This window comes from Colossoma macropomum, unplaced genomic scaffold (assembly GCF_904425465.1).
Source record: "Colossoma macropomum unplaced genomic scaffold, Colossoma_macropomum, whole genome shotgun sequence".
Classification (NCBI taxonomy): domain Eukaryota; kingdom Metazoa; phylum Chordata; class Actinopteri; order Characiformes; family Serrasalmidae; genus Colossoma; species Colossoma macropomum.
The window spans coordinates 2,168,084-2,240,172 of NW_023495565.1; the positions used below are offsets into that span (position 1 = coordinate 2,168,084).

Below are 72,089 nucleotides of genomic sequence, written 5' to 3' on the forward strand. Positions count from 1 at the left end.
TTAATGAATTACATAGTTTTGACAGTAAAATATTTTAATACAGTGCAACCAGTAAATTAAATCAGTGATGCATGCGTTCATTGACTGAGATGAAACTGTGGGGTCAGCAATGTTAATGTAAATATGGTTATCATTGGTATAACAGTGAAACGTATATCCATGATTTTGAATGATCTGACCTAGGGTTGAGATGTCTAAAATAAAAATTATGGGCCAAAAGAACAGGGTCTTGGAGAACACCCTGAGCAACTGGAGCAATGAGTGATCTATATATACTTATAAACTGCTGCCTGTTGGTAAGATAGGACCAAGATCAAGAGCTAAACCAAAAATGCCTATGGACAAAAGTTTGGAAATACATATGCCATAGTTTACAGTGTCAAAAGCTGCACTGAGGTCCGGGAGGATTAGAATGTTAAAAAAGCAGCATCAGTACCAGCACAACTTTTTCCATCACCTTAAGACTTGTAAAAGACTAAAGTCTGAAACCCTCTCACATCTAAATGTTTCAATGTTTCAAGTTTATTTGTCATTTGCACAACATGTCAGGACATTTATGCATTGAAATGCTTGTGATGAGGCAAAAGTAATCACTCTACAGAAAGTAAATAAGTAAAAATAAAAATACAAGAAAAACAATCTGAAATATATTAAATATGCACAAAATATACGCAAGATATATACAAAATATAGAGACAACATACATTTTAAAGTGACTTAAGTGACATAGTGTTATTATTATTTAAAGTGACTTAGTGTTAAAGTGTTATTGTCCATAGCAGAGATATGATCTAATAATAATGCTGACAAAGTGACTGAGTGAAATGGTAGTTGGGGAAGGGTCCACAGCTTCACAGCTTGTTCAGAAGCCTGACAGCCTGAGGGTAGAAACTGTTCATTAACCGGGTTGTTCTAGCCTGTATGCTGTGAAATCTCCTGCCTGATGGCAGGATGGTGAACAGGCTGTGTGCTGGGTGACTGCTGTCTGACCGGATTTTTTAAATTTTCCTGGGGCAGCGGGACTGGTAGATGTCCTGTAAGGCTGGTAGTTTGTTGCCTATGATGGCTTCTGCCATCCTCACCCCTCCTTTAAGAGCCTTGCAGTTGCAGGCAGTGTAGCTGCTGTACCAGACAGTGATGCAGTCTGTGAGGATGCTGTGAGGGTGCATCTGTAGAAGTTGGTGAGGATCTGAGGAGGCAGACCAAACTTCCTGAGCCTACGCAGGAAGAAGAGACGCTGACGGGCAGATCTCACAAAAGTGTTGGTGTGGAGGGACCAGGTGAGGTCATCAGTGAGGTGTGCGCCGAGAAACTTCACACTGCTGACTCTCTCCACTTCGGCTCCATTGATGAATAGGGGAGAGTGACCACCCCTCTGCTGCTTCCTGTAGTGCACAATCATCTCCTTTGTTTTGCTGAAGTTGAGACAGAGATTGCTGTCATGGCACCACTCTGACAGAACGCTGACCTTGTCTCTGTAGGCTCTGTAGGTTTCATCTCCATCAGTGATGAGGCCTAAAGACAATTACAGAGTTTTTAGTCACAGACTATGATTTTGCAAAGATCCCCAGGATCTTTCAGAGTCACTATTTGCAAGACTGCAACTAGATTTTGAGATTATTTCCCATCATGCACCTGGTGGAAATTTACAAGCAAAGAAACACTTTTCCTTCTCCACTCTATAGTGGTACAAATGGGAAGATACAGTGGAGGAAATAAGTATTTGATCCCCCACTGACTTTAAAAGTTTTAATACAAAAAAATAAATTAAACGTCTCATAATTTTATGCCAGCTTTACACATAGAATATCAAAAGAAAAACTGAGAAAATTACATGAAATGAGAAATAAAAATTCATTTAAATTTCATTGAAGGAAATAAGTATTTGACCCCCTAGTAAAACATAATTTAATACTTGGTGGCAAAACCCTTGTTGGCAAGCACAGCAGTTAGACGTTTCTTGTAGTTTTTTATAAGGTTTGCACACACTTCAGGAGTAATTTTGGACCACTCCTCTCTGCAGATCATCTCCAAATCCTTAAGGTTTTTAGGCATGCATTTGGAAACGGGAAGCTTCAGCTCTCTCCATAGATTTTCTATGGGATTGAGGTCAGGAGACTGGCTAGGCCATTCCATGACCTTGATATGCTTCTTATGGAGCCACTCCTTTGTTTCCTTGGCTGTATGTTTTGGGTCGTTGTCGTGCTGGAAGACCCATCCACGACCCATTTTCAGTGCCCTGGTGGAGGCAGGGAGGTTGTCACCCAGGATTTTGCGATACATGGCCCCGTTCATCTTCCCGTCAATGCGGTGAAGTTGGCCTGTGCCCTTAGAAGAAAAACACCCCCAAAACATAACACTTCCACCACCATGCTTGACGGTGGGGATGGTGTTCTTAGGGTCATATTCTGTATTTTTCTTCCTCCAAACACGTCGAGTTGAGTTGAGGCCAAAGAGCTCAATTTTGGTCTCATCTGACCACAGCACCTTCTCCCAGTCTCTCTCGGAGTCATTAATATGTTCATTGGCAAACTTGAGGCGGGCCTGGACGTGAGCCTTCTTGAGCAGAGGAACCTGGCGTGCACTGCTGGATTTTAAACCATTACGTCTCAATGTATTACCAATGGTTTTTTTGGAGACTGTGGTCCCAGCTGCCTTAAGATCATTAACCAGCTCCTCCCGTGTAGTTCTTGGCTGATTTTTAGCCTTTCTCATGATCAATGAGACTCCACGAGGCGATATCTTGCATGGAGCTCCAGGCCTAGGTCGATTGACAGTAATGTTGTACTTCTTCCACTTCCGAATAATTGCACCAACAGTTGTCACCTTCTCATCCAGCTTCTTACGTATGGCTTTGTAGCCCATTCCAGCCTTGTATACGTCAACAATTTTGTCCCTGACATCTTTAGACAGCTCTTTAGTCTTGCCCATGGTGGAGATGTTGGAGTGTCACTGAGTCTGTTGGCAGGTGGCCTTTTATACAGGTGACAATTTGGGACAGGTGTCTCTCATGCAGGTAACGACTTCACTGAGATTAGGGTGTGTCAGTGGTCTGTGGGAGCCAACATTAGTCATGGGTTTTAGGGGATCAAATACTTATTTCCCTCAATGAAATGCAAATTATTTTTTATTTAAATATTATTTACTTTTCTAGATTTTCTTTTTGATATTCCATCTCTCACTGTTAAAATGAAGCTACCATAAAAACCATAGACTGTTTAATTATTTGTCAGAGTACAAACTTTCAAAATCAGTGGGGGATCAAATACTTATTTCCTCCACTGTATGTTGGCTCAGCATGTAAAGATCTGGGGTTCAGCACAGTTCACTGTAGAATTGTATATTCTGGCAGATCATCACCCAGATTTTTTTTTTGTTTATTAACCTGTAAAGTGTGCAGTTACTTTTTATTTAACATAAAGATTTACACATCAGTAATGACACTTTTTAAGTTCTCTGCACATTTTTTACATTACTGTTACAGGCTCAGTGAACCTGAAATATTTAAACAGAGCATGCGTGAGTGCCTGAAATCTGTAAGGCAAATATGCTCAACTTTAAAACAGTACAAAAAATTAAGCTGGCTGTTTTAATATTTCAAGTTCAATGAGCCTGTAACACTGATGTAAGGTAATGTGCACTCTGTTAAAGTGGTTTCTTGTTTTGTTTGTCAGTTTTTATGGTTTAGTTCATAATATCCCATAAACAATGCTGAATCGCTGCATGTTTTGTTGATTTGTAAATCTTTGTTAAATAAAAAAACAACTGCACATTTTACAGGCTAATTAAAAAGATTCTGGGTGATGATCTGCCAGAGTATACAGTTCTACAGTAAACTGGACTGAGCCCCAGATCTTTACATGCCCAGCTAACGTATCTTTCCATTTGTACTACTATAGAGTGAACAAGGAAAAATGGTTTCTCTGATTGTAAATTTCCACCAGGTGCAAGATGGGAAGTACTCTCAAAAATCTAGTTGCAGTCTTGCAAATAGTGATCCTTCAATATCCCTAGTCTTTGCAAAATCATAGTCGGTGACTAAAAACTCTGTGATTGTCTTTAGGTGTAGGAGAGTGTCAGTCTTTTTAAAGTCTTCTAGTGTATGGTTAGCATAAGAAAGGGAGAATGGAGATCTGTAATTGAAAAGTAAGAAAGGTTTCTTAAATATGGGTGTAACCATAGCAGGAGACTGTTGATAACAGTAGATACTGTAGATGAATTGACAGAAATAAAAGCAGAACGATAACTGTCAGCATTCTGAGGATAAATAACTGAACAGGGGACCTGGAAGCAGATGAAGTGGGAGGTTGAAGAAGTTTATTTTGCAACCACTTGGTTATCATAGCAATCACCTTGCAACACCCTAGCAACTACTTTGTATACCATAGCAATAATCTAGCAACTGCCTGGAATACCACAGCAACCACCTAGCAACATCTTAGCCACCACCTGTGATTTCATAGCAACCACCTAACAAAACACTAGCAATACAGGGAAACTGCTTATGCTGCACATTCACTCTGTATTTTCTTCAGGAACTGCAATTTTGTAGTCTAAACTTCTTTTTTGATTCAGCAGATACAGTCATATACAAAAGTTGAACACCCTGGTCAAATTAACACATCCTCAGGGAACAAGGAACAAACTTAATTATGATATTTTTCTGCACATTTTAGTGCACATTTATTTATTCTACTTACTAGTTTAACCTTGCTAAGTTGAAAAAAGTACAACACAAAATATAAAATTCATGTGTGTGTGGTTAAATGTACCAAATACAATCAATAGTAGGTAATTCATTTACATTCCTCTGCTTGAAGATGATGTCCAAAACACAGGCGACATTACAAAATGTTTTTTGTGTGCCAATTCCATAGTTCTACCATGACCTCCAAATCCTCAAAACTTGCATAGTGCAACTTTAATGTTTATGCACTATATCAAACTTTTTTAATTCAACAAAGTGAGGATAACTAATTTTTTTCCACAGAAACAAGAAAATAATCATTGGATTCATTGATCAATAAAAAAGTCAACACATTTATTGACTGTAGAAACAGATACTCAAATTACATATTTAATACAGCTCTAATATGACTTTAGTAGCAAGATAAAGAGTAGTAAGATTACTTTTTTCCAGGAATAGTTTGAGGTACTACATTAGGTTGTGTTTGCCTAGTAGACAGTAACTTTGCCTCTTTTGTTGACTTGCTTCTTATATGTTATCAATAAAGTATATTTGGCAGTGTTAAATGGTAAATGATAATTGAAGAGTTCCATTTCATTCAGTTTAAACATGAAAATAGTTTCATACTTGCTAGAACTTTAACAATATTAAAGTCTAGATAATGTGTATCTCTTAAATTATGTCTATTAAAGTACAGTTCAGTTCAAATGAACTTTATTGTCATTAGACTAGAACAGCATGAAGGTTTTCTTACTGCTTTCCCTGATTTCATTGGAGAAGAAAATACAATAGGTTTATATGTTTATGTAATATATTATGTAATATGTAATAAGTTTTTAAATAACAGTTTGCCATATTTGGGCAAGGTTTGGTAGCTAAAGAGCAATGCATTATAGCTAGAGTGATATACCTGTCCATGCAACTGGAATGTTTTTGTCAAGAGCCAAAGGATATGTTTGGAGGTTGTGGGTTTTTCCCTTTCGGGTCCAATGTGACCTTCGCACTTGGCAACCTATTTACTAAGCCAGTTGTCCAGTTCCCATTTTGGCTCTGTGACTCACTGGCTGTTCAGAGAGACATTTAATTATAGGCATGGTGGCATTCCGGAAGAAGAGCGATGAGAGAGAAACAAGGGAGGGAGTGAGATAAGAGGGAGCTATGTCTGATAAAGATATTAGCCTGGCTTGTCAGACTCATATGCTAACAGTAACATAAAGTAATTTGTGTTCTGCTCAGAGGAAATTGAACAGAAACAGGATAAAGACATGTTGAAAGAAGAAGTTTCTACTAGTTTTGTGAATGACGATGTGTAAACCTTCTCTCAACCAGAGTGAAAAGACGAGCATAGACCAGGAGGACTGGCGTGTTTTTGAGAGCGCCTAGAAAGTAGATCCACAACTCCCTCTGACTGGGCATCTATGTGACTCAGTGTCAGAAACACTTTTAAAGGATATTATTACTCTGAAGAGCCTCACCACATTTAGCACAACAGAACAACAAGAAGCTGACAGAGCAAAGGAAATGACTAACCAAACTCTGGCTCATCTCAAAGATTCTCCAAACATGTCTGAAAATTCAATGGAAGACAACTTTCTTGACAACAATGGTATCTTGTCCGCATCTCGCAGAGAGAGTGGGATTGTAAGCAAGGAAAAAGGAATAGTGGGCAACAAAGAGATACTTGAAAGTAAGACTGATAACCCTCTTCTTGAAACAGCCATGAATGGATCACAGAACAAGGAAAGCAGTTTAGGCAAAGGTACAGCCAAAACATTGTGCTTTACTGCTTATCCACCGGAATTAGATCAGAAATGCTCGTCAAGGAAATACAGCTGCTCAAAACAGGTCATTGAGCTGAAGGACATTGGGACATTTCATTCAGACTTGAACTTAAATGATCTTCTGACTGACCCCTTTAACATGGCATCTACCAACCAGGACGTAACCAGGCTCAAACATGGAAAGGACATTTTGACACTTATGGAAAAATGCTCAACCGCTGTCCCATTTGGGAATTTAGCTAAGCTGGGGGCTAAAAAAGTTGTTACAGCAGAACCTCCTACAGCCAAAGTGGGAGTGTCTAGAGCACTATTACTGAGTGTGAAAAGAGACTGTGGACCAGTTTATCAAACAGCTTTATCCTGTCCTTTAGTAGAGATTAAGATAGCACCTGACAAGAACCTAACTGAAAAAAGCAGTGTTTCACCACTGCATGAGATATTAGTTAGCGGTAGTGTAGATTCACATGTTGGAGCAAGAGAGTCATCCATAATAAGAAGACTCGAGTCAAATGGCCAGGCTGATGAGACCAAAGCAGGTAAGACTGCCAGAGAAACCTAAAAGCAACAAAAACGGATGTTCCTTAATTTAACCCTTAAATGCAGGAATGTTTTGCCGTCACTGTCAGCACTATGTCTAACATAAATTCATCAGTAAATTGCAATAATAAAACTGTCAGAAACATTAAACATTAAACATTATACATTATATTACAGAAACATAAACATTATATTTGTATATTTTTGTCACTTATCTAACAGATTATTCTTTCTGTGTGCATAGCAACTATATAACCATTTTACATAAAACAATTAGAATGTTGTTTTTAACCATTTAGTTCTTTTTTTGCAAATTATTCAAAATAAAAAGGCTTAGAAATATTTAGGAAAAATGTACAAGATAAACTGGAGGCAATCAGTCATGAGACATGTCTAAACAGTTAGTGAAACAAATCTGCAATTAAAGAATAAATGAAAGCAAAAAAAAAACGTGTTGTCATTTACTCCAAATTTGTTTTCTTCTCAGATGGTGTTGATGAGAGAGACACCCTGACACCCTCTTTGCAACGTGAAAAACAGCCTCACTATTTCACTGCTGTAGTCACGTCACCACAGCAGATTCACAATACACCTGAAAAAGGGACCAGAAAGTCTACTGATATGTCCTATTTGTTTGTGCCACAAACTGAAATCCAGAGTATGAGCTCAGATCTCTTGGCTTCTGATATGCCGGCAGAAAAAACAACTAAAATTAAAGGACCACCACCACCTGTTCCAAAGAAGCCAAAGAACCGATTTAGTAAGGTTGTAAAGACTTCACATGCAATAGATGAGCCCAGACAATATTCTGAGCTTCTTCTACAAAATATCAAAATGGGAAGAAGAGAGGCAGCAATAGAGTCTGTTACTGAAGACTTAGACGAGTACCCACTCAATATTTCATTCTGTCCAGGCACACCAGATTCACTATCCTACATGTGCATGTTAGGATGTTTTAATCCAAAAGCAGATGTTCCTCTAGATTTTTGTAATGAAAGAGTCACACCTGGTATGGCCCTTTGGACAAAAACAGTTGATGTCGCCCCTGAAAAAGAACCAGGAAGACTGGACATATCTCAGGTGAGACACGTCTTAGAAAAGAAAGCAAAAATAAAAGGCCCTCCACCACCCATCCCAAAAAAGCCTCTAAATGCATTTGCTCCCATGACAGGGAAGGTTCTGCCAATCACAGACTCCATTTCAGAAGGTACGGCTTGTTATTTAAAAGATGACATGTGTGATTCCAAGCCATATATAGAGAAAACTATGGCTGAAGAGGAACCTAAACTGTCTTCAGTCACAAACAGAAATAATGTTCCAGCTGCATATAGTACTCTAAGCAGTGACTCATGTACCTCAGATGGAAATGGCCTATCCAGATATAGACCTGTCTCTGAACTCGTGAGAGAAACCAACCAGTTACATGAAAAAATTATATGGTGTGGCAGCAAAGCAAATGCAACAACATCCAGGACTGATGCTGGAAGCCAGACTGTTAAAGTACGTCAAATGACAAAAACATTTGATGTCAAAAAACCATCTGCAACTAAAGTGGAAAGGAAACAATTACCAAAAAAAGGTAAGTTCAACTTTTAGTACTTTTTCTGCTCCTAATAATTGACAGACCTGTATATCTGACTGTAGCTTGAAAACCTTAGTTTTATTTATAATGCCAATGACTGCCATGTGGTTGAGCAAATCAAGCAGAAAATTTGTCATACAAACATACATTAGAAGGTGTTGTACCTGGAAGCTGTGGATGAAGCTGGTCTTTCTTCCTTCATATCCATCAGCTATAATATGTAGAACGAGGTTAAACACTTCCTGCATACTGTGAGATGATGTTTGGGCTGGAGTGATGGTCATTTATGAGGAGGGGAGGGGAGCGCAGGAGAAAAGGGCGTTGCTCTTCTTTTTCATTCACAAAGAAGACGAGGGAGCTTTGTGACTGACTAGCAGCAGTCGATAGAAGGGACTTTCGACAACAAATGTTTTGAAATTAACGTTTTGGAACAAGTACATAATAGAAGAGGTAAGAAACATCATGGTGGGTTTTTTTGTGTCTTCTGTCAAGTCAGCGGCGAGGCAGTGCTAGCTCGTTTTAGCAGGCATCAGTGATTCACAGTGATATGAACACGAATAGCATAGGCTAAGCTGCAGTTAAAAAGTATTTCACGTTACTCTTCTCTGTGGTGGTTTTGTGCATTTTCCGTGCACATTTGCGTTATTGACTATATATTCCCGCGCATTAAATGAAAGTTGTGCCCCATCACTACAATGCCGGGGTAGGAAGGTAGCTAGCAACGTTAGCTAACCTAGCTAACCAGCTTGCAGTCTCGCGTTAAATCAAAGAAAAGCAGTGCTAATTTATGTGGTATCAGCTAACAACTGGACACGGAAATGGCAAAGTGATAAGCTGAATTAGCCACTGAAAACATTTGTTTCCATTTATCAGTTATTAGAAAACACTGAAATTCCATGTAAATGAAATCATGCATCCATTCATTTGTTCTTAGCCTACAGTTAGCTGGCTAACGTAGCTCTTATTTACACACACCCAGCTGATACATCAGTAGTGCAGTCTACTGGGTTTTTGTAAGACTTATTTTTGCAGTTTTCCCTTGTGTAACCTGTACGAACAGTTTTGAATATTTTCCTTGCCAACACGTATTCATGTGTTCAGTGGGATCGGCCAAAAAGTGCCATCAAATTTTTACAATGATTTTTTTTATTTGTGTTTTCCCCAGAATGCGCATCCCCGTGTAGGAGCCATCATGAAACCCAGCTGCGAGCATAGGCTGGTTAACAGATTCAAAGTGAGCCGTGGAAAGTACCCACTTCCAGGCTTTACTCACGCAGAATAACCGCAGTAGGATAGTGGTCATGGTGGAAAAAACAGAATTTTCCTTTCCAACATATAGTAAATATATTCAGAAAGCCGCGTTAGTAGGCCTGCACTGTATCACTTCAGATACGCTTAGGACGTGGTTGTTACTGAACGTGCTGCAGCGTTTTGTAAGAGATGATGGGGGCATCTGTTACAGTGACATCTGTGCATTTTACTGTTATGGGATGCAGTGGCCCAAGGAGTCCATGGTTGGGGTTGGAAAACTTGTTTTCTTTTAGCTAAGTAAAAATGATTATTTTGAAAATATATGCAGATATTTGAAGAAGGTCAGTGAATGATGATTTATATCAGTCGCAAATTGGATGTGTATACTATAATTACTGTAAAAATTTGAGCTGCCTGTTTTGGTCATTTCATTGGCGAGGTTCTCACGGCACTTTTCACATGGAGTCACTAGAATGACGTCATGGTTGTGTTTAAGTTCAGGTTCTGCTCATTGTTTTAGTTTGGTGATACCTAGATTGAGATAAGCATGCAAGTTAGAGAATTTAAAAAGGCTAAAAAAAACTGCTGTATCTATAAATTGTCATATCCGGACCCTAATCTCTGTAAAATGTAATGCTGATTTTATGCAATTAAATAGGTTCACCTTCAGCATGCTTTTTGTCTTCTTGTCATATTCCTATAACATTCATAATTAGACGTAGGCCTATATTTCTCGAGATTGTACCTTTTTGTAAGTTCATAAGAGTTTTTTAATCACTGAGTGATAACAGAATAACAGTTTAAATAACAGAATATACTGTTAAATAGCACTGTTTTGAAGTATGTAACCAACTTCTTTACATAGCGGCGTCAGTTAAAACACAGTTACAATAAAGTCTCCCAAAGTAAACAATAACCAAACTATTCCCCATATATGAATTAAAAATGGTTTCAATTTTTATTCAAATATATACTATATATTTCATTTAAAATAATCTTTTCTGTTTTATAGTGCTGATATTTAGTATAGTGTTTTGTGCTCAGAAATAAATTTACCAGCATGATACAACCTTTTTTACTAATCATATTTATTTTGATGCATTAAGTATTGAGGTTGGAAAGTTTATTTCATTCAGAAAATATATACTTTTTTTTAATGAATTGTGAATGTGTTCCTAGAAATTGTTACATCTAACCCTAGTCTTTAACAAAGGCGGTAAGTTGTAATATTTGCACGCCAATTTTGTGCTGAATTGTACCTTGTACTATCGAACAGTATGTGTTTAAAACAAAGTATTCTTTTAAAATATAGTATAAAAATATTAGTTACTCTACTATTTTAAAAATGACTTAGCCAAAAACAAATGAAACTGAACACACATACACACCTTAAAACTGTGCAACAGATGTAAATGATGCTCGTTAGGTTGCAGTCCATAATGATACTAATCAGTCTGCCAATCAATCTCTCTAGCATTTCCTTTACTGGAGTATAAAAGTATCCGTCTGCAAAATGTTTGATCTTTTTACACGTTTAATGCAGTAGTGCATTCAAAACGGTGCCACTGCATTGAGGTCTGCTCTCATGTGGATTATTAGGGAAAACTTAATAAAAACATGGTTATTAAGCAATATTTGATGCAGTTATGAATTGCTGTTAAAAGTGATTAGTACTTTTTGTAACACAGGTAACATCATTCTTGTTAGCCGGTGCGACACTTTCAAAATGTTCATACAACTTGCATTGTACGCACATCAGTTTCTTGTCTCATTTGTGGTCCTCTGCTGTTAGTAGAAAATGCTATAGTTTGATGCAGCTGGCATTCTTGTGAATGAAAAGCACTAGCTATGGCCTTTCATTGTTCAAAGTGGTTGGGGCAAAAATCACACTTTTGTTTAGTGCATGATTAGGCTGACTGTTCAGTAATTAAATGTATGGTTCTCAGGATTATTACAGAACACTTCACAGTTCTAGAGTACAGTTCATTTTTGTGATAAATTGCTATGATTTCCATTCTATTAGTCAACATTGGAAAAAAAAGCCAATCTAAAGGCGGTGACTTTACACTTGACTGAAATCCTAAAATGAAGACTCATCCTGTGAAGATTTGAGAAGTCAACAGTTAACCTTAATGACCTTATTTTCTTACCCATCGCCTTCTTTGCACTGTTTTGTTTTTTGTTTTTTTAAGAGATGATCAGACGGGTGGTTCGGCAGAGCAAGTTCCGTCATGTGTTTGGCCAGGCGGTGAAGAATGATCAGTGCTATGATGACATCAGGGTCTCACGGGTCACCTGGGACAGTGCATTTTGCGCAGTTAACCCCAAATTCCTCGCCATCATTGTTGAGGCAAGCGGAGGTGGAGCCTTTCTCGTTCTGCCTCTGCAAAAGGTAACCAGTGTCACTAAACATGCAGTCTGATGTTTTTACACCTTAGGAGAAGAAACTCCATAAAAGTCACCTTTCCACAATCAAATGTAAAGTTTATTCAACACTCATCTACAGGAGAAAAAACATACTGATATTGGAAAAGAAGAACCCAAAAAACAAAAATGACATGAAAGATTTTAAGAAATACTGTTGGCTGACCGAAACACTGATGTGTATGCCCTATAATGGTACTTTAGGAAATGGAGCGAATTTAAATGGCTAAGTTCAGAAAGGGCCTTGATATTTTAAGTTATTTTAAAAAGTCGATATTTTATCTTCGTATACAAGGATATGGCTGGAAATGTGACCAAATTTTGATAATGTTGCGTGAGCAGCACTTAAACTGGTATTGACTGCAGGGTGACATGTCCATTTAATCAGCTTAAGCACTGCTTAATAAAAATAAAATAAGTACAAGAAAAGAAATACAAGAAAAAATAATTACAATTTCTAATTTTTATAATTCGTTCGTTGGATAGGTAGTTGGTTTTCAATGTTAGGATTCGAATATTCTTTTTTTTTTATCATTAAAGGCGTGCTGCAGAATACTGTAAAGGGGTCTCGGGAGAAACTTGGACAACTCAAGGTTACAGTCCATAACGCAGCTTTATTTTTAATTTTCTGAAAACAGCAGCAAAAGCAACAGAAAGAAACACAGACTCACAGACTCGGATGCAGATTTTGTGAACGAAAAATTGACACCCCCTGAAGCTTCAAATTGTAATTACTGTTGATTACTGGTGATGCGTCAGAGCCCAAAAAATGATATATGGGACAGTCCTACAGTTTTTCTAAAGCTTGCATGTTTTTAACTAGTATTTACCAGTATTTTTGTCTAACCTGCAAAGCTTTTATTTTCACAGACTGGTCGCATCGATAAGGCCTACCCTACTGTTTGTGGTCACACAGGCCCAGTGCTGGACATTGACTGGTGCCCACACAATGATCATGTGATTGCCAGTGGGTCCGAAGACTGCACTGTAATGGTATGAGCAGTTACTATTCATGACTTATTTGGCTGTATTATGAACACAGATAGACACACAACTTCATTGGCATCAAGGCTGTCTGAATTTTAAAAGTAAAAGTCAAAATGCTGTTACTTTTCACTCTCTGTCTCAGGTGTGGCAAATTCCTGAGAATGGACTCACCTGTGCTCTCTCTGAGCCGCTTGTGGTGTTGGAGGGCCACTCTAAGCGGGTTGGCATTGTATCATGGCACCCAACAGCCCGTGACGTCCTCCTCAGTGCAGGTAGATACAACCTTCTGGACAGTTTGTAGCAATGAGACGTGGTCACACGTTAATTTCATGCTACCCAGTAGCTTGTCTGCAAATGCTAAAATTGTTAATGAACTGTCTGTTGAAGCTGAGATGTTTATCTGCTGAGATAGGGTTAAAGTTGTTACACACCTAATACAGTGCAAATAAGCAAATTGAAAGTGAAATATTAAAAAACGGAATACTGGCAGCATTGGTTTTTTTTCCCATGTTGCTTGCAGAAAAACAACAAATTGGCAGAATGTCTTTAAAACATCTTTAACAAAAAGCAAAAAGATTCTTTGCACCTCAAGCCAAACTAGCTAAGTAGTCACATTGGGTGAGTTACTTTCTTTTGTAAGTGATTTGTATCTGTTATTAGTGTGAAAGGAACAGCTAATCAGTAATGTCACATGAATTAACAATATGTATTAGGAACAACAACAAACTAAGCAGCAGCACAAGCTTTCACTGTGGAGATAATTTGCTCTAAACAGCTCTCAGTTGTTTGCTATTAGAGTGAGACAAAAGTGAAAAAAAAAATTGTTTTTGCAGCTGTTCCTGGCATAACTTCAGGTTAAGTGCTATTGCCATGTTAACACTTGTTGGTTATGTGTAGTAGAAAAAAGACACACAATTTTTTTGGACATTTGCATGGCCAAAAGTCAGCTATGTATCCAATCTAGGACTACATAGAAAGTGGCTCTGATCTGATTTGTGTGTTCATACAGCTCTGAAAACATCAGATCTTTGTTACATTTAGGCCAAAAATTGGATTTGTGCCATTTTAGCTTGGTAATGTAAACATAACCTTTGCTTTTGGAGGTACGAGAAAAACATTAGAATATTCAAAAACACATGTTAAAATTAATTTACTGACATCTGAATAAATACGTAAAGTCCTATATATTTTAATTTTAGGCTTATGTTATATTAGGTGAGTAATAGGTTTAAGGTTAGGAAGAAAGGTAAGTTGAATGTAAAACGTGAATGTAATAAATATTTAGTTAAATGAAAGTTAAAGACAACTACATCTACAAAACATCTATGACCATTAATATAAGGTGTTACTGATGAAACACTTTTTTCAGCCTAAGCTCTTACTGTCACAACCATACCAAATCAATTACTATGGACAATAATTTCCCTGTACTTAGAAAAGAACAGAAAACCAAATGTCTCAAAACACAAAATACCAATGGGCAGATGCTTCAGGGTTTTCTGCTGTTCTGCTAAATACAGAGAAATGTGTCAAAATTACTGTTGATGCTACAGATGCAGCACATACAACTTAGATTGAAAAAACACAGAAACATTCCTTAGAGTCATCATAGAAGAGAGAGTTACACTTTTGCAAGCAGATAAGACTACAAATACTGCAAGTAACCTGGGGAACTGGGTACAGATAGGATGCTAATGCAAAGGGATGGAACTAACAGGAATAATCGTTTCCTTAGTTTTAGATGCTGCATGCATATAACAAGGGGTAAGGCCAAAATGAACCCAATACTGAAAGATGTAGTGTTATTTAGATTTTTTGAGACAGTAAGTAAATTAACCATGTCATTTATATAGTTTTGCCCTTTTCTCCTTCTTTCTCCTATTCAGGATGTGATAATACAATCATGATCTGGAATGTGGGCACGGGTGAGCCACTGATCACTCTGGATGACATGCACCCAGACGTCATCTTCAGTGTCTGCTGGAACCGCAATGGCAGCCTTATCTGCACCGCATGCAAGGACAAGAAAGTCCGTGTTCTTGACCCGCGTAAGGGCAAGATCACCGCAGTGAGTAGCGACAGCTTGGTTTAGAGAGTTTTACAAGGCTGTCAAGGGTCTTTTTTTTCCCAGCTTTTGGGAAGTACATACTGTTGATATGTATGCAAAAGTTTGAATACCTCCAGACAAATCGCACGTTTTGTTGATTTTCTAAGTGGAAATAAGTTAACACAACCTCTACATCCTCTAAATAAAATGTTAAAAATACTTAATTTATCAATGTTACATATAGATGTGTTGTTTTGACCTTTCCTCACTTTTTCTCCTTTTGAAAATATGTTATTTTTCTGTCATTTTTATTTGTTGAGTTTAACATATTGGGCAAATAAAAAATAAAGCTATAAAATGCACCATAACTTTTGTGCAGACCACATTTTATGTATTTTTTTTCAGTATGCTAAATTTAGCAAATAAACAATAATTGTGCATCAAAATATGCAGAAATATGTTCTTTTTTAGAGAACTTAGGAATTCAATAACATGTATTTTGACCAGGGGTTACTGTATGTTCTGTATTACCGTATAATGAGTCACGTCACACCGCTGCTCGTGAGCTTGAGATAAGAAGAAACAGTATAGAATAATAGATATTGAAGCAGTGACAAACATGAAAAAAAATGAATAGTGGCTATTTGAAGAAAAATGAGAAGAATACTTTGTGTCACTGTACTTCATGATGACCTATCTATGCGTTTTTGTTTTTTTTTTTTTTTTAGGAGAAGGACAAGGCCCATGAGGGTGCGCGGCCCATGAGAGCCATCTTCCTTGCTGATGGTAACATCTTCACCACTGGCTTCAGCCGCATGAGTGAGAGACAGTTGGCGTTGTGGAACCCGGTGAGCCCAGAGAAACAGCTGTGGCCCCTTTTAAAAGCATTAAAAAATTTAATTGTTCATGTAATCACTGTGAATTTGATTGAAATTTCTAATTTAAACACCAGAAAGCTTTCTTGAAAGTAACATGTAATTCACAGAAAAATATGGACGAGCCAATCTCTGTGCATGAGATGGACACCAGTAATGGAGTGTTGCTTCCCTTCTATGACCCTGACACTAATGTTGTCTATCTGTGTGGAAAGGTAGGCATACATCTGGGCATGCAGATCAGTTCACCATAGAGGCATTGCATGGATCTGACTGGTGTGTAATTTTGTTTCATGATCTGGACAGTGAACAAGACCACAAACAAAAAATATTTTTAGATGGCTCACTCCTTTTGAAAGAAATTTGTTAGTGTATACTTATTGGCCAAAGTCTGTGTAGGTGTGATTTGCCTTATGCCAGTTAAAGTCTGGGTGGGTGTGAATTTGTTTTTCTTCTTTTGTCCTTCCATTTTTATATTTGCAGAAGTCACTGTTGACTAATCCATGCTAAACCATGGACTACATTTCAAGCACTGAACCATGAAGTCTTTGGACACCAAGGGTCGGGTTTGTGGACATAGATTAAGCTAAATCTTGGGCTAAATTGCGGTGCCAGTGGCTAATCACAGTTGAAAATTTTAGTCTAGGCTTAGGCTAGGTCTGAGAAACTGGCTCAAAGAGTCAGTTACTGAAAGAATCCTAGTCTAGGATTAAATAGTAACATCAATAGTGATTTACCACTGGGGAAAACCTTTTTAGTCCGGGATTAAGCTTAATCTGGGTCTGGGAAACTGGCCCCACATGTTTAGCTTGTTATGTTTCTGGGCGCAATACTCTATCTGTACTTTCAATTCTTTATCTAAGTAGGCTAGGATGGGCAGAGACACACCCATTAGCATTTCTAAAACACAAGTAAAATTTTATTCAGTGACCGTAATGTGACATTATGCTTCCTAGAAACAGCTGACATAAGGTGTACAAATATTCATCAAAGTTGCGCACAATGATCATATAGTGGCAAATTTCACAGATAGTTTTATTAATTTGTTCATGTCAACCAAACTCACATCTGCCTGCTTGAAAGCCACGCACCAAGTTAGCAGTCCTAGAAGATAATTTCATCATTTTATAATTCATAATCATAATTTTCAACCAATGTTGCTGAATGCATTTCTTTTACTGGCTCAAACCTGCATGAATTAGGGCATGTTTCATGGAAGGTACATGGATAAGGGCTTTTCTTAATGATGCACATATGTATGATAAGCACTGGGTGTTCAGAGGATGACAAACCAGTGTTATAGCAACAATTATAATGCTACACTTCTGGTATCTGTGACAACACCAGGCTGATGCAATTTTTTATTTTTAAACTCCTCTTCACTCAGGGCGACAGCAGCATCCGGTACTTCGAGATCACAGATGAAGCCCCTTACGTTCATTACCTTAATACCTTCTCCAGCAAAGAGCCACAGAGGGGCATGGGCTTCATGCCCAAACGGGGCCTAGACGTCAATAAATGTGAGATAGCAAGGTACGTAGGTTACTTACTCAACTTAAGTTGAGTTAATTAACTGGGTTGGTCTTGCAATTATAGGGCAATCCTGCATTTGGTTAAAACTTGGGTCAGCTTACACGATGTTGTTTTTTTAAGTTGAATAAGCTTATTAATAATCAGATCTCCACCAGAGGGAGGCAGCATACTCCTAAAATCAAAGTTTATGGCCCTTCAGTAGTCTTGCCCCCCCTCACACTTTAATCAGTAAAACTGATCAGAATGTTTCATTTAACCCCAAAAATTGTTATTTTATTTATTTTTATACAATATTAATATTTATTAAATGTTTGATCATTTTAATACCAGCAGTTACACTTGCATAGCTTGACTGGGAAAACCTTGTATTCACAGGTTTTATAAACTTCATGAGAGGAAGTGTGAGCCAATTATCATGACTGTCCCAAGAAAGGTAGTACTGATAATCAACATTATTTTATTGCATTAATATTGTATGTTTTTATTATTGTTGTTGTTGTTGTTGTTGTTATTGTTATTATTATTATTATTATTATTATGTTGTTGTCTTATCAATATGTTTGGAACACTAGATTTCATCAAAAGTTGTGAAGTTTGCATCAAAGATCCCTATGTTTTCCATATGGTCAGCAATATTACTGCATGATTGGTTCAAAACTTGAACACTTTACATTTGCATCAGAGTGGCAATGCAGTGTTTTATTACAATATTGATAGTTTAACAAGAGTATAATACATAACACAGAGATGAAGTTTTATTTACACTTCAGGGTTTGTACAGTCATGAATATCCTTGTCATAGAGTCATAGAATGTAGATATGTATTTTTCCAGGCCTGAAAAATGTTGTGGAAAATAAGTGCTAGAAAAGTGTAAAACACTCTAGCAACTTAGCTCAACAACTGAGATCTGCTTCTGTCAGTAATCCCTTATTTCTTGCTGTGTAGTCAGTTTTGAAGGTAATGTTTGTCCAGGTTGTTATTGAGGAAGTGAACATTAGAGAGAAAAAACAGCTGATTTCTTGGGGTAATGAAAGTCTTGGTTTAGCCTTTAGCATATCAGCCCGCTAGCTAGGCCTATGTGTCCACTAACCCCATTTGCAGGGCACCTCCGTTGGTCAGTTGCATCATGCAGAAGCAGTGTCTCGTGGACTTTTGCTTCAACAAAGCTGAGAAATCTGCAGCACAACCACTACTGCTGACAGCATGAATGACTAGTATTTACTAAAATCTGCAGTGCAAATAAAAAATGAATAACTAGAGTGTTTTTGGATGTAAAACATTCAGCACCATTTTTGCCAAGCCACAGAAGCTGCTGTGCTTACACGTACAGACCATGGGGTTATTTGTATATCGCTGCTGTCAGAACAAAATCTTGTATCTCCATTGTTGTTGTCTTTCAGTGTTTGGCATAATTTGAAAATGACTGTTGCCCTTTACATTATGTGTAAATTTTATGATGAATGGACAAAAAGAAACAGCCTAAAATAACTTGGAAAAAAGTCTGGTTCCTTTGACTTACATTGATAGTAAGGTAGGTTGTTCCTTCTCCTGTAAATTATCATTTCGGAGATACGAGGTTTACTTCATACAACAGTAAAACATTCGTATCTTGCCGACCCCTGAGTTAGCACTTTGGCTTCTATGAAGTTGAAGGGGAAAAAAGGACCTGGACAAGAGCCACTATATGCAAGTTGTGTCACACTAAACTAAAATATTTTGGAAACGACAAACATGAGAAACCATATTACATGTTTTTCCGTCTGGTTGTACTTGCTGCCAACCAGAGGACCATCGAGCAAGCGATGTCAAAGCTTCCACCCAATTCGAAAGCAAATTACAAACTCTATCGCAACGTTTTTTGCCAAGGATTTGCGTCCGTTCTTAGTCGTTGAGAGCCACAGCCACCCATGTGCTCCAAACAAGCAGTGAATGAGAGCCTTCCAGTTCACTTGCCACATTACTTCCATTTGTTTTATTAGTAAAAGATATTGTAATTAAATTCATTATGGATCATTACTAATACTTTGCTTTAAAAGTAGCAAGTCCTCACACAGTGAGAAAAAAGAAATCCTGTATAGAAAAAAAAGATGCATCAAGATGCATCGATAATCGTTTTATAATCGCATCGCAGCCCTCTGAATCGTAATCGAATCGTGAGGTGCCTAGAGATTCCCACCCCTAATGTGGACTAGCTTTACTAACATGTTTTTAATATGAATCTCGGCTTGCTAATGCTAACCATACACTAGAAGACTTTGAAAAGACTTTTGAAAGACTAAAGTCTGACACCCTCTTACATCTAAAGACAGTGCGACAGTTTTTAGTCACAGATTATGATTTTGCAAAGACTAGAAATCTTACAGTGTCACTATTTACAAGACTGCAACTAGATTTAAGATTATTCCCCATCATGCATCTGGTGGAAATTTACAAGCAGATAAACACTTTTCCTTCCACTATATAGTGGTACAAATGGGAAGATACGTTGGCTTGTAAATATCTGGGGCTCAGCCCAGTTCACTGTAGAACTGTCTGGCAATGGTAAAATGTGCAGTTACTTTTTTAATTTGACATAAAGATTTACACATCAACAAAACATTTAGCGATTAGGCATTGTTGATTGGGTGTCATGAACCAAACCATAAAAACAAACAAAATAAGAAACCACTGTAACAAAGCAAAAACAGACTCAGTGAGCCTGAAATATTAAAGCAGATTTGCCGTTTTTACAGAGATTTCAGGCTCTCACGCATACATTCTCTCTCTCTCTCTCTCTCTCTCTCTCTCTCCTCTCTCCTCTCTCTCTCTCTCTCTCTCTCTCTCACGCTCACCCGCAAACACTCACGTGCGCCCTTAAAACTTACGATAATATTAAACATGGTTGATTTTGACGCAGTGTCAAGACGAGAAAATGACTGACTTAAGATCGCCATCTTGACCACCTCCCACAAAACGATCGAGATGACGTGAGCGCGACGCAACTCTAACAAGACTCTCATGATTTTATTCCAGCATTGGATATTTGGATACATTTGGTGTAATGCCGGCATAAGGTGTAACATTCAGGACGTGTGTTGTGGAAAATGTTTTGACATTGGAACACTGGAGAAAATGAATTAAAAAGCCAAATGTAAGGAAAAAAACACACTGCTGCTTTTCACACCAAGACCTGCGTGACTAGCTTCTTCACTGTGAGTCAAGCTAGGTTTATACTTGATGCATTGTAAGTGGCGTGAGGGTGCGCGCACCAGAAATGACGCAAATATGGTACCTCCAACCCCTGAGGTACTGATTTGATTTTATACAGTCTTTGTTGGATTCCGGGTACTCAATGGGTTCCGGGTACTAAATGCTTTAAAAGTTGCGTTAAAAGTCACTGACATTGCAGATTTGGACAGGAATAAAATCACTGAGAAACTTCAGTAGCCTAGGAAATATGTTACTTCTCCACACCATGTAAAACTTATCCCTTTCAAATTAAACTTCAGGTAGGTAACTCATTTTGCTGGCTGGACTAAGTAAATATGTTTTTGGTATTGGTAACTCATTTGATATAGAGCAAAATGTAATGAAATGGAGAACGATGTCCACCTAATCTTGATGTGCGTGCATGCACAGGCATTCCATTTATACTGCATTTTAACTAATAATAATTTTGGCTTATAATATTTAAATATTAAATTAATATTTAGATAATGTAAAAGAGGCATTGTTTTTGAGAGAATTTACTGCTTTACAGAAATTGTTGAATGTTGGAAGAGCTGTTCAAGCTGAGATAATAATCTGATTTTGCATTTGATTTAGCAGAGGTACATTTATTTCTCAGCTGCCTGAATGTAAGCCAGTTCTCTCTCTCTCTCTCTCTCTCTTATCTATCTGCCAACAGTACAATCTTTATTTCTAGCTTTAAGCAATGAAGAAATTTTACTAGTAAACCAGGGACTCCATCTATCACTTATTCTTAGCTTGTTGTGGGGGGATTTTTTTGTTTACTGTTTGGCATGATTTACTAAAATGATCTAGTGCTAAATCAGCATTTGAAAAATTTGAATGTGAAGGGAATTTTGCTCAGTGCAAGTCAGAAAGAAAAGCTTGATCATTAAATTTTTACAAATTTCTTCTAATCACCATCCAAGAGCCATTTTTTCATGCAGCTGCTTCTAATGCATCCAGTGGTCACTGAAACCAAGATCAAAAACCTGAGGCAGTATCAAATTTAGTTTGGATATTTGCTCTTATGAAAATAGCTACTCTACTTCCTCTGAATTCTCTGTCAATTCTGTATAATTAATGAAAGCTGCATCTGCATCAGTTATGGGGTGCCTTAGCCACAATAAATATCTGGATCAGACTGTGGAATCAGAACTTTCAGCTGATCTATTTTATCATTCTGAGATAAGCTTCTAATATTTAAAAGAATTATTCCTAGACTTTTTTTCTTATTTTAAACTTGAACGTGAAATTCCTTTGTAGGGTTTATAAGAGGTTTTGGCTGGGAGTACAGGGGTAGAGGTGAAGGCTCTTTGTTTTGTTTTTTGTTTTAAACTTATGACTATAGCGATGTGTATGCCAATTTGCTTATATCATGTTATATGAGCAAATTACTTGTCAACTGTAGTTCCCTTTCCCAGAGTAGTTCCCTTACAAGTTTAACAAATAAGTGAACACATTTGAGCATGATTTTCAAGCTATCATTCAACAAATGTCAAACAATTTATTGAACAATTAATATACGTTAAACAGTGCTGCTAACTAGAAGAGAGAAGCTGGGTAGTGTTAGCTTCGCTACCATGCTAACAGTTTTGCCCACCACAGAACATGTTCAATTCTGGCTACCTAAAGCACTGAGACAAGTTTAGATGATTAAAAATAATTTTTAAAATCTGAGAATGAAGTTGACCAACCGGTAAAAGAACAGAAATGATAAATTAAACCTGTTCTGTGGTGTTTGGATCTGTAGCGTTGATAGGCTGCCTTAACGTAAAGCAATAGTAAGTAAGAAGTAAGCCGAGATCAAACCCGTTCTGTGGTGTTTGGGAAAGAGCTTAGTTAGCAAGCTAAACGTGCCACACCACAGCACAGGCTTGGTTGTAGCTAACTGATGCTAAAATGACACCTCTTTTAAGGATAGTCGAGTGACTGGTGTTCGAGTGAAAGCTGAAACCAAATGTGTTTTTGTGGTTTATGCAGAGAATAGGCAATTGTAGCTGTTGGCTGTGACTGAGCTGCTTTCATGTTTAGTTTTTCTGACATGTTCGCTGGCTCTGATTTTCCCCCCTTTTTCTTTTAGCGCCACCCATCAGTGAGTTCCCACACTTCCAATCAGTGAGCTCTCTAAAATATAAATGGGTGGAATGTTTTTATTAGATGTCTATATTTTTGCTTAGATATTTGGCATGAATGGTTTTTTTTTATCTCATAGAAAAGTCATGGAATTCGGCTATTTAAAAAGTGTATGAATGCTGACACTTGTTTTTTCTGCTCTTCCACTCTTGCAGTCAGACTTGTTCCAGGATGATCTTTATCCAGACACGGCGGGTCCAGACTACGCCTTGGAAGCAGAGGAGTGGTTCGAGGGCAAGAACGGCAATCCGATCCTGATATCCCTCAAACATGGCTATGTCCCAGGCAAGAACCGCGAACTCAAAGTAGTCAAGAAGAATGTTCTGGACAACAAGTCACCCAAGAAGGTGGAAGAGACGTCAGCTTCTCAGAAGCCTGCCTCTCCACAGCTTACTAGAGTAAGGATTGTGACGCAGTATCATGTGAAATCACCTGTTTTGTTGAATGGGTTTTTGCTTTTTTTCTTGTTTGTATCTGTTTTGAAATTATTTGTTATTGTACTGATTTCAGAGTCTCTCTAAACTGTTAAGTACTGCATTCACTCAAACCCTGCTTAGTTCTTAATATCACTGCTGATGGAAGAAAACCTCATATTTCCTTTTCTTTTTGTCGTTTTTTTTAGTTTTTGACATAATTTGAAAATGCGTGTTTCCGTTTACATTGTGTAGATTTCATCATGAATGAACCGAGAGAAGCGGCCCAAAATGACTTGGAAAAAAGTCTGGTTCCATTGACTTACATTATAAGTTAAGAAGGTTTTTTCCTTCTCCTGTAAAGTTACTATTTTGAAGATAAAAGGGTTTCTTCTGACAACGGTGAAAAGACCATGCAAAATAATAACTTCTCATCAAATGATAAACACAGCAAGATCTTAACTCTTGTAAGTACTGTTTCTGTGTTTTTGCATTGAGAGATTCTGTCCATTTTGTTTGCAGAAGAATGAAGTAAAGTTGGAGGAGCTCCTCAGAGAAGTCAAATCGCTTAGAGATCTGGTGACACTTCAGGACAGGCGAATTGCCAAACTGGAAGAGCAGGTGGCTAAAGTGGCGATCTGAGATGCTGCTGCTAGTCTGAGTCACCATGTCAGTATAGAGTGAGATTTTCAGCTGGGCAGGGGGCCAGTGACTGCCGGAATTTGCAGTTTGATGCAACCAACTATTCCGCTTGGTGTTTCTTGCAAAGATGATTTCAGGCAACATTCCAAGATGGACTTCTGCTTCCCCTCCTCTTCATCTCACCTCCCCTCTGTGCATTCACTAGCAAAAGGGAAAAAAGCTCTTAATTTGATTTGTGTCCTGTGTTTTATCTATTGATGGATTGGACATTGATTTTTTATTATTATTTTTTTTAATCTGATAAGTATGTTGGGTTTTTGGATTTTTTTTTTTACTTTTGTTATTGTATAGTTGTGAATTCACACTGCCAAGTTACCTAGTGTTTTTATATGTATACAACAGTATTGCTCCATTTTATTTTATTTTTGTCATGCCAAATGTGAGGTGACACATGCACCTTGCTGTATATCCTTTATGCTCTTCATCTTATTTTTTTTTTGGCTGTAGATAGAGCTCTGCCTCTCTTTAGCTTACTAGAGTAAGACTGGAAGTATGGATGCTACTGGAAGTATGGACTTCACACTTTCTGTCAGTTCTTTCAAAGCTGCAACTCACTGTATGCCTAGATTTTGGGGTTTGAGACATAAGTACCACTGACACAGGAACTGGTCACTAACAAAAGGGATATGAACTGAGGGTAAAAAAAAAACTACCTAGCATAAACGGTCACACAGCCAACTCCTTTTTTCATTGAGTAATACAGAGAATTTTTAATCCACATATTCGCAAACAGGGTTTTGTAGTCAATGTACTACAATGCGGTCATTTTAATATCTTTGTCACATTCTCCAAAGAGCAATAAAAGCAGTGCGGTTTGAGGGAGATTTAAAAAAAAAAAATCCTTCTGCTCTTGATAACCCATTATTTGTAACTTTGATCAGCGATGACTATATTGCTATATATATATATATATTGAGACAACACCCCAATAACTCTTCAGCCATAAATTATTATAGAAAATTAAGGCTTGAATTGTTGTTCAGCGGAAATCAGTATAATTTTGGGACTTTTAGGCTACATGTTTGACAACAAAAGAATAATCTAACTATAATTTTAGCAATACTGGCTGCTGGTCTTCATTCCAAACAAGCCCCAGACCCCATTTGATTTCACTTGTTTAATCAGTTGGTCTGTCTTAAAACAACTGATGATGTGTGCACAGCAGTCATTTGTGGATAAGAAGAAAGAAACCCCTGAACTATAGACTTTTATATGCTCATTTTGCCCCCAGATCACAACTTGCATGCTTGTTAAGAGACTGGCATTGCAGTTTTGTTGAGCTGAAATGTAAGTACATGTTCACAAAGCCTGCTGTATGTTCATGTGTTATATGCCTCTTTCATGTTATTCTAGTTACATTGCAGCAAAAGTTTTACATAATTGCAAAACCACTCTTTCCCTGAGCTGGCATTTGAACTTGATCTACTTGCTGGCCCTTACCAGTGTAAATGATCTGTAAATGTAGTGGTGCCACTTTGTGTACTTACTGGTTTCAGCCTGGCCCCTTCAGCATAATCCACCTGAAGGTTGGCATGAATCTGAACACTTACCTGTGTCCTAAACAGTCTTGTGCATGCATTCCAGGTTTCACTAAACAAAATGTCTACCCCTGCAATAAATCCTGTTGTTCGTATTTCCTTAATGGAATCATTTCTACATTTTGTTCCCCGTCCTAAAATCCCAGAATCATACACCATTCTCTACAGTTATGAACACCTTAATTCAGCACTTGCAATTCTGGCACAGTACTTTTGCAAAGCTCTAAACATAGCTCAGCATACAAGCACAGTTCTTATTGGGAACGTGACTAATTTTTCTCAACGCCAGACATCAATCAAAATATTTTCATATGTGTCATGTATATTATGTGTATAAATTATGTGTATCTCCAGATTGAACTGTTTTCTAGTCATTTAAGCAAAAACATCCTTTATTTTTTGGACAGTATAAATATATGTTCTATTAAGAAAAATCTAATTATATGAAGAATAACAGTATACTTCCCTTCTTTCTACAGCAAAAAGGTTTTAGGAGTGAGGACGCTAGCACTACTGAATGCTGACTGTTTGACGAACTGATCAATTTAAAAAATTCAGGTTCTAAAAATTCAAACTGTACAAAATGCAGCACCTCGTATTTGCATGGTAGTGAAATTCAGGTCATAGAAATTCAGATTACAAACAGAGCCAGTTTCTCCTGTTATATAAAAAATGAATGTAAAATGCTAGATGATGCCTGCAAGCAAGCCTTTAATGAATGGGGGTGAATAGAGCTAAATGGCTAAAAATGAAATATTAAACTTGTTTCTGCCCTTTTGTGTGGAACCTTCCTTTAATCTTGGAAACTAGTAGAATGAGTTCTATGAAAAAAATGAAATAAAACTTTATATTTTTCTACAGCAAAGAGATTTTGGGCAGTAGGATGCTAGCTAGTACTGAGTCCTGCTTGGTTAGCTCATTGACTGAGGCAGTTTGTGCTCACTGACGTCATGAACGTACATAAGGCACCAATTATAAAGTTATATAACGAGTTAAAAAGTGATCAAAAATATAACTGCAGTGTCGAAATATTTCATGCTGTTCTGCATTCCAAAATAGGTGTGTATATATATATATATATATATATATATATATATAAGCGTTTACAAACTGATTTTGCACAAAAGCTCTACAGGAACCCATTACATTTGGACTTGCTTGGGGGCACCCTCTAGTGTTTGACAAACCCGGAAGACATTACTGATTGAACTGACGTAGTGGACACACAACCTGGTCACTTTACAAAACAGCTCTGTTTACAAGACCTCTCCCTGTACCCCAAAGCTAATAGCTTTGGTGCCACAGTTTAGGTTACTACCATAAAACTTGGTTAAGAACACTCGCAAATGTTATGGTTTACAGCTCATGCCAAGAACCAGGCCCTGACCTCCAGGGGAGCCTACCTCCTATCCCAAAAACAACGGGCAATAAAAAACTCTCTGGAGACAGCTGTGTGACTCTTTACCAAAACTTAATAGAAAATCACATTTCTAAGACTCTTATCCACTCCAAATGTTGATCACTCATCCTGGTTCACCACCAGAAGTCCGGACATACTAAAATCAAGGTTGTGCTCCACAGCAGAATTAGATTTTAGGCAAAAATAAAATAATCCTCCTTTGCAATAAAATAAAGCTTTGCTGAACGTGCTAACACAGTTTTAACAGTAAATGGTCTTAAATGCTGGAGTTAATGTACATCTGCTAATTTACCAGACTTTAACCCTACAGACTGGAGCACAGACTGCTGGTCACCATAGCAACACAGCCAATGATCTCACCTAGCTAGTAGCTAATGAAAAGGCAAGGAGAAAGATTTAAGACGAACATCGATAATTTAGGGACTATTTGCATTTATAAGCACTCCAGCTGGTTTTCTGATACATTCATTCTGCACTGAGAAACTCAAATTTTCTCGTTCCACCTCAGATGGTGCAGCAGTTACGTTCTGATGCCTCAGGCACCATTTACAATGGAACAGGAAAATTTGAACAAGAAGCTGGCAAATGAGAAGCTGACTTAAGCCTTGTAAAAAAATTGAACAGACATTTTACAAGAAACTATTCTGCTTTTGCGGAAAAGCTTCGTGCTGGAGATGCGAGAATAGCAACCATAGCTGAGCTAAAGCTTGAAGCAGAGCAAAGTAAGTCTGTGTTTTTGATTACATTAGATTTTTAGCCTAACGTTATACTAGTACATCAGCACATACTGAGACATATTTACAACCAAGATGGTAAAATGGACATAACATGTCGTGGCTCCCAAGGTAGTTTGATTTTTGTTGAAATGACAAAATGGCTCTTCTTAACATTTGGGATTGCTGTCCACTGACCTAGATACTATATTTGGTGCATGTTTATGTCTTTTATTATGTGTGTTGGTTCCAGATACCATGGGTTCAAAGTGCTTGTTAAGAAACAAACAAATGTTGTTTGTGTGTTTCCTTAGTTCTACAAGTTTCCAAGGAATGATTCGAACCATTATGGTACTTGAAATTCATTTCATTTATTCAATCATTGTGAATCAGATTTGACCAAAACTTAGAAAGATTTAATTCATGTGGAAGATGTGCTTATAGACTGTGTACCACTAATCGGTATTGGAGACGGTGAGTCTCTATGTGAGAAAGACCAATCAGCGCTCTGGCTTTACCACAAGAGGGGATGGTCTATGGCCAGAGAAAACCCAAGCACAAAAGCAGAGAAAAAAGGACCATTAAGTTGATACATATCAAGACCAAATTACAAAGAGCATTCACTATCAGATCTGAGATACTTGTCTTTTGTTTGTCTGCTTATTTATTGCATGTGTTTTGTGTCCACCTTAAGCCTTTTCAAGCCATGCTTAGAGATAGAGTCAAAAAAGTCTGTTGTATGGCCACCAACCAATTACTTCATTCTCATCTTAGCAAAACAGAGGAAGTTAGTTGGTAGTCGCCTCAAAACCTGAGTGTACACAGAAAACTTCATCCCGCAGAGTCTGAGAAATACAGCCTGGTCCCGGAAAACTTCAGAACTGCATCCTCAGTGCTGTTGCACTGCTTCACTCAACAGTCTTCATGGGCAGATCCAGCGCCTGGGAAGTGGAACTCCAGTGGCTGCTGCGAAGAACGAACAGCCTTGTCACTGACTAAGGCTGCTACGAACATCCGCCTGCCCCACTGCTGTGGTGACGTGGACCAGACCCACAGCGCTTGAGCATCTTCAGATCCACCCAGGCTCCAGTTTGACACCATCGGGAAGGGTTCCTTCTCAACTTCTTGACTCAAAAGTAAAATAGCAGGCTCTCTTATATGTACTCAAGTTTTGATGCTGTTTGATTTAATAGGTTTAGACACCTTTTATAGATAAACATACATACATACATCATACATAAAGACATTACTAAATTATCATCACTACATGTTCTCTGTTGTGAAAATCCAGGGCTGTTTCTCAAAATTCATTGTGTGTTCTTGCATTCTTCTGTTCTTGCTCGACGTCATCTTCCGCTGCCCAATTTGCATTCCAATATTCAAGTCAAGTCAAGTCAAAGTATATTTATATATTGCTTTTTACAACAGGTGTTGTCACAAAGCAGCTTTACAGAAGAATCTGGCTCCAAGCCCCGATGAGCAAGCCAATGGCGACAGTGGCAAGGAAAAACTCCAAGAGCAAGAGGAAAAAACCTTGAGAGGAATCAAGACTCAAAAGGGGAACCCATCCTCCTCTGGTTGACACCGGATAGCAAACAGCGTTAGTGTAAAAAATTCAATATTCAATAACAAAAGTACCAAGAATGGTGAAAGACCTGGTTGTGTTCTTGATCTGCCCCAATAGACCATTCTGACAGTGTGACATTTGATTATACAGAAGTCTAAATAGTAGCATTAAATGACTTCCAGTCATGTTGTATACAATGAATGAGACTACAGGCCTGAATAATTACTGTGTTTCTTTAATGCACCAACCAATAATTCAACCAGAAAGCTTTACCTGTGGAATCATTGATAAAGTTAAGTTTCTCACTCATATATGCAACTTTGGACTCAAAATTAAAAATTCAAAAATTCAATTTATTATTTAAATTTGCTATCTGGTAAACATGTATTGACGTCTCATTTACACAAAGATTTAGACACTTTCCAAGTATTTTTATTTAAATAAAAATGTACCTTATTTGTGTGGCGGCCCCGTTATTGTATACCAGATTACGCCACCCCTTGGTTTATACTTAGAGCAAAGGGGAGCTCTGACCGTAGTAACTTCACAAATGCAGGTTCAGGAAAATACAAAAATACAATCTTTATTAAAGGAAGCTGAGGTCATACACTGACTGTCAGTTCAGTTTATAAAACAGAAAAATAAAAACAACCAGTACTAAAAATATTCACAGTACTACGGGGATTACTCAAGCCTTGGCCTGTTGGGACACTAACGGAAGATTATTCTCTCAGTGACACACGTGAAACGTGAGGAAAAAACACCATTCCAGCCATACATGCTAATCACTCCAAATGCACGGCACTGCAAATGTCTACCATTCTAGTGAACACAGCAATCCATCCCCAAACATTCCTCCGTCCCAAACTCCCTGGATTAAACTTAACCCCACGTAGACGGCAATATAACTAAGGGAAAAATAATAGTAATAAAAAAAAAAAAGTAACTAAAAGAATTTGCACTCCCTCTAGCCAGTGGCTCACAATACACCAAATGCCCGTTTGCACACACAATATGGCCACAGGCTAGAGGGCAGCTTAGGCAATAAAATACTTTCGTTAAAAGTTAGAGCAGCATCACAACTGAAACTCAATAATAAAACAAACAATAAAAGTGGTAAGAGAACAGCAGCTGGCACAGGACATACGCTGTAATCAATCTATAAGATACACAAGAAAAGACACAGGGCATTGTTGACATTCATCCCTCGTAAGGCATATACAGAGGAACAACTTAGTATAAGAGTAACTTGACAGCCTGGCTCAAAAACACGGACTCAAGTCTAACATAGATGATTGCACTGCAAGACACATCTAATAGCAGCAGTAATGCAACAGCTAAAAGCTACACTCAAATGCTTCATAAAAACAGCCATGTTACTGAGCCAAATGCTAATAACAGAAATAGAACATTCTGCATGATACAAAATCAAAACATACCTGGGGTACTAAGGCCAATGATGTAAACTGGACGCTACAGTTGGTGCTGACTTTGCTCCAAATTCACCATGCTATTTGGCTAGGTACACAAACAGAACATCATGTTACTGGTCATAGCTAAGCCAACAGAAACCACAGTAATCAGGCGGGGGGCACGGCAGCATACCTTATTGCACACTAAATGAACTAAAACCTGCACCGCTGCTGCTGTCGCCACTCGCACCGGCTTAGCTCCAAGTGGCTAAAGCTAACAGGACCCAAGCTTCAGCTGCGCCCGTCCACCAGTGCCTCGACACTTGACGAGAAGAAACCTACTTTAAAACTAATATTGGTGGGAAAATATGTTCTCGAGCTCAAAGTGCGTCATTGCTGTCTTTCATGGTGGGCGTTATGGTGAAGAGGTGTTTCTCTCCTGTTCTTCTCAACAAAAGACTGTCAGTACCAGACCTGAAGGCTCAGTGTGGGTATCACAAGAAGGTAAAGAGGTTCGATATTGTATGGAAGTGTTTAACTGTCGCCACGTTTACTTTGGTTAATATGTTAAGCTGGATCCAGGTTGCTGTGTCATCATGATTTGTCTGGACTGAAAGTGAAGTTTCATGTTTTGTTCCATGTCCTAAAGAATACTTATTTGGCAGAAATAAATCAGCACATTAAATTACAATAGAAAAACTTTTTTAAAAGTTTCAAGACAGTTTTTCTTTTCAATTACTATAAGTACTACATTTACATTTATATTTACATTTACAGCATTTATCAGACTCTCTTATCCAGAGCGACTTACAAAAAATGCTTTGTTGTCTACGTAAAGTATTTTTGCTAATTACAAATAGGTTAGAGAGAAAGCTAGTCCTGAGCTCAGATATTGCTAGAAACAAAAGCCCATGTTGATACCTAGAGAAAAAGGAACAGAATTAAACACAGTGCAGTGCAAACATTTCAATAAGTGCAGTACAATACATTACACTAAATACTTAACTCAGTGCTCACTTAAGTGCTGTAAAAACTAGTTGTTACTATAATAGTTGTTATAATAACTATAAGCCAACATAACATTTCAAAAATAGCATTACTACACAGTAGGCAAAGCTTGGCCCGTAGTTAATACAGCTCTAACTGAGATTAGGGTCGATACCTGTCTTAAAATTAATCCTTTAATGAAATCATTGTTTTGAAGGACTTCTTAGGATTTGTACTTAGTGTATTCGTTTGTCTCTTAAGTGATGCATGTACAGCCTCCATTGGTATTAATTTTGAATATAAGACATAGACCTTAATCCCTTTCTCAACACATTCTTCACATGCTTCTGTAGATTGTCACACTTCAGTCCCCTAAGAGTACAATGGGCCTCATTCTCCAATATCTTCTGAATCTTTTTTTTGTCATTTGTTCTTGAGAAAGGGCCTAAGAAAAAATCTACATCAGATTCATGAAGTATTCTTAAACCACAGAATTCTTCACAATTTTGTGGTCTTGAGTGTGCTTAGATTCACATCCCAAAAAAGAAAACATTGGTGGATGTCAGAATCATTGTGAAAACTGCATAAGTGGGTTTTAAGAAGAAATTTCTCCTTAAGAATGGTTGGTGAATGAGGCCCAATCTTCTTAACATTTTGAAAATCACTAAACACAAATAGCTTCAGTTCTTGTTGGGTGAGAAAGTAAAGGAGACTGAACCGCAAACGCAGACAGTGCTGCCCTGTCACGTTTATTTTAATTTCTGTTACATAACCATGAGCTCCTCTAGACTGAATTAAGCACGACTTCACCCATGTGACATATGTACCCCATATCCATCTGTTTCGGCTTCTGAAGGTGGTGACCATTATGAGAACCCAAGGAATGTTGGATCTTTGGACAAAAATGCTAAAAATGTGGGCACAGGGCTGGTGGGCGCACCTGTGTGTGGAGATGTAATGAAACTCCAAGTATGTTTATTTTTGGTCCTATCCAGTACGCTTTTTTCTTTTATAATTCCCCGAACGGCTTTACCTATGGTCAGTCATATTGTGTTGGCATTCTTAGATTAAGCCTAATCCAGGTCTTATACCGGAAAACCAAATTCTACATTTAGCTAATGGAGCAGACAATCATGACAACAAATGATATTTTCTCTCATGATACTGTGGTTCGGCAGATTCAGGTGGATGAAGCCAGGAAAGTTGTGGAAGCCAGGTTCAAGACGTTTGGCTGTGGCTCGGCCATCGCATCCAGTTCTTTGGCCACAGAGTGGGTAAAGGGTAAATCTGTAAGCAAAACAGAGTGACCACATCTGTCCTTTGGTGTTAGTGTTTCTTCTTTTTTTTTTTTAAATAAAAAGAAATGTTTTGCAGATTGATGAAGCCTCAAAGATGAGGAACACTGAAATCGCTTCTTCCAGTGAAATTTCACTGCTCAGGTAAGGTTTTATTCTCACTGCATAAGATATTCTTAGACACTTGTTATTTTGTAACTCTATGGTTTGAGGCAAGTGAGGCTCACATTTGTCATGATGCTAATAAGTAACTTTAAGCTTCAAAGGTTTCTTAGCTACATCAGCTTTGTAGCTCCAGTAGCTCTTGGGACATTTGGGGTAAGGAAGGAAACTCTGACCCATCACTTTCACAATTATCTGTTAATTCATGCTAGTCTGTTTTTTCTTTTGCTTTAACGTCAAATGTGGATATAGTCATGCAAACTGAAATGCGTTTTTATAACAAAATGTATGATCATTAATGCTGAATAACAAGATCATAATGATGCACTATGAAAATACCTACTGTGTTACTTAACGGAATGTTTTTTCTTGTTCTATCTAGTGTTGGCTGAGGATACCATTAAGGCACCTTTAGCTAATTATCATCTGAAGCAAGTGGAGGTGGGTGATAAGGCCATGATAGCCAGCAACTAGGGGTCCCAACATCCCTTCCCTCCTGTAGTGTGGACCAAGCCTTCACCAGCCCTTTTACTGTAGCCTGTTTTATGAATGCAAAATTTAAAAACACTGAGAAGTGTTTCAGACTCCATACTGAAAATGTTAAAATATGCAGATAAATGACACATTGAAAAATAACAAAAACCTAAAATCTTTGTCAAACAACTCCTTTTACATGCACTCAGTATGAATGGCAGAAAGATGCACTGATTTTTGCAAGTTCTTGATAGGTTTTATGTAATCACCATTAAAACTTTCTTACAGTAGTAACGAAATAAACCTGTAAACAGTCAGGTGATTTTTGCTCAGTATCTAAAACATTTGCATGTTTCTGTATTTATTATTTTTTTTATTTTTCTTGTATTTCTCCTTAAAAGTCCACTTACAGTATTTGTATGGGTTACTTTTCTAAATACAGTTATGATTAATTTTTATAGGCTGTTTGAGACTTGTGTAAGTTGTGTAACATATAAATGATCTCCGTTATGACTGGTGGCCATTTATTATGCCTTATTCATAAAGCAAACTAGGCTGAAATAAACATTTTAATTTCCATTGGAATGTGTGGACTAAATAGGACAAATCAGCGCTACGTCACAGCAACCAAGAACTTACTTCCAGGTTGATAACGATGGTAGCACTGCACTGATACTGATGAGAATTATTTAACCAACATACTGAAAAAAAAATAGAACTTTGTAAGTGATCTTGTCATAAAACACCAAAGACTGAGACATGTACTTCTACATATTCGTTATTAAATATTGGTAAACCATATGCTCCTATGTTATTTAACCAACATACCTTGTTGTTGATATTGGCAAAGCTGTGTACTACTAAAGCTGTTCTGGTGCCATTAAATTATATTTTAAACTGATCTTCCCATTCTGATAAATTCAAGATTAACTGGACTGTGTGGGTTTTTTGTCATTTATTCATGAGCATGCACCAGCCATTAATTTTAAGTGCAGTGTTTAATGAAAAAAAAGTAACTTTATAATTATAGTTTTAAATTTTATCCACTATGATTTTGCTAGTAGCTGTTACATTAGCACCTTGCATTCGCTTGGGTTCATTTTACTTTCAGCAGCTCTACCAGTTTTTGAAAGCTGGAAAACAGGAAAAACTTAAACCTGAACTAGAATGTTCTTGAATATATGTGTTACCTTGTTCTCTGATCCTGTTTCCTAGCCATAGATGGGGATGAGGGGAACTTGAAGCAAGGTGGCATTCCTAAGCACAGTGGCATTTATTTGTGAACTGAAATTAAACTTAACCTAAAATAAGGAGAATTGGGTGAGCTCTGGAGTTGATACAGCAGAAAGCAAAAGGAGGTTTTCCCACCAGACTTTGTCATGCACTTTCTTTGACTACCTCTTTCTCAGCTGTAGCAGAAAACAATATTTTACCATTATTGACCATATTTTGGTTCAGTCTGTTAAAATGAGCTAAGCTACTTAAAATGAGCTGCTTTTACCACTGAACGGATACGTTATCCACCTGGAAGTATAGCTACCCTTTATGCTTACAAACATTCTGATTTGGTCTGTAAATGTAAATGTGCTGTTTTTGTGACGTCACAAAATTCAGCATGGGCTGTTTTGCAGAACAGTTTCCGTATGTTCACTGGGGAATGAATAGCATGTCTTGAAACATTAAAGCAGATGTTTCTAAATTTTGACAGTTATTCAGAGTAGATTGGTGTGAAATTAGCCATTCTACAAAAATTTACTGAGTTCATAATTGTTCATAATGATGGTGATAGTAACCAGATGTACGAAGCGGTTAAGGCCTCTAAAAGCTACCTTCCAGAAAGTTTTTCTACAAAATGCTTATAAATATGTTGCCTGCCACACTGTTTAATGTTAGTTTTATGACAAGGTTTTGGCCCAATATATAGTTTTAAAATACATGCAGGGCACTGTAAAGAAAAATACAAAGACAATTTGGTTTTCCGTGAAATGGATCCTTAAATTGTCGTTTCATTAGCAGATGTAAAGGACAATGTTAATTTCTTTCATTTTCATTTTTACTTTCATTTGCAAGTAAATTAGATTAAGGTTGGACAGTGCTTTCATAACATGGTTTGTTTCTATCAGTTGTCTTGAAGTGAAGTTTAAAAACATCTGCTGGATGTTGGAAGTCATTAGCAAAAATGTATATCAATCACTTTTCTGATTAGAAATAGAATCCAAAGTTCTATTCAGACAGGTAGTCAAATATAATTTACTTTGCACTTTGTGATTTATTTATCTGGTATTCAATCTGGCTCAATCTTTTCACTAACACAGACACTGTATTAAAACTTTTAAAGTAAATAAGCTGACTTAATCACTATGTAACCATGTGTATGACAAAAGTCATAAGATGGCTTCAAAACAGATGATGGCTTGCAAGCATTTTTATACCATCTTCATCAGTCAGACTCTAAAGAACACATTTTAATCGAAAATTCTAGGACAAAAACAGACAAAAGTGTGTGAGAAGCTTGTATTGGGACTTCAGGTCCTGCAGAAGAGTCCACATTGAGAAAAAAAAAATTAGAGCCAGTACATATAAATACCTGACTCACTGTGAGGCTATTCCAGGCTGGGACACATCTCCTTAATTGGGTAGTGAGAGAACTTGTTTGCATTTCCCACTAGGACTGAGGCAGTCTTTCTGTTATTGTTTATAAGATGCTGAGACACTGTTAGACACTGTTAAGCAGTTAGCAGTGGGACAGTGGCATAACTACTGGCATAGAGAGAGGGCCAGTTACCCTAGGGCCCATACTGTAGGAGGGACTCTGTGCAGGCCAGTCAAGTTCTTCCACACCAAACTCACTCATCCATGTCTTTATGGACCTTGCTTTGTGCACTGGTGCGCAGTCATGCTGGAACAGGAAGGGGCCATCCCCAAACTGTTCCCACAAAGTCGGGAGCATGAAATTGTCCAAAATCTCTTGGTATGCTGAAGCATTAAGAGTTCCTTTCACTGGAACTAAGGGGCCAAGCCCAACTCCTGAAAAACAACCCCACATCATAATCCCCCCTCCACCAAACTTTACACTTGGCACAATGCAGTCAGACAAGTATCCTGCAGTACCGCAACAAGTTAACAAACATCGTAAACGCTTTTGATTTCCAAAAAAACAAGGGAAAATTTTCCATGATATAGGCCCTCAACTGATTTCTACAAATTTTTAAAAATTTGTTTTAAGTAATTTTAATAAGTGAGATTATATCACTATACTGGCCGATAATTTTGCTTATTTTAAAAAATATGTTTGAAACATGCAAAATGACCTGCCAATACGGTAAGATAATTTCACTTAAGGAAATGACTAAAGTAATAAATAATTTAAATGTGTATGATTATAACAACAAGCATCACAAATGACAACCTTTGGCTAGTGCAAAGACCGCCCCTGTTTCTATGGCTTGTCTATATGAAATGATTTTCTTATAGTGCTGAATTTAATGTACGTGATTCAAATGCATACTCAAATACATATTCCCATGAATGACTAAAGTATGTTACATCAACACATTTTATTTTTCAGTTTACTTTCAGCAACAGTTGTATTGCTGTGATAGTTTTATTCATGTGGAAATGATGGACAGATTTAATTATGTACAGAGTACCACTTATCCTCCTGGGTCACAGCGGGTGCTGGAGCCTATCCCAGTGTTCATTGCTAACAGGTGCATAAAATTAAGCACAAAAACTAGCAGTAGAATGAGTCGTACTTATAAGCTCAGTGACTTTAAAAGTGGGACTGTCATAGGATGCCACCTCTGCCACAAGTCAGTTTGTAAAATTTCTGTCCTGCCAGATCTGCCCCTGTCAACTCTAAGTGCTATTATTGTGAAATGGAAGCACCTAGGAGCAACAACAGCTTAGCTACGAAGCAGTAGACCATGCAAATTCACAGAGTGTGCTGAAGTGCACAGTGCTTTTCCTCTGTTGAATCACTCACTAATGATTTCCAAATTGCTTTTGAAAGCAACAACAGTGAAAGAACTGCACATCAGGAGCTTCACAAAATGGGTTTCCATGCCCACGCAGCTACACACAAGCCTGCACAATGCAGGAGGTGGGGGAACCCAGCAGTGGAAACACATTCTGTGGAGTGTTGAATCACACTTCTCTATCTGGCAGTCTGATGGACGAGTCTGGGTTTGTTGAATGCCAGGAGAACATTACCTACCTGACTGCATTGCGCCAAGTGTAAAGTTTGGTGGAGGAGGGATAATGCTATGGGTTATTTTTTCAGGGGTTGGCCTAGGCCCCTTAGTTCCAGTGAAGTTAAATCTTAATGCTTCAGTTTACCAAGAGATTTTGGACAATTGTATGCTACCAACTTTACTCATGTGGGCGTAATGTGTAGGTGTCCCAATACTTTTGTCCATTTTGTGTATGTGCGTGTATATCTGGTGCAGAATTCAGATATTGAAAATGCAGCAAGAAATCTTCCTAGCTGTATTTCAAGGCATAGCAGCCCACAGCCAGCTGGGAACATAGACAGAGCTGGTTTTGCCTGAGTAAGCCAATGGTAACTTGATGGATTGAGGCAAGTGGTTTCCCTGGGGTCAGCCAGCCAATTAGAACAAACATAGTTCAACTAGTGATGCAAAAGTAAGTATATAATCACACAAATGGGATTTTTCAGTGCTTTTGATACAAAAAAAATCATCTCAGTAAAACCTAGTACCAGTAGTTACAGAAGGGATTTAAAAAAGTTACTGAAAATACGTAACACCATGTCAACAACACTCAAAAAAATTACTCTTTGAATGTACTTAATTTTTTTCGTCAAAGTGTTGCACGAAATTATCTACATTCAGAGATATAATTTGAGTAACATTTACTTATTACCTATAAGTAATGTCAACTATATTTTGCAGGTTTTACTTCAGTAGTGAATTAGCAAATTATGTAATTGTTATATAATATAAACTTTTTTAGTTACAACTCAAATTTGAAGCCTTTCTGATGACATTTACTCATTGCTCATAAGTTTTGTCAGCTTAATTATATTTTGTGAAATTTCCTTGAAGTGTAATTTTAACTAAATTTAATCATGTTCATGCTATTTCATTAAATTATGTAGATTGTTAAATAACTTTTTAGTAAAACTACTCAATTCTTTTGTATTTCCAAGTTAGTCATTGTTTATTAGATACAACAGCTTAATTATATCACAGAGCATTTATTAATGTACAATGTTTAAATGTTAATTTTCACAGATTAAACTTAAGCTACACTTATTCATGTTCCATCTATTTACACACATGGTCAAGACAATGACTATCATAACAATAAAAAATTACAGTGACTTTATTAAGGTACATCAAATACACATGCATATTAGGATCAACTAAAATACACATTTGCTTTACCATTATAGAAAAACACTGAATATTAAGTAATAAAGCAAGACTATAGATAAAATAAAGCAGAGTATTAAAAAATAGACTAAATACTTCTCTAAAAGTGCACAGGTATCAATAAATTATTGTCTTGCAGGCAACACAAGCTAAAATGCAACTTTACATACAACAATAAGCTTCAAACAGAACAATGCAATTATAAACACATTCACCTAAATGTGTGTGCCTTTAATCACAATTAATTAAGTCTTAAGTAATGGCCCACATTTGTGAAACAATGAAGCAACATTCAGTAATTATGTAATGATAATACCAACCTTAAGTGCAACTTTACAACAGCAGATATTTAAAATAGAACAGCACAATAACAGTATTAATGTTATATGACTTTATACAATATCCAACTGTCATCAATGATCAAAATAATGCCCAGAAATAGTGCCTACAGAGTACAACCTTCTTGTCAAAGTAACTACTGCCTGTAGTTAGCACAACATTATTTTGCTTGTTAGACTATGCAAATTTTAGGTGAAAATTTATAGAGCTCAAATTGTTCAAAAGGCTACTTTGTACAGTGTTAGCAAAAAGCTTCTAAAATTTAACTACATGCTATTTTAAGACATATTGTTCTTAAACATGACCAGGATCTTGACATGTTGTATAGAAAATCAATGAAATGTCATTGAATTTTAAGAGATGTTGACATTCTTGTTTCATGTAACTTAAGCGTTGTTCAAAAGTCCATTGTTTTTCAATCAAAGTAGAAGCTGGTATGAAAAGTACAAATTCATAGCAGCACTTCCGCCCATTGTGGTGAGCCATTTTTAGTGCATAGATTACTCCAAGCATTACTGCAGTCTGGTACAACTGATTTGATGTTTCCTACAATAACGTTTCCATCAGCGTCAACGTCTTTATATTCTCCAAGAGCTCCACCCTCTTCTGATGACATAAATGCTCATTTCAGTGCTGTGCTGGTCTCTCAAGATGTCTTCACCATGAATGTCCTACAAATTAAATCTTGTTATTAATACTAAACTCCATTGTACTCTTGCTCCATAAAGAGTAAGTTCAGTTTATTTCTCATTTGAGCTCTTCTAAATACTTCCAGGCACCTCAGACAGTAATATCAAATACTTATTTTATGATGAGGCTAAAAAAAATCAGCCCCCATCTCCACAAAACTCCTTTCAATGGTAAAATACACATTACAAAATGGATAGTTCTAGCTCACCCTTCTCACTAGCACCTACAATCTATGGTTGGTGCTAACATACTAACACACCAACGCCACATTTCGATTTGGATTTACTATACAGATGGGAGGGGGCTGATTTTATTAAGCAAATATTATAAGTAATTGATAAGAACTGAGGTGCCTGGAAGACAGTATTTAAAAGAGCTCAAATATGAAATAAGATGAATTTACCTTAGTTAGAAATTAGAATTGAATTAGAATGATGGTGCTTAGGTCACATACTGACTTACCATGTACTCCTTGATAAGAAATCCATCATCATTCAGGTGCGGACAAAGAGCTTTTATGATGGCTTCTCTTTTACGGTGGACATCCTTCGCCTGCACATATTGATTGCACTTGTTACAATATACCTTCAACTGTGTACCTTCAAAAAAATTGGTACATTAACTTGACAAGCATACAAGGAACAGATAAAAGAAACATATGAACATCAAAATCCCGATCATCTTAGAGACTGAAAAATGATTACTAATTTGAACAATAAAACAAATAAATAAAAAGTAGCTTTTCATATCCAAAATCGCCTGGCTGGCAATCGAACCCAGGCCATTCTAATAGACATCTGTTCCCAAACATCATTTGTGTCGCTAACACACGGATTGTTGTCTGACTCCAGACACCTTTTAGACCCCATTATTTTTTGTTTGTTTGTTTCTTTTTACTAATAATTATTTAAACAATAATTTAGGACGTACTGATGATATGGTTTGTTTAATAGGTAAACAGGAATATATGTAAAGAATGAAAATATTTTCAACTTGCCACACAATAACTACTTGGATGGTCCTGCAACAGACAATTTTGTTGAAGTTTTTAACTGTAAAACCCTGTTGAGTTTAAATATTACATCTGTTAAAGATTTAAAATGTGCATTTTGTTCTTCACGCATAACCTGTACCATCTGTATGTGCTTTGATACCTGTTCAAACAGTATGCGGTTTTCTTTTACTAATTCCCGATTATTTTTGGCTAGTTTTTGAACAATATTATTTAATCTATGCACAATAGCACCTTGTCTACGCTGCTCAATGGTATTTTTGGTAATCTCTTGAGAATGCAGACCCAGCAATGTTCTAAAGTCATTAACGTCGCTAGAAAGGTAAGAGCCGCTTACCCAGCGTTCGTGCTCCTGATTCGATTTTAAGCCCTCTCCATCAATGTCTCTCACTTCTTCCAATATTGGATTTAGTCCAGTATTAATTGGTCCAGTATCCTCGGCCTCATCCGGCTTTTCTGTGAAACTGTTCTGGTCCCACATATTCAAAAGCTCCTCAGTCCAGTGCGGTCTCTGGTGTGCAAATCTGTAAACAGTTTAAGAAAAAAACATTTTACACACAACTGCTAATGTTAAAAATAACGTTGTTGAAGTATATTTTAAAAAGGAACCTTTGATAGAAGAAGGTAAAAACACTCTTTCAATAAGTTGAGGTGGTAGTATCTAGGAGTGCCCTATTTGCTCTGTTTGTGCAGGGGCTAGGAATGTGAGTTGGGGGCCCTTGGTCCATTGGGAGAGGGCCTCTCACTTTCTCCCTTCTTCTCTTAGGTCCAAATAGATGAGATCATTTTAAAAAAAGAACCATATGCTCTGTCTCCTGTTTCAACAACAAGAACCATATATATATGCTGTTGGTCAGTCTGTTCGGGAGGGGACATTTAGAATTGGCACAGATCCTCTCTCAGGTACTCTATAGTGCTTGATATGATACTGTTTTACTATGTAATAAATCTTTTACTGGCAACTCAGTATCGGCGGAGTTTTTCTTCACAACATCTAAACACCATCGCCACTAAATAAACAACAAGAATTTGGCGTCACGAACTTCGGAGGTGTTGTGGCTGGCTGCGTCGCCGACAGCCTCAGTGCGCTGACTCCCGCTCCAGGCCGGCTATTCAGGTGAGCGCTGGGTTTTTCGTTGAGGCTGTTGGATGTTTGCTGTCTAGCTGCACCGTAAGGACTGTGTGTGGGGGCGATGCTGTGTTGATGTTTGGAGTGCTTCTCCGTTCTAAATTGGGGTTTATTGCATTGTGCACGCCGCAATAAAAGGGGGGAGTATAATAGTGAAAAGGAAAGCTGATGCAAAAGTGTAGAATAGCCTAATTAGTAACGATAAAGTGAGCTAATTAACACCATGCAAGATTAATGAAGGTTGGGCCCTTATCTTCTTAACGGTAAGACATGTGTATATCGGTCACTGTGTGAAAGTTGGCTTAGAGAAATAGTCGGATCAGGTGAGAAAATAAAAAGGGGGAACGAGAAGTGAAAAGTAAAAGCCCAGGGCCCTGGGGAATTAGATTAAGGGGAAAATAGTTTACTGGGAAAAAAAGAAGTTAAAGAAAATAGAAAAGAGATGTGAAGAGTTAAAAAGAATAGAAAGGATAAGAGTTAAAGAGAATAAAAGAAGTTAAAGAGCATAGAGATGATATGAGTGAAAAGAGAAATAAGAAAAGGGAAGAGAATAAAGATGATAAGAGTTAAAAGTGAAAAGGAGCCGCAGATTTGGACCAAAGCCCTCTGGGAGGCGGTTTTAGACGGGCCTAAAATCCTGGAAAATCACTAGGTGAATTTCTGGGTCAGTTCTAAGGAACTGGAGGTGTGGAAGGGAAAATTCAATTATAAAGTTCCCACTCGAACACTAGTTGACGAACAGTGTCTGAAGCAGCTTTTTATTGAATATTCACACCTCATAAAGGTAGCATAAATTTAGAAGAAAAAGAGAAAAAGGAGCGGCAGGAAAAAGCATGCTATAGGATAAATGTTTTGTTCTGTGTCTTCTGTGTCTGTGAGAGCGCTGTGTGTGCTTCTGTGTGAGGGGGATTGGCCCCCCCCTTACTGGGCGTGTGCGGAGCTGGCTTCTCCGTATGCGTAAATGTATGTGTGTGTGTGTGTGGTGCTTGACTTGGAGGTGCTCCAGCTGTGTGACTGGCTTTAAGAATGTATAAATGATAATTTGTAAAAAAAATATGAACCTCTATGAGAGGGCATTTCTCTGATATCGTTAATACCATGAGCTTTCCTGGGGGACATTGTTAGATTTAAGATTTAAGATAAAGTTAAGATTTATGAGCCTCATAAAGAATAAGAGGACTTTTATAAATTAGTATCCATGAGCCTCATTCAGGGGACTTGATAATAATAAGCTTCATGAGCCCCCAAGAAGGACGTTTATAATTTTGGAGATGAGTGGAGAGACCAGTGAGGAGGTGTGTGTGTGTGTGGGTGAAGAACATTGAATGAGTATGTGAGGTGTTAGAGTGAAATAAACTGAAGTGTCTTTTTTGATGATAATTTGGGGTTTAAAGGAGGAAAAAAAAATGACCTAAGAGTGGGCAGATAATGGGCATAAATCATATTGGATAGTTTTTGTGTGGTCCATAATACCTAGTGGGTTCATTTGATACTTGATTCTGATCTGTTTTTTCCTTTGTCCGCCTATGGTGTGTGAGGATTGGAGGGGACAGAGAGAAAGAGAAGAGGGGGGAGCCCAGCAGCTCCAGTGCTGACACGGATTGACCTCATGCCCATCTGGCTCCAATCTGATTAAGGCCAGTGTGTTTTATCCACAAAACTCTTTTTGACAAATACCTGCATTTTAAATATATGTATGTATACTTATTTATAGTCATTATTGTTGATATATATACAATCTGCTTCATTTATAGGCTATTATAAGAATATTTCTCTATTTGGGGGTTAAAGAGTATAACTATTTGTTTATATCCTCCTGAGAACCAATGAAAAAAAGTGTCTTGCAATTTAGATTTTTTTGTGATTTCCTATCTTTTAGGCATAAATAAAACATATTACCATTTAGACTTTTTAAAAATTATTTTTATTTTTTTTTTTATAGCATGTCCACTATAGTGGACGGCAGGACGGTTTTAATCTTCAAAACAGTGAAATTTAACAAGTTAAGCAATAACAATAAAACAAGGACATATTTGACTTTTATTCTGTATTCATTTTGTTTGTTGATTTTCAGGTTGGTAAAGTAAATGTTCTTATTAACTCAGTTTTTTTTTATTCTCTTTTATTTCATTTGCATATGTTGTGACTTGCTTTCTCATGTCTTTTGCACTCTCAAGTATAGAACAGCTGACCTAAAATCTTTCACTGCTTTTGAATTCTTTTTGAACATTTTTGTTGATTTCATCTACAGAAATACTGAACTTCTTCAGAACTAAAAACTTGGTTAGTCTTTCATTTGCTTGCGTGTTATATCTTGAGGATTTGTTTTTTTCAACGATGATAGTCCAGGAAGCAATTTCTTCTTTTGGTAATGCAGAGAAACATCTTGCACTTGGTGCATCTCATGTATGTCTTGTTTCTGCAGCCCTTATTTCGGCATCTTTCTGCATGTTTGCAATCCACCATCTCTGGCATGTGCATGGCTCCATATTTACGCACAGATGGCTCTGGTTGTGGAATCCTCATTTTCATTGGTGGCTCATACTCTTCTTCGCTCTCTTCACTTGCACTGTTGTCAAGTTCTGGAAGATCCAACAGCTCTTCAGCCAGGTGCAATTTGAAGTCCAAGTACTGTTCAGTTTCCTTTGCAGGTCGATTCAGGACTTTGCTGTCTGACTTGTACTGGATCCAGGACTTTGTGATGGCAACATCAAAAAAGTGACCTATCACTCGTGTAGTCCATTTTTTGGTCCTGCTTGACATTCTGTAAAAGCTCAACATTTGGTCACATAAATCCACCCCGCCCATGGTGTCGTTGTACTCTGTGATAACTGCTGGTCTTCTCACTTGAATGTGTGCTTTGTCTTTGTTGGACCATCTTGTACAGACATCTTCAGGATCTTTCCCAAGTATGGTAGAGGCCATTAGCACTGGCTTGTTGTCATACCACTTTGTGATAGCCAGCTCAGGACTATTTCTGCCCACCATCTTTGATGCTCCTCTCCCTTCTTTTTGCAATTGTTTGTCACCAGTAAGCAGACATGGCTTTGGCACTCTGTTCTTCATTATGGTTCCAGTTGCTGGAAAGCCCTTTTCCAGCAAAGCATCCATGAGACTGACTGATGTGAAGTACCGGTCAAAGAACAGCTGACTTCCTGTGGGAACAGATTCAACCATACGTAGGACTGCTGCTGCCCCAATGCCCAATCTTTTGTCATTAAATGTATTCTTTCCTTGGTATACTTCAAAGTCCAACATCAGACCATCTGGAGAGGCGAGGACAAATACCTTCAAGCCAGTCGGGTATGGCTTGCCTGGAACAAACTGCCTGATTGGACAGCGGCCTGTGAAAGGAATGATTTGCTCATCAACGCAGAGCTTTCCTGGTTTTGAAAGCCTAAGGCAGCCTTGCTTCACTCTGTCAAGGAGTGGCCTGACTTTCCAAAGAATGTCTGTATTCTTTGTTTCCTCATTCACATCAAGGTCATTTACAATTTTCAGTGAGTTTCTCAGCTTGAAGAACCTATCTCTTGTCATTTTGTTACTTATAATTGGCACTTTTGTTTTTTTGGCCCAAAACATCTTGATTCTGGGATAACCAAGGCAGGCCATGTGAACTGATATGCCAAAGAAGACCTTCATTTCCTGTGGAGTGGTGTTCAGAGAAACTCCTCTAGTCTGTAGCTCCCTTTGATTTGTGAAAGTTGCCAAGTCTTCAAAAACCTTGCTGTCAATGTATTGGGAAAAGTACTGAATTGGACTCCAATCTGCATGAAGTGTAGGGTCATCTTGATAATCAGGAGGCCTAGGTAGCACAGGTGTGAATCTGTTTTGGTGGAAAAGCAGAATAAACAGTTTAATAAAATTTCATTAACACCATTATTATTAATTTAACCTCCAAACACTTTGATCTGATACATCTGAAATGTAATTATTTTTATTCACTTTAAAACTCTCTGAACAATCTGATCACAATGTAATGTGGTTAATAGTCATTTCATTTACTGTACTTTCTGTTGCCAAGAGCATTTTGTGCTGCCATTAGATCAACAATGCAGTATTTATATATATTTTTACTGATTATAAACATTATTTATGGTAATCCTAAAACGAAATGAAACATACGTGCTAGTCCTGGCCCACAAAGGACGACGGCTCTCCTGTTGGTCTGTGTCTGTGATCTGATCTGATGAGCTACCTGCGTCTTCATTAGAACTCTCTACCTCTTCTTCATCAGGTTTAAACTCATCCTCAGCATCTTCCTCATCTGATAAATCTAAGTCTGAATCTCCCTCAATTATTTTGTACAAAATCTTCTCTGCCTCTGTTCTGTCTCCTAAAACAATATGTTAAAACCTTTAGTGACCACGAAAGACATGAAGATCATCTTAGTGTCCACTATAGTGGACATTTATAAAATGGTTATTATTTAATTTCAAAAATAAATAAACTGCTCTCAGACCTCATTAAACAGTTCCTAACAACCTCAAAAGCAATAAAATATATGAATGTTGTAGTAAAAAAAGCAATAAATAAAGAATATTTGACTTACCTTTTCTCATTCCATAAAATGTGCTTGTTGATATGGAGGCCATTTTGTTTAAACAGGAAGTGGAATTTGTCAGCATCCTACCCCAACACATGTGGTATCACTGGAAAGCCCAGGATGTCCTCTTTAAGATACAGCAGGACTTATTAGGGTAACTCAAACGAGTAAAATGCTAGATGCAGAAACAAAGTGTCCACTACAAAGGACACAAATGAATAGGCGGGGTCTCAGGAGGATATGATACTAGGGGCTGTAGTTTAAGGGAAAAAGAGAGGTTTGGCAACGGACTGACTGTTCAATGCATTTAATTAATTAAGGGAACATACTTAGTTGGTTTAAACTCTGTTAAGAATGGCAAATAGGAGTTTTATTGTTTGTGCATGGTTTATTCTGATTTGAGCGGCATGGGGGATTCAATATTGTGACTATTTGATGATTTAAGGTGCAGGGGTTTGAACATTGGGTGATAAATAGGTGATTGTCTTGCTGCAAATAGGAACACATCTGGTGATAGCTGGTCCCTTGTGGGTGTGTGATTACTTTGAGCTTTATATAGGATTAGATTTTTATTTTGTGGATATTTGAGGAAATTTTATTTGCAATTAGGCCATATTATAGGTGGATTTATTGAAGTGAATTGTTAATTACATTAATGTTTCCGATTTCTTTGAAGTTGGCAAATTTCTTTCATTTCTACTGATGTGATAAATTAGTGGTTTGAAAAAGAGAGAAAGGGAGAAGTAATTTTAATTTTAGTAAATAGTCTAACTTCACAATAAGGGAACATAAGGGAGTAGTTACAATGTCAACAAAGGACATTAAAATTTCGAAAGTAATCACACCTGTTGATGTAGTGCAGAAGAATACTCCTTTAGTTAAAGGCATTGCAAAGATATCGGAGAAATGGCATAAGCGTTGGTCTGAAATTGACCAACCATGGCCAGTGGAGGGGACCCTTAACCCAGATGTAATTAAAACAATGCAGGTGCTTGTGTCCACATATAAGGCAGATCAAAAGAAGGGTAAAAAGGGGGAAAAACGTAAAGAAAAGAGACAAATAGAGCTTGGTATTCTCCAGTTGTTTGAAAACGAGGGACAGAAAAGGATAAAAGCGGCCAAAGATAAGAGAGAGAGAGGTGCAGAAGAAATAGGAGAAAATGTAAAGGAAAGAGAAAAATTAATGGCAGAAATTAAAGCACCTTTCTCACATATGGATCCAGTAAAGAGACCCCCACCTTATGAGAAGGAGGTGAAGTTTAAGGAAATCTATCCCCAGCTCCCATTGATCAGCCAGGAAGGTGAATATCGCATCAGAGATGAGGATGACCGGATAATTGAAACAGGTCAAGCGGAAACAACTATAAAGATGTATCCAAGTTCCAAAAGTAAGAAGAAAATGACACGGTTGGAAACTAAGGGTGAACTGAGGATCAGGAGGATGGAATCGGGAGATGATGGCGATCAAAGTGACCTGGAAGGGATCATGGGTGGATATGACCCTGCAGTCAGGCGAATATTGATGAGAGCAGAACAGAGGGGAGATAAAATATGGAGGAAAGAGGACTTTGGAGATGATAGTTCTAACGAGAGCGAGAATGGAGACAGTGATGAAGACTCAGAGAGTGAGGGTCTTTTGTCTTCGAAAGGGTTTTTTCCAGCGGCATCTAGTACCAGAATAGGAGAGGATAAAAAGAGAGCTTTAAGAGAGGTTGAGAGAAGTATAGATCAATGCCTTTCGTACTTGGATAAATCCATTAAACCAGAAAGCCGAAAAGCACTGGAGAACCAATTAAAGGAGCAGCAAATTCAGAAGAAAGAGTTGCAGAAAGGAGGCTCCCAAAAATTGGATGTGAAATATGCATTGCGCACAAGAAAAGGGAAGACACACGAGAAGATGTGTCCAGTGGTCATCCGAGGACAGAGCTTGGAATACAAGCCTTGGCAAAACACAGATATGTCAGATATACTTGAGAAGTTACCTACTCTTCAGGATGGAGCACATCCTTGGATTTCGAAGTTGGAAGAGATCATGGTGGGAACACAGCCTGCAATAGGAGATATTAAGAGACTTTTGGCTAATCTCCTTGGAGTCCCAGCCATGGAAGAGCTTCTACAGAAAGCAGGACTTAATCGATATGTGGGGACTGCTGTGAATGATCCGGAGCTGTTTTCTGCAATTAGAGGTCGAGTATGGAGAGCGCTGAGAGACACATTTCCGACAAATGTCCATCCTGATAATATTCTTATTGAGCCACTGGGACAGGAAGAAAACCCGAGGGCCTATGTGTCAAGAGCCCATCAAGTGTGGAGAAATGTTACAGGAAATGACCTGGATTTGAATCAAATGGAGCAGTCAATTTTGCGAGCCAAAATACAGAAGGGGCTGCCTCTACCAGTGAGGAGTAAACTGGCAGAGGTGGTTGGTCTTGGAAGTATGGCAAAGGGTGTTTATACGGATCACATAGCCCATCAAGTGGAGCTATATAGGAAAAAGGAACATGACCAGAAAGAACAGGACCAAGAAACCCTCAGAAAACTGAATCAAATACAACTAGTGGATAACAAGAAGAAAGAGAAGAAGCAGGCCTTGGTTATACAGAGTCAGTCTCCGCAAAATCAACCATTACCACAACCGCAGTCGAATCAGGTTCAGCCCCAGTCGTTTCAGCCATCGTTGGTGGTTCCAGTGGCTGCCTCCCCACAGCCAACTTTGGGTCAAGTGCAGACCTGGAGAGGAAGAGGTCGAGGAAATTTAGGAAGAGGAAGAGGAGGAAGGTTTAATCCAAATTTTCAACAGTCCTTAGAAGTGTGTTATAATTGTGGACAGTTTGGCCACTTTGCTCGTGAGTGTAACAGACCAGGAGGAAATTTCAGAGGAAATTTCAGAGGAAGCTGTTTTTGAACCAGTGAAAGAGAATCTTGCCATCTGGAGGAGTAAGGATCAGCGGTTTGTTAAGATTATGATTACTGCTCAAGGACAGGGACAGCCACAAACTGTGCGGATGACACATGAGTCAATTTGCAGTGTTAAGATGGATTCAGACTCTTTGAAAGAAGAGATGTTGCGACAAGTTCCAGAATGTTTGTGGTCGCGGCATAGTACTGATATTGGACTTGTGAAGTCAGCCCAACCAGTGAAAGTTGAACTTCGACCAGGAGTCAAACCTCCTTGGAAGAACCAGTATCCACTGAAAGAAGAGGCAATCAGAGGGATTGAACCACAGATTGAAGGACTTGTGAAAGCAGATGTTTTAAAGATAACACAGAATCCTCAGAGTAACACGCCTTTGCTGCCTGTGAAGAAGCCGGATGACTCGTATCGCCTGGTACATAATTTGAGAGCAGTGAATGAAGTGGTAGCTGATTTTCCAGCAGAAGTGCCGGATCCGCATACTTTGTTAGCCCAAATTCCTCCAGATGCGACACATTTCACAGTGTTAGATTTATGTGGTGCATATTTCAGTGTTCCACTTAGCATAGAAAGTCAGGGTTTATTTGGGTTTACATACAATGGACAGTTCTATGAGTATAAGAGATTACCACAGGGATTTAAACATAGTCCTCATATTTTCAATAAAGTATTGAAGGATGATTTGGTAGGGATAGATCAGCTATTAAAAAGTACAGTAGTACAGTATGTGGATGACATTATTATTTGTTCACCAGATGAGGAAACATGTCATAAGGATTCAATTAAATTGTTACAGATATTGGCAGAAAAGGGACACAAGGTCTCTTTGAAGAAGTTGCAGTACTGTCAGGAGAAAATAGTTTATTTGGGTCAGACAGCATGGGTAGAGGATTATGCTAGTTTAACAGGGCCTTTGAGAGCTATGATTAAAGATACTGGGAATGCTCAACTTCATTGTAACCTTTCTTGGACACAGGATGGCCTTTTGGCCTTTGAGATGATCAAACAGAGGTTGCAAGAGGCTCCAGCGCTAGTGCTTTCAGACTATTCTAAGAATTTTTTGTTATATGTGGCTACTTCCACTGGGGGTAAATATGCATGTGCAGTTCTTTGTCAGCCAACAGGTATGGGGACAAATCCTCAACCTATTTCTTATTATTCTACTGCTTATTCAGAAGTAGAGCTGGGGCTACCGCTGTGCTACAGAGCACTGGTGGGAGTTTTTTTAATGTATGAGAAGGCATCGTCGGTCACAATGGGCTATCCAGTGACAATTCTTACCCATCATAGTCTTAGAAATCTCTTGAATTATGGCAAATACACATTGACTATGTCTAGACTTAGAGACTATCATAGGCTCTTGGAGCAGGAAGATGTTACCCTAGCAAGGTGTGTCACAGTGAATCCAGCTGAGAATTTGCCAACTCCAGAGGATGGTGAACCACATGATTGTGTTCAAGAAGCAGAGAAATGCTCGAAGCTTAGATCGGATTTGCAAGCCCTCCCATTGCGTGAGGCGGACTTGGAGTATTGGACTGATGGGTCCTGTTATCGTGTGGGAGATAAATTGAGTGCTGGTTATGCAGTAGTAAAAGCCCAAGGGACTGAATTTGTCGTTGAGAAGGCTGGAGTAGTACCACAGCCTGCATCTGCACAGCTTGCTGAACTTGTGGGATTAACTGAAGCATGTTTGTTAGCGGAAGGTAAGCGTGTGAATATATATTGTGACTCCGCCTACGCTCAAAATGTGTGTCATTTATTTGGAGCGGTGTGGAAGAACTGAGGGTTTAAGAAAACGGATGGTTCTCCAATACAGCATCACCATCAGATAATGAAATTGTTGCAGGCTATGATGAAGCCTAAAGAAATAGCGATAGTTAAGTGCGCAGCACATAAAATGGATGTGTCGAAGGTCACACAAGGGAATAAAGCGGCTGATGAAGCTGCCAAAGCAGTTGCAGGAGCTGATAAATTGGGCAAAGTGTTTTTGGTCACTCATGAAGTAGACGTGGAAGACAAAATCACACTTAGGGATGTGATTTTAATGCAGGAAGCTGTTCCTGCAATGGATAAACAGTTGTGGCTAGACCGAGGTGCCACTCAAGATTCTACTGGTCTTTGGAGAAATCATGAGGGGCTGATAATAGCACCTCCAGACCTGTTAGGTCTGATGATTCAGGAGGCGCATGGGCTAGCTCATGTTGCAAGGGGGGAAGTCAGACGAAAGATTACAAAGGAGTATGGGTTTTGGGCACCATGCTTGCTTGAACAGATTGATTATGTTATAGGCAGATGCACTATCTGCTTGAAAAATAATGTTCGAAGGGGAGTGATGGTTCCTCCTGGTTACATTCCAACTCCGAGGGGTCCTATGCGTGAGTTAGTTGTGGACTTTGTTGACATGATAAAACCAGTTGAAGGTAAGAGATACATGCTAGTTGTTGTGGACAGATTTTCGCGTTGGCCAGAAGCGTGCCCGACCAAGCGAAAGGACGCTCAGTCAGTTGCCAGGTTTCTGTGTAGAGAGGTCATAAGCAGGTGGGGACTTCCAGATCAGATATCCTCAGATAATGGGAAAGAGTTTGTGGATAAGACGATGAAGTTGATTTTGCAAAAATTGGGAATTAAACAGCGTCTTGGTGCAGTCTATCATCCGCAAAGTCAAGGGATTTGTGAAAAAATGAATGGGGTTCTGAAAAATCGTATTGTTAAAATCTGCCAGCACACAGGTTTAAATTGGGTAGCGGCACTTCCGCTGGCGCTAATGGTGTGTCGCTCAAGTGAGCTGCGTGATTTGCATATGACACCTCATGAGTTGGTCACAGGAAGACGAATGCCAACGCCTTGTTTGCGTACAAGTGGAAAGGGTCCAAGCGTAGCCCTTTTGGAAGATGAAATGCGAGCGTACGTTAAATATATGGCTAATTTGCATAAAAGAATATATACATACGTTTCTGACAGGCAAAGAAAAGAGGAAGCTCAGGAGAGGCTTGATGAGCAAAAGAGGAGCACAGTGCAACCTGGAGACAAGGTGTTCGTGAAGGTGTTTAGAAGGAAGTGGTATAACGAACGCCGTGAAGGACCATTTGAAGTTGTTCGCAGTACGGGAACGGCGGTCCAGGTTAAAGGGTCTCCAACGTGGTATCATTTATCGCATTGTGTTAAAGCGCCAAGGGAAGAGGCGCCACGCTTACAGGGAAGAGATGTTGAAGGCTCAAGAGAGCCAGGAGAAAATGTGGAAGAACATGCAGAAGAAGAAGAAGAAATGCATACAGATCTCCAGAGTCAAAATCCAGAAGAGGAGGGTGTCCAGGTTGTTGACAACGTTGATGATTCTATGTACTTTTCTGATGATGCCAGAAATGACTCTGCAGTTAATGGACAGGAAAGAAGATTTGGTGACATTGATTTTCAACATGTCCCAGAAACAGCAGAGCCTATTTCAGTGGAGAGCGAAGCGCCAAAGGTTTCAAAGGACTGTGATTCCGCTGCGGGAGAAATCAGAGATACAGTTAGACGACGAAGTCCAAGGCCAGTTCGGAAAAGGGTCAGACCAAAACGTTACGAGGACTAGTGTTGAAAAGACCTTAGGGAATTCTACTTTTTTAGCATTGAAGGTTACTGAAGGTATAAATATGTCACAGTTAATAACGTTGGCGCCTCAAATGATTGCAACGACATCAACCCCTTTGAAGACAGTAGTCAGAACTAAGTTAGGAAGAGCGGTTTCTCTCCCCTGTAGATGTGGAAGATTTAATGTGGGTGGTAATAATCCTCCTATGTGGAAAATAGTCGTGGTGAAGATGTGCTGTTAACAGGACCTGAAGTTGCTATGGTGCCTCGTGATCAGAGGAAGTATCTGTTGTTTAATGACTGGAGGTGGTTAAAAGTTAGAGATGATTGTTCACTTTTAGTGCGTAATGTAACTTGGGAAGATCAAGGGGAATACACATGTACTTATTTTGAGCCAGAGTTGAAATTTGTTCCATTTCAAAATGTGTGGAGAGAGGGGTATATAACGCATAAGGTAGTGGTTGTAATAGAAGATTTGAGTTCTTCGGGAATTTTCAGGGTGGCTACAAGAGTCACCACAGCAACCACTCCAAGAGTGAATATTACGTTGAGGAAGCTTACTACTTTAGCTCCGGAAACAACTAAGAATGTTAATACATCAATTCAGGCTGTTACTTTAGCTACGATTTTGAAGGAGATGAATGCTACTACAGAGAAGATGCCAATTTCTTCTTTTGTTACTGGGGGAAATATTACAAGTGAGGTTGGGCTAAGGGCAACCTATGCTAATAAATCAGTGACAACATCTCTGTCGCCTAGGAAAGTTGTAAATATAACACAGACACCTGGTATGACATTGTTGAACTTTGAAGAAGTAGTCAATATAACCCAGAAACCTATGCCAAAAATAGAGCTTAGTGTGAATAGTAGTAAGGAGATTTTGGAACCTAGAAAACAGAAGGTGGAAGAGCATGATGCAGATTCATCTGTGACAGCTCAGAGGACTATTTTAGACGAGGAAGAGGGGTTTTTTGACTTTGACTGGACACCAGAGGACATGACTAACCAGTATCGTGTATTACAGAAGAGAGAAACTAAGTGGAAGGCATATGGATTTGATTCTTCGGTGTTACAAATCGCAGACCCATGGGCAGGTAGGAACTTATGGTTCCAGCAGTTAACTCATTCTGTAAGATCGGTTAGGAAGCTGAATTGTCCATGTGTGGTGAAAGTTCCAACACCAGGCACATGGCCTTCAATTTTAGAGACGGTACCAGAACCATTAAGTGCTAAATGTCAATCATATGCATTATCGTGGCTGTTATATCAGCAGCAAGCAGCAGAAGATAAGGTGATGGCTCTGTCAGTGCATCTGTTTAGACCTAAACATAATTGTTCTTGGTTGGGAGAGTTACCATATGTGAATTTACTTGATCAGCATGAAAATATGATAACAGCGGTCCCTGATCCGTTAGAAGTGAAATTTGTGGGGGCTAAAGACTGTTTTTGTTCAGATGGTACTCATAAGGGGCCTGGAAAGTTTATGGGAATATCAGACTGTAACAACTATATTATGGACTTGGGTGAGCGTAAATATGAGGCTATGAATGACTTGTATAAAGTGACTTTTCAGGTACCACATCGCAAACTGAGTAGAATTTTGATGGTGCGGAACCAAAAGTTGCCGGGAAATGTAACTATAGGGAATTTTAAGGATATTTGGTGGGTTTGTGGTGATAAGGCATATATATTTCTACCGTATGGGTGGATAGGATGCTGTTATATGGCAATGTTGAAGCTGCCATATGAGGTTTTTACTGTCCAGAAGAGAAAAGTTTCTGATGAGGTTCAATCTGAGGCTATTTCTGGAAGTAGGAAGAAAAGGGAACTAGCACAGTTTCATAATCTGGAGTCCTATCATTGGAGGATAAGCCTAGGAGAGAAGTGGGGTATAGGATTATTTCCATGGTATGGGGTGACATTTTTGGCAGATCACATTGATAATATTACCTACACCCTACAGGGTTTTGCAAATGAGACTATAAGAGGTTTTGAATACTTGTCAAATACTCAAAAGAGTCACAGACTGACATTGCTGAAACATGACATGGCTCTTGATTATCTTTTGGCCAAACAAGGGGGCCTATGTGTGGCTCTGAACTTAACTGGTGATGCTTGTTATACTTTGATTCCTGATAGTTCTGACAATATGACTAGTGTCATAGATGCATTGAAGCATATAAGGGATGCGTTTGGCCCATCGGAAGGAGCTGGATGGTCGGCGAATGCTTGGTTGCAGGAAAAATTAGGACCATTGGGAGCAGTGTTGGTTCAGATTATGGTAGCAGTTCTTATATCATTGAGTGTGATGTTCTGTTGCTGTACATTGGTGTTAACTTTTGCGAAGGCAATGATATTGAGATGGGTTGGAGTTCTGATGCCTGGAGATCAGATTCAGATGCCATTATTACATAGGACTGACACAGACGATGACGAAGAAGTGGTGATAGAAGGTGAACTGATGGAGAAATATCCATTTTGAATATCTATTCTTATTGTAATCTTAACATTTATTTCTTTTACTATTTAGGGTATTCAGTAGTCTCTTACTATAGAGTGGGATGATAGCAGGGGGAAATGAAAAAGGGGCTTTATAACTGAGAATAATGTGAAAGTATGATACTATGAATTTCACATTTACTTATAAGGTGTTAACCCGTATGTGATGTTTCAATTTGCATCTGTTGTTTTTGCAAAAGATACTGGTTGGTGGTTTTCTTTCTTTTCTTCAAGAACAATGCTGGGGGAAGACCACTGTAAGAGTGGCTGGATCTTTGGGGACCCTGATGTTTATGGACAATAAGATTGGACTGAAGGAGTTTGAATAAGGACACTGTGATACGATGCCCAGAGTCAACACATCATCGACACTACACTGAGAGTCGACACTGCTGAGGAGTTGCAGTGTGATACATTTTTATGTCTTCATATGTATTTGCATAGTATTGGACTTTGTCATATGGTAAGGGGTGATATTGATAGAGGAAATTTATAAGAAAGTGATAATCTTAGTAAGATATACTAGTTGGATTGAGTTGTTTATTGCATGAGTAGTACTTAAATTTATAATATGATCTTTGTTTAATTGTTTGAAGACGGATGTTTTCTGTTATGGGGTAAGTACATTGGGACCTCAGATGTTTTTTTCTTTTTTCGGATGCTTAGGGATAAGGGTGTTAGGCAGGGAAAGGTCCATTGGAAGGTCCGATGGGTCGACCAGCCTGAATGTGGACATTGTTTTGATTTTATTTTCTGAGGTTTCCATATGTATTTGCTTAAGTCATATCCATATACAATTTGTCAGAATACCTCCTTTAAAGTGGTCTGGAGTACTTTATGTGGTCGCCTAAGGCAGAGGGACCGTGAGAGAATTTTTCCTGTCTAGATTGTTTGAGGGATATTTCAGGAATGATAGCTGCCGGACAGGTTTTTTTGCTCTCACACTCCAGAAAGCTGTTGCATTGCTAAGGTTATGCTATAGGAAGAATTGTTATTTAGTTACAACTACAAATATGTATAAGCTACTTTTTTGTTTTTCGAGACTTTAAGGAAGTCTCGAAGGGGGGAAAATGAAGTATATTTTAAAAAGGAACCTTTGATAGAAGAAGGTAAAAACACTCTTTCAATAAGTTGAGGTGGTAGTATCTAGGAGTGCCCTATGTGCTCTGTTTGTGCAGGGGCTAGGAATGTGAGTTGGGGGCCCTTGGTCCATTGGGAGAGGGCCTCTCACTTTCTCCCTTCTTCTCTTAGGTCCAAATAGATGAGATCATTTTAAAAAAAGAACCATATGCTCTGTCTCCTGTTTCAACAACAAGAACCATATATATATGCTGTTGGTCAGTCTGTTCGGGAGGGGACATTTAGAATTGGCACATATCCTCTCTCAGGTACTCTATAGTGCTTGATATGATACTGTTTTAATATGTAATAAACTTTTTACTGGCAACTCAGTATCGGCGGAGTTTTTCTTCACAACATCTAAACACCATCGCCACTAAATAAACAACATTGTAAAAAGTGTTCAATTTGTATTTTCTTACCTACAGATTTGTAGCTATCATCAGGCCTAAGACGTTTCCCACGTAAAATTGACCCGTTATTTGTACTCAAACATATTCTTGGACGTTTTCCGCGGGAAACAGAGTTATCGTCGGCAGTTTGACTCCTTCCACTCTGTGGCGGGACCACTTGTTAAACAGGGCTTAAACGTCAACAAAGCGTGGGGTTCACAAACCGCGGAGGTACTGGGTACTGTGTCGATTCCTGGCGGTGTTAAGAGACCCGTTGTTTCAACCAAACGGGTCAGAGCTACTACAGAAAAAAAAAATATGAGTTAGCATTACTCACCAACAACTAACACAGAAAAAAATATATACTATAAACCGTCAACTCACCCAATGGATTCTCATAATCCACTGTATTTGCAGATTCTGTAATAACAGAAATGTAAGAATTATTTTGACAAACATCAGCAACTACAAATACATGAAATAATAATAAAAAGCTGTGACATACCTTCACAAAGTTGAGACAATCCTTCAATACTTCTAATAGCAAGGATTGTTTCAAGCTCAGATGCACCTTGACCAAGAAAAACCTGTTAAACAAAATAAAATTGTGACGCTGTTTGAAATACTTACAACAGAAAATTAGGTAAAAGTCTGCAGCCTGCTGCATGCTCACCGAGAATGTTGGTGTCCATGGCTTTCGATCAGTTTTCTTAACAGCAAAGACTGTAGTTGAAAGAACGTGACACCACAATTTCGCGGCTCTATGTACCATTTCTCATTGCCACACCTCTTCTTGTCCATCTGTGTATCGATCTGAGTTTTGATTGGTTAGACATCACACATCTACACCCATGCACACACCCCCTCAACCCCCCTCCCACACACAGGCATACAAGAATGACTCTCCCAATCTTTACCCAGTGTGGACGTTGTCGTGTGACCAAAAGTCACTCGTTCGTGTTTCCAGCCAATTTCATCGGGTGTGAGAATGAATAGTGTGACAGTCTCTTTTTCATTGTTAAAACCAAAACTGACAACACGATCTTTGGACAAATACCAACCTGGTCACACTCCGGAATCTTATTTCTGTGAATTATTGTACACACAGCCAGAGCAATCATTAACAAAAAGAAAAAATAAGAAAAAACTAGCAAAGCAAATAGTTTCAATACAACTAAATAAATATTTCAAAATAAATTGTGTTTAAGATCTAGACTTTCTGACACCTTTAACACACTTTGGAGACACACTGATAACAAACGATTTAACCCACACACCTCTCTAAAACCCCTTTTGTTTTTATTTGTCTAGACATTCTGGTGCTTTTAACACACTGGAGACATACAAAACACACATATCTAAGAATCCACAATCAAACACAACAGTGAAAACCCCCAATGTTTTACCTACATGAAAGGGCTCAATATTCGCACCTCACACCACCCCTCACCCCATACCCTGACCCCCCCCCGACTCCATTGTTGTGGTAGAGGGGTGGGGGTGTGGGGGGTGTCATGAAACACCCACCCCAGGCAGACCTGTCCCTCAAACTCGTCTGTCACAGAGAGGGGGGTCATAAATGGGCCTGTCACAGAGGGGTCATAAAATAACCTGGCTATCAAAATCGACATGCCTGTCACACAGGGGTCATAAATCAGGGTCATAAATCATACATTTGAAAGACAGTGTAGGATACATACTACTACTGGACACAGGTTTTCTGAGGTGAAATACCACGTGAGGATAGTGAAACTGTACACAAGTTCTCTGAAATAATAAAATATTACAGGTGAGTATAGTGGAACTGGGCGCTGACTCTCTGAGAATAAAATACCGTAGGTAAGTATAGTGGAACTGGACGCTGGCTCTCTGAGAATAAAATACAGCAGGTGAGTATAGTGGAACTGGGCGCTGTCTCTCTGAGAATAAAATACTTCAGGTGAGGACAGTGGAACTAGACACAGGCTCTGTCAGTTAACCCTTTAATGTCCTCACCAAGAAAAAAAGCAAAGGAAACATTTTTTTTTGTATTTTTTATTTGTTTGGGGCAATAATAAAAACAATTTTTTTTTTTTTTTCAGACCCCACAGTTTTTAAAATATACACCTCTACCTAACGGGTGAGATGGCACTCGGTGGCAAAATCAGAACGTGAACCAGAAATACAAAAAACAAAAATTAAAGTGCAATAACATGCTAACTTTGTTAGCTTTGTTAACTTTTGTGACTTTATAGACAGATTTACACATCAAGAAAACACTATGAAGTGGTATGTGTCCACGGTTGTCATAAAGCACATCTGGTTGTGGTCGTGAGGGTCGTGGGATGTAGTGTTTCTTCTGAGACATCAGTGGTGGAGAGGAGGATGCTGGTTGGCCAACCTTGGATGCTGTCTTGTTGACTTGCTTCAAAGTGTGGGCAACTGCCAGGCGGATCCTTTTGAGAGGCATTGGTTTCTCATTCAGTAGGTCACAGTCTCTCTTGTAGACCAGCCAGGAGTTGGAGATGCACAGGTCAAGGATGTATCCAAACAGTGGAAAGTACCATCGCCTTGATTTGGCAGGGGTCTTGTACATGTGCACCAGCATGTCAGAAAGATCAATGCGTCCCATATGCTCATTGTAGGCATGAATAAGTGATGGGCAAAGGACAGCAATCTTTGTCTTGTCAACTTTGCTCCACCGTTTGACAGTGGAAAGAGGTGTGATCCCACAAGCATTGCTCAGAAGGTTGACACATTTGTTGTCAAACCAATTCACTGCGATCACCCCATCAGAAGACCTGTAATCGAAAGCTCCACGTCCTTTCTTCCTCAGCTGTTGGTCTGTAATCAAGGGTATTCCACTGACGCGGCTTGATCGGACAGTGCCGATGCATTTTACACCCAAGTTTGCGTGCAGGTTCTGGATCAACTTGAAGCTGGTGAAGTAGTTGTCACAGAAGACAACTGACAGCTGTGGTTGCGTCATGGTTTTGCACAACACTGTCACCAGTTTGGCCCCTAGAGTCAGCTCTTGCTCCTGCTCACTTAGGGCAATATTGAAAAATGTGGATGCCCCTTGATAAAGCAGTAGGTCATGGATGATTCCAGATGAACTGGCCCGGCAGAACAATTTAAAGCCCCACTTGTCTGGTTTGTTGGCAATACACTGGCGAAGAGTGCCAGCCCTTGTGCCTTTATATGCCACCATGACCTCATCAATACTTTGCTTGTAAGTAGATGGGATGAGGAGGCACTTGCTCACGAAGCATCTCAAAAAGGGGACAGATTTTGAAAAATCGGTCTGGACTGTCATTCCACTGTTGATTATCTTTGAAATGAATGAACCGACGTAACAGCCTGAATCTTTTCCTCGGCATGATATCAGCTATCACGCTGAATCGTGACTCATGGTGCCAGTAGTCTTTAATAGATGGGAAGCTGAAAACACCCATGAAGAGTAGTATTGCCAAGAAATCTTCAGTCTCTTGTGGACTAGTCTTGATTGGATCCCCCAACTCTTGGGCAGAGTATAGATTGGTCTGTTGAGCAATATGTTTAATCACCTTGTCAGTGAAGAGTGTTTTGAAGTACTGGAAGGGTGTCTTTACAGCATCAGGGGGCTCAAATCTTGAATCAGGAACCTGGAACGTCTCAATGTCTTCATGTTTCCAGATTTTCTCCCTGCCTTTGTTTAGGCCTGGGGGTGAAGTAGGGTCACTGGTGTCCTGTGGCGCCTCTCAGGAAACTGTTTTTAATGAGTTTTTCCTTTTTGTCTTCTTCTTACAGGGTGGTGATTTAGAAGACGAACTTGTTAAGGCAATGTCCTCGTCATCCATGGATTCAAAAGATGTTTCTCCAGACTCTTCTGCTTGTGTGGGCAGATAATCAGGATCCTCTATTTGGTCATCATCATCACTCAGATCAATATCAGACTCTTGAGGATTTTCTGGTATGAGGGCTAGGACAGTCCATGGTCCATAAAATATTTTAGTGTCCATCTATTATTTGTAAAAAAAAAAAAAAAAGTTACAAACCGTGTACTGTTATTAGTTATACGTAATATGTCTAGTAATATGTTAGCATACCACACATCAGTTTGTTAGAGAGACACCAACGGTTTTTATTTCAAAGCAAGAAGTCAGTTCTAATTACATTAGCTTAGTATAGACACTTTTACCCTAAAGAGACAATTTGACCATTTGGTAACATATGTTTTTAAAAAATTATTTTACCCTTATTAGACATATTTATGTTGTATAAAGTTACATAATTTCTGATCATTAAAACTTTTGAAACTGTAATATGCTGAGAAAATATGCTAACCTTCGAAAATTCCGCTAAAAACCATCCAAATGTGTGGAGTGTTTTACTTGTTGCTGACTTCCTCTATGGATGAGGACTGAAACGGCATACCATTGAAAGACACAGTAACCCCTAGTGGATTTTTTTTGCCTAACATACCTCTGCCGATTGGTAGAGATGGCACTATCAGGTTGAGTTAAGTTGAACACCTTCTTAAATAAGATATAGAGACTCAAAATGTGCTCTACCAAAAAGTTGAGCAGAATGTTAAAGTGTTAAATAATACAAGTCAGTCTTGGATAGCTGTTTCTCTGAGTTGACATACAAACTGATGAGTTTAGTGGAACTGGACAAAGTTCTCCTACTGGGCATAGTCCAGGTAAATCTAGCACAACTTTAAAGGGGTTCTGAGTTGGCAGGCACTGGAATACTGACTGTAAGTAAGTAATGAAAATCAAGCTCTGGTGAAGTTATGTTTCATTAAGATAATATACAACTGTGATTCCCTTTTTTACAGATTAAAACAGGATATGGGTATCACAACCAGAAAACAATTCTCGATGCATCTTGATGTATTTACATTTGGGATTTCTATAGCCTATATTATTATTTTAATTTTATGTTGGCTTTAAACATACAGGCTTTTTTAACATTAAGTGGTTTAATAAAAAAAAATCTTTGGGAAATTAAATATTAAATAATGCAATGCCGAGTAATAGCATTCTTCTGCTGGAGAAATTTCAAACTGCTAGAAGTGCTTGTGTAAATGAATGAGTTCATAAGAGAAACCATGAAGTCTTAGATTTCCATAATTTTACAACTTCTCTGAACCATTAACACTTAAGCTATACAGAAATTGCTAAAAATGTATGTTGCACTCTGGGAAACCCCCAGCATATTTTTACTTTGTATGTCCAGGGGCCGTATTACGTATGTGATCATAGCTGCTTTGTTGTCATGGCAACTTCAGTTAAGACTGAAGTTAGGACAGAAGCCATTACAGAACAACAGCTCTTAAGTCTATAATCTTATCTTATTTCCAGATAAGAAAACGGTATTACAGAAACATCATAAGTTGCCAAAATGTCCAAAATATTTTCTTAACTTTAAGACAACCCCAGAGCTGTCTTAACTTCTGTTTTAATCATCTGTTTCCATAGTTTTATGCAATGATAGGCAGCATAAGTAGCTAGCCTAGTGACGTTACATTTATCTACACTGAAAACGGTGCTTTGACTTGTTTTTTTTTTCTAACACCATTTAAAAGCCCCAGATGCTTCAGACACGATATCCACCATCCCCTCTTATTACCTTTGTGCGTTAATGTACCTATGCACAAAGTACCTATGTGTAATGATGTGTTCCATATGTGTTATTTATTTCTAAGTACCTGTATGTAATAATAATGTATCTTATATCTATTATATATAATTACCTGTATGCAGTAATATATAATATGTAATACTATGCTCTCTATGTATTATATACAATACTGTTGTGTAAGGCATCTTAAGAAATTATTTAAAACCATTTATCCCAGCAGTAAATTTAGTTTTGTCTACAACTGATAACAGATCTTATTGTGTGCTAGTACTTATTGTATTAATGTGTAATAATATTGTATACCATTTCTCAGACAAAAAACTTGTATCTTAACTTTTAATGAAAATTATAGATAAAAGATTTTATGACAACCGATTTTGCACCATTTCTATTTTTCCATTAATAATGTAACTTCCACACAATGTAAAGGACAGCTGGAGTTTTTATGTAATGTTTTGCTACAACAGCAACAAAATGTTTAACAAAATGTGTAAATGTATCAAAATCTAACAAATCTAACAAAAATTTTAACAAAATTAAACACACACACACTTTATAGTAATCAATAAATGTTTTTTTCTGTTACAACTTGAGAATTTATCCTCTTGTTCATCTTGATCACCACATCTTGTAAAATACTGAGTGCATTTACATTTAATAATCTGTTAATTACAAAAAATCAGATTTTGTCAGTAATACGATCAATGTGTTTACATGCTCTTGGGTAATCAGATAATGAGGAAGCTCAGAGTCTACATGAGTCAGGCAATAATCGAATTTCTGCTTTGCAGCTGGCCAATAAATTCACAGAATAAAATGTGATGCAAATGTAATCTAAAACTCAAACTTCATGCTGTGGCTTTATTTTAAAAAAAAACATATTCAATACATATTCACCTGAAAATATGAAAATGCATCATCTAGAAGATGAAAAAGCATGTAAACACACTCATTGTCTCCCTTGAAGCTGGAGTTAGATTTAACTGGTCAACCAGCATGATGACCAGTTTACCAGCTGGAGCTGGACTGAACTGGTCAACCAGCTCAGTAACCAGCTTACCAGCTACAGCTGGACTGAACTGGTCAACTAGCACAATCCTATTCCGCTTTCTGAGGGCATTATTCTTGAAATAGTATAATTAAGGACAGTATCTTTCTGAAACTGTAATGGTACTAAATGCAGTCCAGCAGTGATGTTCACCGCCCTAAAATGGCGGCGCCGTTGACGTGCCTGACTGGACCCAATGCGGCATCTAGGTATGTATATCTATGCCACAGAAGCGATGACAAAATGTTACAGTAGTGTACCATAATGCTCAAATACTGAGCTACAACAGACATATGTTAGTTTTTGTGCACTGTCATGACAAATAGTGAGAATAGAAAGTGGATGGAAGCGCTGATTTAACTTTAAGCAGAGCTAAAATGTTGTATGTGTGGTGTAGCCCTGCTTACTGCTGCTGCCTCACATCAAGCAGTCTTTGTGTCTTACAATATGCCAACGATTTCTGTAATATTTCTGTTTTCAAAAGAAAGAAGAACTTTTATATGTAGCATGAATTCGGTAGACATTGTTTAGATGTAACTAGCTAACTAGTTAACTACGTTAGAAGCCATTGCTAACTGTATTTCCAAACAAGGAAGCTAGTTTTCATTAGCTGCTGGCACTAGCTGGCTAATGTGGAGCCGGTTCTGTGACACATTTACAGCATGCTAGCGACTTCTGTGACACAAACACAAACCAAAACTTTTATATGTGAAGTCTATTTGACAGACCTTGTTTAAACTCTGTTTTCGTTTATGGTAGGCTAGCAGGCTACAGTCGCTAATTAGCTAGCATACCATTAGTTCAAGGAACACCAGCTTCATACTGTATGAGTAGCAAACTTTAAAGCTAGCTGGCCAGCTATGTTAGCGATCTGCCAAACAGCATCATTCTTTTAGTTTCATGGCAATTTTTGAAGAAGTGCTTCGGATAACATCCACCTTTCACTGCTCAATCAAAAACACAACTCCAAGCCAACTTGTGTCATAGGATCATGGTTATGCAGTAACATTTTGATTTCCATGTTCTGACATAGCTAGCTAGCTGTTTGTGATCTGGGAAGAGCAATGTAAAGTCTCTGACATAATGTGCCAGCTAAAGTTAGCTGTTTGTACCAAGCTGATCATGTAAGAATTATTTCGTTGAGAGTTAATTGCCTGCATTAGCTTTTTAAGGATGAGTACAGAATTAACTGGTGATGCAGAAAGCTGCTTTATGTTAGCTGGGTAATCTAGTTTGGGATAATAGCTACTGTTAGCAATAATTTCTAGCCAGTGTGGCTAGCTTAATGTAAACGGAGTCCATCAAATTCATGCTACATATAAAAGTACTTCTTTCTGTTAAAATATTACAGAAATCGCTGGCATGTTGTACAAAGACACAGAGACTGCTTGATGTGAGGCAGCTGCAGCAGACTGCAGTAAAAACAAGGCTATCCCACACATTTTAGCTATGTTTAAAGTTAAATCAGTGCTTCCATTCACTTCTTATTATTGCTGTTTGTTACGACAGTGCAGCAAAACTAAAATATAGCTGTTGTAGCCCAGTGTACAGTACACTACTATAACATTTTGTCATCGCTTCTGCAGTAGTTATATGGAGCGGAAGTGAGTTTTACCCTGCTAACAATTAAACCGTAAGTGATCGCGTCTCTATGTGAAAAGGGCCCATTATGTTATTTTACCTAAAAATCTAGTTCCCAGTGGAGAGATTATTTAGCTGCGCAGGCATGATTCTCAGCCCAAACAGAGCCAGGGTCACTGATGAGAATTTTGAGGCTAAAGTGTTACTGAAGTTTAACAAAGAACTCAGAATGTCATGTCTGTACATATCTTGCTGAAATGTTTAAGTTGGAGCAGTTTTATTTCAACAGTTAACAATGTTTTGCACAAAGTTGTTTGGTTTGTATCCGGTTATTTTTTGTTGATTTTTGTCAGGAAAAACCTGGAACAGTTGACTTTGCCTTTAGTCTAAATTTTTGTTGAATATCACGCCTTTGGTTGTGTAAGTTTGATTGTTGGTTATATTTAAACTTACTTTTTGGTGATCTATTTGTATATTTGCAGCTTTTCAATTGTATGTTTCTTTCTGACACATGATTAAATGCAGTGTCTTGTTCACACTGTCAGTTGGGCTTATTTGGTGTGTCAGGTGGAGATTCACAATCATTCTGACAATTGCGCTTTGAAAGTAGCTAAAAAGTAGTGCACTACTTTTCAAAAAGAAGCTAAAAAGTAGCCACTACTTTTTCTGGAAATGTAGCTAAATTGTAGCTAGCTACAAATTTTGGGAAAGTAGCTACAAAGTAGCTAGCTACTAATTTTTCAGTAGCTATCTCAACCCTGTCTAAATGTGTGTAGTTACGGAAGACTTCCGTATGACAAGTAATGGCCCACAATTTGTGAAACAGTGAAGTAACATCCAGTATGTAATGATAACACCAACCTTAAGTGCAATGTTACAATACCAGGTATTCAAAATAGAATGGCACAACTGTAACACATTACAAAAGTTATATGCCTTTATACAATATCTAATGTCATCAATTCAAATCAAAATAATGTCCCAGAAATAGTGCCTGCAGAGTACAGCCTTCTTGTCTAAGCACTGCCTCTCAAGTTAGCACAACCTTACTCTTACTTGTTTGGCTATGCAAATTTGGGGTAAAAATCTATATTAAGCTTAAATTGTTTGAAAAGCTACTTTGCATAGCTTCAGCAAAAAGATTTTACTTTGACTGCATGCTTTATTTAGACATATTGTTCTTAAACATGGCCATCATCTTGAGGTGTTTTATAGACAAATCAGTGAAACTTCTCTGACAAATAAACAATAAGTTTGCTTATTCTTGCTGAATGCAGATCTGGTTGCTATGGCTCACAATTTTACAATGTCATCTTAGAAAATCATTTAAAGACTAGCACATCACCAACAAACTCTCACACAAAACAGTTACTTGAAATTTAAAAGAGATATTGACAAATATAGCCATTCTTGTTTTATGTGACTTCAACGTTGTCCAAAAGTTCAATGGGCCTCATTCACCAATATCTTCCTAGGTCTTATCTTAAATTATGTTCTAACTCTAACCCTTTTCTATTGAAAGATCCTAAGAAAAAAGTCAGATTCATGACGTGTTCTTAAACCACAGAATTGTTCGTACCTTTGTGCTCTTTAGTGTGTGTCAATTCTGCTCTTACAAACCCCAAATAAGAAAACATTGGTGTCAGAATGATGTCAGAATCTTTGTAAAAACTGCGTAAATGGGTTTTAAGAAGAAATTTCTTCTTAAGAACAGTTGGTGAACGAGGCCCATTGTTTTCAAAGTAGGACCTAGCATAAAAATTAAGTTCCATATTTTTCCAGAAGGCAAAGTCTACTTCGACTGTTCATAGATTTTGTTCTTTTAAACAAGAACTTTAGTGGAGAGAATTGCGCCACCCATTGGCATGAGGACACTGCATACATTATTCAAGCATTACTGCAGTCTGGTGCAACTGTTTTGATGTTTCCTAGAATAATGTCTCCATCCATCTTGTTATAAATACTCAAGTTCATTTTACCACTTCCATTAAGAGTAAGTTCAGCTTATTTCTCATTTGAGCTCTTCTAAATACTTATCGAATGACTTCCAGGCACCTCTAACAGTTTTTATATCAAATAATTTCTTTTTTAAAAATAAATCTAAAGAAAATCAGTCCTCATCTCCATAAAACTCTATTCAGTGGTAAAATACAAATCATACAATGGATAGTTCTAGTTCACCTTTCTTACACTAGCACTTACAATCTATGGTCTGTGCTAAGAAGCTAATACACTGCGACGGCTTTGAAAGAGTCAGACACTCGCAGAGCAGGCTGTGGTTAAAAGCATAGTACAAAAAACAGGCAAGAGTCCATACACGGGCAAATGAGGCAATGCAGGCTACGTAAAAACAGAATGAGAGAACACGAGCTAGAAGTCACTACACAAGAGAGAAAACTGCTGGACAGGACCAAAACCCTCCCAATCAGGTACAGAAGAACACCACTTCGACGTCTCAAGTCCAGCACCTGCAGGACAGCATACACAGGGTTATTCTTAACCTCCAGAGGTGCAGGCGAGGCCTCGTCAGGGGAAGCCTCATCTAGAGGACCTGGGACAACAGGCTTGAGTAAGAAAACATGAAAAGAGTTAGCCACGTGGAACTGAGGAGGCAATTCGAGCTTATACATAACATCAATTACTCTCTGAATAATTTTAAATGGACAAATATATTTGGGCTGCAATTTCCGGCTACCCTTCCCAAACCTGAAGTCTCTGGTCAACAACAAAACCTAGTCTCCAGACTAATAGGAGGTGGTCTCGCCGCGATGTCAATCAGTTTGTTCCTTGTAGCGTTGCAGAGCTGTTTCGATGTGGCAATGGGTCTGCTCCCATACCTTCACACTCTGTCGCATCCACTCATTTACTGCAGGTATGTCTGAAAGCGTGGCGGTCCAGGGTGCAAGTAGAGGTTGGTAACCTAACGTACACTGAAATGGCATTAGTCCAGTGGAGTAAACAAATCAGAGTCTTGTGCAATTTCTGTCTATGAGGTACAATACGATCTAAGAAATTTTCCCAATTCTTGGTTGACCCATTCACATTGGCCATTTGACTGTGGATGATAGCTGGAGGTCAAACTAATATTTACACCAGTTTGCTAAACAAAAATCTAGACCAGACACGTGAAGTGAACTGTGAGCCTCTGTCAGAAAGTATGTCCTCAGGAATTACAAAATTTTTAAAAATATGAGTGTGGGTAGCCTCAGCCACCTGAAAGGCCGCGGGAAGTGATGCTAAAGGAACAAATCTAACCCCTCCCGAGAAACAATCTACTATGGTAAGTATAGTAGTGTAACCATCTGATGGAGGTAAATCAGTTATAAAGTGAATGGCAATATGTGACCATGGACATTCTGGAACTGGAAGAGGCTGGTAATGTTTTAGGGGTCTTACATTGCGCGCATACTGAGCAGGACGCTACAAACTTGTTAACATCCTGGTGAAGTGTCTCCCACCAGTAACTAGTTGTTAATAGTTGTTGTGTACGTCCTTCATCAGGGTGACCTGATGACAGAGAGGAATGCACCCACATAAGATGATCACGGAACTGTACGGGAACGTATGTCTTTTTAACAGGGCAGTGACAAGGCACAAAATGCACCCACATAAGATGATCACGGAACTGTACAGGAACATATGTCTTTTTAACAGGGCAGTGACAAGGCACACTGACATTTTCTAAAGCTCTTTCTATTTCCTCATCGATCTCCCAACGAATGGCAGCTATTTGAACTGAAGGAGGAAGTATTGGTTTGGCTCATCCTTCTCTGTCTTAGACTTGCTCTAGTGTGGTCTGGATAAAGCATTGGCATTGTTGGAACCAGGACGGTATGAAATGTTAAAGCGGAAATGAGAAAAGAACAAAGACCAATGGGCCTGTCTTGGGTTTAGGCATTTAGCTGTACGCAGATATTCCAAATACTTATGATCTGTGAGTACTAAAAAAGGATAATTAGCACCCTCCAGCCAATGCCTCCACTCTTCTAGAGCCAATTTCACCTCTAAAATTACTGTCACCAATGCTATAGTTACGTTCAGTGGAAGTGAGCTTGTGAGAGTAGAAAGCAATTGGATACAACTTGGAGGGATTTCTACTGTGCTGTGATAGTACAGCACCAACACCCATCTCTGAAGCATCTACCTCAACAACAAACCGCCCATCCAGTGCGGCGATTTTGAGTGGCTTGTCCAAGGGCTCCATAAGAAACTGCATCTCACAAACCACTCAGCATGGATAAAGTTGCCCTCTGCTCCAAAGTTGATCAGCGCTGAAAAAACAGAAGAGATACCTTTGCAGTACAGTGTGATAGGCAGCAGAAAAGACCTCTCAACCAATGTGTGGGAACACACACCACATTAGCGAGTAGAGGATTCTCCACATGCTTTCCCGGGGTTGGCGCCTGAAGTCTGTGTCGTCAAACATTCCTCAGGAGACAGTCTGTAGAAGTCACACATCGATTCAACAGAATAATCACATTCCTGAGTTCTGGCTGGAGAACTGGAGCCAGATTCGTTCCTTCGAAGGCCTGGAGCACTGAAATTCAGAAAAGACTCCTTACGTGGAGTCCGCTTCTTCAAAATCTGATCCAGATAGATTGAAAGTGATATAAGCTGATCAAAAGACAGTTTGTCATCCCTACAAGCTAATTCGGTGACTGTGTCCAAGTTCAGTCTGTTTCTAAATGCAATAACAAGAGCTGTCTCAATCCAACCGCTGCCAGCAGCAACTCTAATGCGCAAGCGGCTGCTAAACGGTTACCCTGAGGGATTTTGGCTAATAAGTCCCCACATGCCATTCCTTCGCTGGGATGATCAAAACAGTCCAAAATTCAGTGATAAATTGTTTATAGGTAAGTTTTTCCACATTTGGCCATATAACTGTGGCCCAGTCAAGAGCTTTATCAGTAAGCCTGGATACAAGGAATTCTATTTTAGCCTGATCTCAGCTAGGCAGTGCATTATTAAAGAAAACCGAGCACTTTAGAAAAAATAAAATAAAATAAAACACACTGCAATTATCTGCAGAGCCATCACATGTATCTGGCTTACATACTGAGAAAAGAGTAAAGAGTTGAAGGATTAACAGTCCCAGAAGTAGCAGCAGAAGGCTGGACAGCAGGCTGATTAATACATGACTGCAAGTAAGTTCTTAACACTAGTAAAGAGTTGGGATAACTGGGCTTGTTGTTCTGTTTGTCTACGTGCCAGGTCGTCAACCGACTGGTTAAACCCAGCTAATAGCTACTGATGCTGTCCAAGAAGCTGACCCTAATTACGCCTTTTGCACAGCCTCCAACTCTGCCATCTGCATGGTGGCGAAGTATTTTGTGACGGCTTTGAAAGAGTGGTTAAAATGGTTAATAAGAACTAATCCAGAATTGTAGCACAACAAGAGTCCATACCTGAGCAAACAGGGCAATGCACGCTAAGCTAAACCAGAATGAGAGAACACAAGTTAGAGGTCACTACACGAAAGAGAAAACAGAGTCAAAAAGGGGTCAGGCTAGATTAAAAAATGAGAAAGACTTGGGATCGTGTGTTATGAAATATATATGAAATAATATGTTCATAGGCACGAGCTGAAAGACGTCTATAACACACTCCCTCTTGTTCCATTGCTTTATTACACACACTGTACACAAATACACCTCAACTGATACAGACAAAACTAATCTTGTGATGAAAATGCTTTCCAAAAAAGGCCAAAACACATCTAGTTTTTAAATATGACTGAAGCACAAAAAAAGTCAGTTAAACATGTTTTTGCCTTTTCAGGAATGTTCTCAAACAAGCATGTCGATAAATTCATTAAAAAGTATATTTTTTCTGTATTAGCCAAGAAGTGTGTGTTCAAGGTGTATTTTACCGTTGAATAGAGCTATACGAATGGGAGGCGGCTGATTTTATCTAGCAAATGTTATAAGCAAATGATGTAAAAACTGTCTGAAGTGCCTGGAAGTCACACAAAAAGTATTTAGAAGAGTTCAAATGTGAAAAAAGGTGAACTTACCTTATTTAGAAATTACTTCACAAACTGGTATCCTAATTTTTCTACACAGAACGTCTACCTTCAAGTTTTACCATATTTACTGTATTTTAAAAGAAAAAAAAATTGTGGTTTAATAATTGTGTCACCTCAACGTATGATGGTGATGTGCTTAGATCACACTGATACTGATTTACGGTGTACTCCTTGATTAGAAATCCATGATTCTCATCAAGTTGAGGACAAAGAGCTTTGATGATGGCTTCTCTTTTGAGGTGGGCATATTTTGCCTGCACATACTGATTGCATTTGTTAGAATATACATTTAACTGTTAAATAAATCCTCAAAACAGTGTCTTGAAGATTATGGTTTTGACTCGTGAAATAATTCGATTTAACATAAAGGGCCCTTGCAAGCCATTATTCCATCTTTTCACTTTTGTAATACATTGTATTTAATATAGTTACCAAAAAAAATCCTAAAATATTATGCCACGTTGCCCACATCTACCTAAAACTTTAGA

At 38.4% G+C, this 72,089-nt stretch overlaps 4 protein-coding genes across 6 annotated transcripts; all 4 read left to right on the forward strand.

Annotated features, from left to right (window-relative positions):
* Positions 1-5,761: 5,761 nt before the first annotated feature.
* Positions 5,762-8,292, forward strand: LOC118802422. The gene is made up of 3 exons (XM_036562968.1): positions 5,762-7,004; positions 7,493-8,085; positions 8,177-8,292. Exons 1-3 carry the CDS (start codon positions 6,209-6,211, stop codon positions 8,228-8,230), a joined length of 1,443 nt encoding a protein of 480 aa, XP_036418861.1. The 5' UTR covers positions 5,762-6,208; the 3' UTR covers positions 8,231-8,292.
* Positions 8,293-8,454: 162 nt separating this feature from the next.
* On the forward strand, positions 8,455-25,805 carry coro1cb (coronin, actin binding protein, 1Cb). Of its 3 annotated transcripts, none has more exons than XM_036562964.1 (11): positions 8,455-8,584; positions 12,031-12,230; positions 13,133-13,255; positions 13,392-13,521; positions 15,136-15,317; positions 16,025-16,144; positions 16,282-16,386; positions 17,559-17,704; positions 18,080-18,137; positions 23,204-23,446; positions 23,984-25,805. In XM_036562964.1, the coding sequence occupies exons 1-11, from the start codon at positions 8,515-8,517 to the stop codon at positions 24,101-24,103; spliced, it is 1,497 nt and encodes a 498-aa protein (XP_036418857.1). In that variant the 5' UTR covers positions 8,455-8,514; the 3' UTR covers positions 24,104-25,805. The 3 variants fall into 3 exon arrangements, with proteins under 3 accessions (XP_036418857.1, XP_036418860.1, XP_036418858.1); XM_036562967.1 differs by lacking the exon at positions 23,984-25,805 and adding an exon at positions 23,717-23,944; XM_036562965.1 differs by lacking the exon at positions 8,455-8,584 and adding an exon at positions 8,907-9,037.
* A 5,413-nt stretch (positions 25,806-31,218) lies between these two features.
* iscub (iron-sulfur cluster assembly enzyme b) lies at positions 31,219-33,731 on the forward strand. The gene is given in 6 exon segments (XM_036562994.1): positions 31,219-31,345; positions 32,657-32,769; positions 32,979-33,089; positions 33,175-33,215; positions 33,217-33,239; positions 33,640-33,731. Coding segments are annotated over 6 exon segments (507 nt in total).
* A 20,504-nt stretch (positions 33,732-54,235) lies between these two features.
* Positions 54,236-55,831, forward strand: LOC118802460. The gene is made up of 2 exons (XM_036563014.1): positions 54,236-54,283; positions 54,315-55,831. The coding sequence occupies exon 2, from the start codon at positions 54,328-54,330 to the stop codon at positions 55,810-55,812; it is 1,485 nt and encodes a 494-aa protein (XP_036418907.1). The 5' UTR covers positions 54,236-54,283; positions 54,315-54,327; the 3' UTR covers positions 55,813-55,831.
* The last annotated feature ends 16,258 nt before the right edge of the window (positions 55,832-72,089 follow it).

Coding starts and splice junctions, on each gene's coding strand:
- LOC118802422 (XM_036562968.1), top strand. CDS start 6,209: ATGACTAACCAAACTCTGGCTCATCTCAAAGATTCTCCAAACATGTCT. Junction 7,005..7,492: donor GGCTGATGAGACCAAAGCAG/GTAAGACTGCCA, acceptor TTTTCTTCTCAG/ATGGTGTTGATGAGAGAGAC. Junction 8,086..8,176: donor GAAGACTGGACATATCTCAG/GTGAGACACGTC, acceptor CTCCCATGACAG/GGAAGGTTCTGCCAATCACA.
- coro1cb (XM_036562964.1), top strand. CDS start 8,515: ATGACAAAAACATTTGATGTCAAAAAACCATCTGCAACTAAAGTGGAA. Junction 15,318..16,024: donor GTAAGGGCAAGATCACCGCA/GTGAGTAGCGAC, acceptor TTTTTTTTTTAG/GAGAAGGACAAGGCCCATGA. Junction 23,447..23,983: donor CCTCTCCACAGCTTACTAGA/GTAAGGATTGTG, acceptor TTTTGTTTGCAG/AAGAATGAAGTAAAGTTGGA.
- LOC118802460 (XM_036563014.1), top strand. CDS start 54,328: ATGACTAACCAGTATCGTGTATTACAGAAGAGAGAAACTAAGTGGAAG.